Source organism: Panicum virgatum, chromosome 6K (genome assembly GCF_016808335.1).
Source record: "Panicum virgatum strain AP13 chromosome 6K, P.virgatum_v5, whole genome shotgun sequence".
Classification (NCBI taxonomy): domain Eukaryota; kingdom Viridiplantae; phylum Streptophyta; class Magnoliopsida; order Poales; family Poaceae; genus Panicum; species Panicum virgatum.
This window is the reverse complement of record NC_053141.1, coordinates 48018359-48087001: the sequence shown is the minus strand read 5'-3', so window position 1 is coordinate 48087001 and position 68643 is coordinate 48018359. Positions and strand designations below refer to the sequence as shown.

Below are 68643 nucleotides of genomic sequence, written 5' to 3'. Positions count from 1 at the left end.
CAAAGCCATTGCCGTGTGTTTTATCGGGCCCACGGCAAAATAAAGTTACCACGTCGACCCAGCATGCCACGTGGGCTGTTTGCCGTGTGCCACATGGTCAGGCACACGGCAAACAATGCCACCTTTTCCGTGTGCCACGTGGACAGGCACACGGCAAAGAATGGCAGCTTTGCCGTGTGCCTTGCCATGGCACACGGCAAAAAATGGTGGCACACGGCAAAATTAATTTTCAGATTCCTTTTTTTTGTTTAATCACAAATATTTTAGATTCCAATCAAATTAACATCACAGTCAATTCATATATATTGCATCAAATGTCACGATCATTTCATATATCACAATTTGCATCACATTCAATCCATAGAAGTCCAAATGCAAATATAGCAAATATCACAATGCATACAAGCCCAAATGTAGTCGATACAAGTCCATACAAGCACCGGTAGTTCATACATGTCCATACAAGCACAAGTTCAAACGATAGTCTATACAAAGAGTGCATGTCCATACAAGCACAACTCACGACTACGGCGGCGGCGGCGGTGGCGGGTGCTGCGACCACGAAGGGTTCTGCTGGAACTGCTGCAGGTAAGTCACCCATTGAGGAGGCGGCCACACATTCTGAGGCATCGGCGAAGGGGACATTTCTGTTGGCCCATCATTTGATGCCGCCGATTGAGGCTGCAAATTCAAAGTCATTAATTTGAAGTCTTTGTTTCTAAGACATTGTTTCTAAGTCTTTGTTTCTAAGGCATTGTTTCTAAGTCATGATAGAGTTGTCTATTAGTCAAATAACGATAAATGAAATTAGAAGGTTGTGAAATCGCTCACAGGAGTAGGGGGTAGCTGCACGCGCAGGGATATTAGTCTGAGCGAATTGCGGTGGCGAAAGACCCATTTGCGAGCCCAGAGTCTGCATGAACTGAAAAGCCAGGGCTAGCTGCATCTGATTCTGCTGGGAGGCTTCATGTGTCTGCCGAAGGTCTTGCTGCATCCTCTCCCGCTCGGCCGCCCACGCCTGCTGCTGTGCCTGTTGCTGTGCTGCCCACGCCTGCTGCTGTGCTAGGAGCTGTGCTTCAAAGTCCCGTTGCATCTGGGCCTACAAAATTAGATTGCATGGTTAGAGTACCAAGAAACATATGTCAAAATTAATAAACCTTTGTTGTAACAGAAATAACCTTCAGTGCCTCCAACTGGATCTCCGTAGTGCTTTGACGTGGGCGTATGGCCGGGCTAGAGCTGGTGCTCCTGGCTCGAATCTGCGCGAGAGTAGGTGTACTGGCGGTGTCAATCAAGCTGTCTCCAATCCAGTACCGGCCATGCTTCTTCCCTCCTCCCACCCTCATCACGACTTCTGCATCAATGGGCTCCGTGCTCAGATCTAAGTCTGGCCCATTCACCTCCGTTGCCATCGAGTTGTACTCACTGAGGCGACTGTGGACAGTCGTATTGCTATACGCTTCTGGGGGGTCCGCCGGGTTGTAGTTGACATCCGATGTCGCCTTTCCTTTGTGGGCCAAAGCCCACGCCTTGATGGGGGGGGGGGCAAGGCTCGCCTCCATTTGAGGCCGACTGTGAAAAAAAAAGATGATTACAAATTGTGTATGGTTGAGCGTTAAAATGAAGAAATGAATTCACTTACCCATCTGGCCGCGTACTGTCGTAGGTGACTGTTGCCCTGATGGTGCGGTGCACCTAGCATCATCAAACACCGCTGCTGGCAAGACTCGTGCATCTCCACCCAACCTTCCGCATACCACCTGTCGATTATCATGTCCCAGCACTGTTCATTCCCGGCTAACCACCAAGGAATCACCTGCAGGTCATACATGACATATAAGAAGATCAATTGTAGCATACTTCATTTTAGTAAAAGTTAATATTAATAATATTGTTATTTACCCTCATATATTGTTCCCGAGTTAGCCTGAGGTTTCGTACAGCCCCTTTGTTGGTCTTCACTTTTTCGATGTGACGTTTGTAATCACAGTTGGCCTGGATGCGCGCCTCGTAGAGCATATCCGCCACCAGCTTGTGACAGGCCGTATTTGCCACCTCGCACGCCACGGTCACCATTCCCTCCTTGCACCTGTAGAAATACTGCACGTGATGATGAACGAAGCCATTATATCAAGAATGTCCAATTAATGAGATGTATTGACAATTATAGCGCATACAAGACTTACCCACAGTTACTGCAACACCCGCTCTGCCTTGCTCGCAAAGCACCTGCCTTCCCGGTCCGGTCTATCGATGACTTGGATGCAGTGCTCCCAAGCCGACGCCGGCTGAAGATGGCCGTCAATCTCGATGCATCCAGTGTAGTGGTCCTTGCAAAGCAGGCCCAGAATGCCATTGGGGATGCGTTTGTGAACACCTGGAACGACGATTACAAAATTCCTGCCAAAAATATTTGTGTAAAATTGGAATTGAAATATATAAGTACGAAACATAATGAAATAGGCTAAAGTTACTTACCTTTTACCGTCTGGCCGAATAATCGGCCGTTGCTCGAGCGGTATAGGTCGGTTCGGGAGACGAGCGGGGTCTCGCATCCAAACGGCAGGTATGTCTCCTGCCACCCCTCCCTGGTCGTCGTCCTCCTCACTAGAGGCCTCCTCCTCCTGGTCCTGCTCCTACTGTTGCTGGTCTTGCTCCTAGTCCTGCTGCTCCTGGCCCTCCTCCTCCTGCTGCTGCGGCGGCTCCTCCTCGTCCTCAGGGGAGGGTGACCTCGCGCGAGGCCCCCTCGTCCTCCTGCTACTCCTGCCGCTCCTCGTCGTCTGTGACGTGCCGGCGTCCTCATCTAGTGGAGGCACCGACGAACTTGCCTCACCCCTCCTCCTCCTCGTCCTCCCTCCAGCCATCTGGGAGGACTCACCTCTCCCAGCAACTCTGCGCAGCACGGCCTCCAACGATTGCATCATACCTCCGCCGCGCCCCACCATCTTTGATCTATCACCTGAAATTAAAAGGGGCAAACCAATCAGAACAATATTTAGAAATTAATTAATGCAAGTAGTAAAAAAATAAACATAATCCGAACATGTATTACAAATTAATTGTTGCAAGTAGTAAAAAACAAACATAATTATAACAAGTGAAAAACTGATATAATTGTTGCAAATACGGATCTTACATGTATTAGAAATACTCTTCAAGATCGGGATTAGCTGGATCATAAGTCTCATCATCGCTATCACGTTCGTCGATATCATCAACGGCGTGCTCCAAAGGAGGAACGCTTTCATCATCACTGTCATTGCCTAAACGTAATCGCTCAAGTAATTCCAAGTCCTTCGCATTATGAACCTCATCCCCGGCATCCTCGTGAACAAAACTTTCATTGTCTACTTCCATTCTGATTGCTTCGGTTAAATCTATTTGGAAACTCCCTTGTAGCCCATCTTCTTGAAAGAACTCTCCTGTATATGTGTTTGGGTCTATGTTGTAATCTTCATTGTTCGGGACATGTAGTTTACCGTGAGGGGACACCTTATACACAACATCCTAACCGTTGAGATGATTGTCGGTTTGGCACGGGTATGACAGATAATAAACTTGTGTCGCCTGTTGAGCTACAACATACACATCGTCTCCTGGGTACACGGATGACCGCTGAATTTCGACTAGCCCAATATTCGGGGTATGTCTCACAGCTTGAGGATCAAACCAATGATATTTGAATATGACAGGTTTCAGAGGTACGGACCCATGAAACGACAGTTCGTATATTTCTTCAAGTGTTCCGTAGTACTCGAGCCCATCATCTTCTGGCGTGAAAACTCCGGTATTTGTTGTTCTTTGATTGGGCCGAATCTGCTCGTGCTTTGTTGTATGAAAGCGATATCCATTCATGTCATAAGCTCCAAACGACTTGACCCTATAGGCACAGCCATTGGCAACCTGCCGCAACTCAGCACTCATCGACGCATCATTTTGTGCCTGCAAGTTCGTCATATTATTCGCACGTACGAGCAACTTGTAATGTCATATACTACAAACGAGCAGAATTGGACATTACCTTCTGTTTGAACCAAGAAATGAAATCAGGACTTCCATTTCCCGCGCCCTGTCTAAGTAGGGTCTCAGTTTCATGGAGGCTAGGTGTAAGCATCTAGGCCCTCAAGGTATGTTTCGGTGATTAATGACAACCATTATTGTGACTAATGAGTTTGTGCAGCTTAATAGATCGTTATCGCTCATTTGGTCATATGTCAAAAGAGACCCCTCAATTTCATTATTCAAAAAGGCGATCTCGGTATTCAACTCAATTTTATGTCAAGGCTAAGGATCTTTCTAGTCCTAAGTGTCACAAGGTTGAGAAGGACACTTAGGTTAGTATAGGTTTTATAGTTTTGTAGTGATCGCACTATTAAGAGGGGTTAAAGCTTAGTAACTTGAGCATGGACATGGTCATTTGAAAATGGATGCACACTATGGTCACTCAGGTTTCTAGAAGTTCAAATAAGTGGTTCTCAAACTATATCTCAAGAATATTTGGATTTCATTCAAGACTCAAATCAGAAAAGACAAAATCAGAAAAAGTCTATACACCGGTTTAACCGATGCTCTCAATTTTCCATACGTCGGTTAAACGAAGTCAGCAGAGTCTGGACAAATTCAATACACCGGTTAAACCGACGTGTTTGAATTTAACGTCGGTGCATTAGTCCAGAGTTGGTTTTTCTAGGGAAATTCAAGTTCTATTCACCGGATTAACCGACGCTGTTTGAATCAAGACGTCGGTGCAATTGACCAGTGAGATGGTTTTTCAGGGGAATTTAAAAGTTGTCCTCACCGGTTAAACCGACGATAGGTTTGAGTTAACGTCGGTGCAGTTGTCCAGAGACTTGGTTTTTCAGTTGATCAGTGGACAACTACACTCACCGGTTAAACCGATGATACGTCGGTTAATCTGCCCCAGTTGTAACGGCTAGTTTTCAGAAGAGGCAGTTTACATTCACCGGTTAAACCGACGATGACTATTGGAGGGACGTCGGATTAACCGGCGCTACGCAGTTTTCTGGCAGCTTTTCTCCAACGGCTCTATTTGTGTGAGCTGCATATATATACCCCTCCAATGGGTCATTTCGCCCACTCTTGACACCAGGCAACATCCATACACTCATACTATAGTCAAGAGCCACATTGAGCTTCATCATTCACATACTTGTGCATTCAATCAATCAAGAAGCAAGATTAAGGACTTGAGTAGAGAAAAGCTAGTGTGCATCCGTTCTTGGTGATCGGTTCTTGCTCAAGTGAAGGCCTTAGCTTGTTACTCTTGGTGATTGGCATCACCTAGGCGATCTTGGTGATCGGGGTGTTTCTCGCGGAGCTTGCCAAGGATTGTGGGAGCCCGGAGAAGAAGATTGTACGTGGCTTAATCTCCACCACGCCGGGATGGTGAACGGAGACTCTTAGTGAGCGCCCTCGTCTCGGTGACTTGGGAGGTGACAAGACTCTTTGAGAGTGTCACAACGTGGATTAGGGGTGTGTGCCAACACATCGATACCACGGGAAAAAATCCGGTCGTCTCTTGTCCACTCTCTTTATTCAAGCATTTTCTTTCTTGCAATTTACTCATGTGCTTGACTTAGAGATCATAACTTAGCTCTACCTTGCTAGGCTTTACTTTGTTTTTATCTCTCTTAGCTTGTGTAGGTAGCTTAGTTATCCGGTTGGTGAATTGGTGCCCTACTAGCTTTGCATAAGTTAAGGTTGCTTTACTTTGTTTTAGAAATTGAAAAAGGCCCAATTCACCCCCCCCTCTTGGTCTATCGATCCTTACAATTGGTATCAGAGCCTCGTTGCTTATTTGGATCATTAGGCTTCACCGCCTAGAGCTATGGCCAAGATGGGTGGTTCGCCGCCTCACTTCGAGGGCAAGAACTTTGCTTATTGGAAAGTTCGCATGGCCGCATACCTTGATGCGATTGCCCCCGAAGTGTGGTTGGCCACTAAGACCGGATTCACTGGAACTCCCACCGCCGAACAATTAAAATGGAATGCCAAGGCTAGAAATGCAATTTTCGAAGCCATTAGTGAGGAAGTCTTTGCTAGAGTTAATGGCATGGACTTAGCAAGTGATATTTGGAAGGAGCTCATTGAAATTCATGAAGGCTCCACTAAAGTTCGTGAGCAAAAATATCACTTGTTTAGAGCTAAGTATGATTCTTTTAAAATGCTAGCTCATGAAAATTGCAATGATATGTACTCTCGCTTGAATGTCATTGTCAAGGACATTAATGCACTTGAAATATCCAAAATTGACAGTGCCTCCATCAATCGCAAGATTCTCATGCTCCTCCCGAAGCCCAAGTATAACATCATCAATGCTATGCTTCAAAAGGAGAATCTTGACACAATGGAAGTAGGAGAACTTGTGGGCGAAATTCGCGCTCATGAGATGAGTATCCTTGGTATGTCCGAAGAGCCAACTTCAAGCAAATCAATTGCTCTAAAGACCAAGGCAAACAAAGCCCGCAAGTTCAAGATGATCAAGCAAGATTCAAGCTCAAGCAATGAAGAAGATGATCATCATGAAAGCTCATCCGATGTTAAAGATGATGGAGAGCTTGCTCTCATGATGAGGAAGTTCACCCGCTTGAATGACAAGATCAACAAGAAGGGTTTCAACTCTGACTCAAAAAAGGGAATGTTCCGGCTAATGGATGTCAAGAACAAAATTTGCTACAATTGTGGAGAAAAAGGTCACATCCGTCCAAATTGCCCCAAGCCGGACAAAAGAAACAAGGACAACAAGAGCAAGCATCGCCATGATTCAAGCGATGATGAAGAAGAAGAAAGGAAAAACAAGAACAAGAGACTTGGGAAGAAAAAGAGCCATGACAAGAAGACCAAGCTATTCCCAAAGAAGAAAGGGCACACCAAGAGAAGCTTCTTGGTGGAAAAACAAGAGTGGGTGACCGATGTCTCGTCAAGCGAAGAGTCAAGCGATGAAGAAGACATAGTCACCATCGCCCTCACAAATGAAGAACCATCACTACCTCCACCTCCAATGTGCCTCATGGCCAAAGGTAACTCTAAGGTATGTGAGAGTGAAGATGATAGTGATGATGAGCTTGACCCTAATGAGTTTGCTAACCTCATTAATGAGTATACATCCGTTATCAAGAGGGAAAAGGGCAAAGTCAAGGTTCTTGAGAGCACTCGTGCCAAGTTAGAGCTTGCCCACTCCGATTTGCTTGGCAAGTACAATGACTTGCTTAAAAAGCACAATGAGTCACTTGTACTTGCTAAGCAAGTTGAAGAGAGCCACAAAAAGCTTAAACAAGAGCATAGGGAGTTGGCTCACAAGTATCAAGAAATTGAATTTGCCTATGAAGCAATTGACCCAAGTCTTGAGAACTTTGCTCATGAAACTATTGAGAAGGTCAATGCTTCTACTTCATGTGATGACCTACTCATTAATGCAAATACTACTAATGCTTTGCCCGAGCTTGCACCTTCTAGGGAAAAGGAATTGATGGATCAAGTTGCAAGCCTCAAGAGTAGTGTGGAGAAGCTCTCAAGAGGAGAATACATCCACAAGGAAATTCTCTTCAACAATGCACGTGACTATGGCAAGAGAGGTCTTGGTTCATTTCCGGAGCCAAATCAAGGCACTACTCCTTCTCCGGAGATCAAGATAAGCTTCATCAAGGAAGTTGGTTCATATTGCCAACATTGCCAAGTCACCGGGCACCACACTAGGGAGTGCACTTTACCATCACGTCCTCTTCCTAAATTACCCAAGAATTATTCTTCAATGTTTCAAAATAACCATTTTCTCTTGAGTAAAGTGAAGGGCAAGGTGAAGGCCAAATTCATTGGCAAACTCACTAAGGAGTCAAAGAAAAAGCTCCCCAAGCAACTTTGGGTCCCAAAAGCTCTTGTCACACATGTGCAAGGCCCAAAGCTTGTTTGGGTTCCTAAAACTCAAAAGTGAATTCTCATGTGTGTAGGTGAACTACAAAGCCGGTGGAAAACATTGGGTACTAGATAGCGGTTGCTCTCAACATATGACCGGCAATGATAGCATGTTCACCTCCCTTGAAGACCCCGGCGATCATGAACATGTCACCTATGGTGATAACTCAAGGGGAAAAGTTTTAGGTTTGGGTAGAATAGCTATCTCTAAAGATTTATCTATTTCTAATGTTTTGTTTGTAGAAGCACTTAGTTTTAATCTTATTTCTATTGCTCAATTGTGTGATCTTGGACTAACGTGTACCTTTGACAAGAATGGTGTTGTAGTAACTCTTGAAGAAGACAAGTCAATGGTATTCACGGGGTTTAGGCATGGCAACATCTATTTAGTGGACTTCTCTTCAAAGCAAACAAGCACCATGACATGCCTCTTCACCAAGTCTTCTCTTGGGTGGCTTTGGCATAGAAGAATTGCTCATATTGGCATGAGCAACCTCAAGAAAGCCCACAAGAGAGGGATGATCACCGGCTTGAAGGATGTCACATTTGACAAGAACAAGCTATGTAAAGCATGTCAAGCCGGGAAGCAAGTTGCAACACATCATCCCATCAAGACGATGTTGTCTACCTCCAAGCCGCTCGAGCTACTTCACATGGATCTCTTTGGTCCAACTACATACAAGAGCATTGGTGGTAACCTCTATTGCCTAGTAATTGTTGATGATTTTTCACGTTACACTTGGGTTATGTTTCTAGGCGATAAGGGTGAAACTCCGGAAATCTTCAAGACCTTTGCAAGAAGAGCTCAAAGGGAGTACAACTCCCCAATTGTGAAGATCCGGAGTGACAACGGCACCGAGTTCAAGAACATGAAGATTGAAGAATGGTGCGATGAAGAGGGCATCAAGCATGAGTTTTCCGCCACCTACACGCCTCAACAAAATGGAGTGGTGGAAAGAAAGAACAAGACTCTCATCACCCTAGCTAGAGCAATGTTGGATGATTATGGCACGTCCGAGAAGTTTTGGGCGGAAGCAATCAACACGGCGTGTCATGCATCCAACCGAGTATATCCTCACCGACTCCTCAAGAAAACTCCATATGAGCTCATCACCGGGAAGAAACCAAATATATCATACTTTCGAGTCTTTGGTTGCAAATGCTTCATCTACAAGAAGAAAAGGCTCGGTAAGTTTGAAAGTAGATGTGATGAAGGTTTCTTTCTTGGTTATGCATCAAACTCCAAAGCATATAGAGTATTCAATCAAACCTCCGGGTTAGTTGAAGAAACATGTGATGTGGAGTTTGATGAATCTAATGGCTCCCAAGAGGAGGTTGTTGGCTATGAAAATGTAGGTGATGAGGAGATTGATGAAGCTTTGAAAAATATGTCCATTGGGGATATCAAGCCGGAAGAAGTGCATGAAGGCAATGATCAAGGGGGAGGATCTTCCTCAACTACACCAAGCACCTCCACGGCACCCCAAGCGGATGAAAATCAAGAAAAAGATGATACACAACCTCAAGAAGGTGTGCCAACGCCAACACCCCAAGTTCAAGAACAAGAAGAGCAAAGTGTTCCACCACAAGCACAAGTCACCCATGATCCACCCCAACAAGCATCAACGCAAGTACCGCTAGTGAAGCATGGTCGCATCTCCAAGGATCATCCAATTGGTCAAATCATTGGTAGTCCTTCCAAGGGAGTAAGAACTCGCTCTAAACATGCTTCATTTTGCGAACATCACTCGTTTGTTTCTTGTATTGAACCCACTAGCATAGAGGAAGCACTTGAGGACTCGGATTGGGTGATGGCCATGCAAGAAGAGTTGAACAACTTCACCCGCAATGAAGTTTGGGTCCTCGAAGCTCCTCCGAAAGACAAGAACATCATCGGCACCAAGTGGGTCTTTCAAAACAAGCAAGATGAACATGGGGTGGTGATACGCAACAAAGCAAGACTTGTGGCAAAAGGGTTTTCTCAAGTCGAAGGTTTGGATTTTGGTGAAACTTTTGCTCCGGTCGCAAGACTTGAAGCTATCCGTATCCTTCTTGCTTACTCTTCACATCATAACATTAAGTTGTATCAAATGGATGTGAAAAGTGCTTTCTTAAATGGCGTTATTAACGAACTTGTTTATGTTGAGCAACCTCCCGGGTTTGAAGATCCGAGGAATCCTAACCATGTTTATAGGTTGCACAAGGCACTCTATGGGCTCAAACAAGCTCCAAGGGCTTGGTATGAGAGGCTTCGTGACTTCCTAATCATGCAAGGCTTCAAGATCGGGAGGGTGGACACCACGTTGTTCACAAAAGACGTCAACGGGGATCTTTTCATTTGTCAAATTTATGTTGACGATATTATCTTTGGCTCAACTAATGATTTACTAAGCCATGAGTTTGCTACCATGATGTCTAGGGAATTCGAGATGTCCATGATTGGCGAATTGACCTTCTTCCTTGGTTTTCAAGTCAAACAAATGAAGGAAGGGACATTCATCCATCAAGAAAAATATACTAAAGATATCTTGAAGAAGTTCAAGATGGATGAGTGCAAGCCAATCAAGACACCCATGGCAACCAATGGGCATCTCGACTTGGATGTGGACGGTAAACCGGTTGATCAATCCCTCTATCGTTCTATGATAGGGTCTTTGCTTTACCTTACCGCATCTAGGCCCGATATAATGTTTAGTGTGTGTTTGTGTGCCCGCTTTCAAGCAAACCCAAAGGAATCACACCTCTCGGCTGTGAATAGGATCCTTCGGTATCTCAAGCACACCCCAAGCATAGGCTTGTGGTACCCCAAAGGCGCTAGCTTAGATCTCTTGGGATACTCGGATTCGGATTTTGCCGGAAGCCGTGTGGATCGCAAGAGTACCTCCGGGGGTTGCCACTTGCTTGGGCGTTCTCTAGTTTCTTGGTCGAGTAAGAAGCAAAATTCCGAGGCTTTGTCCACTGCGGAAGCGGAATATATAGCGGCCGGTGCATGTTGTGCCCAAATCCTATATATGAAGCAAACCCTTTTGGACTTTGGTGTGAAACTAGATAGGATCCCACTCATTTGTGACAATGAAAGTGCCGTAAAAATTGCCAAGAATCCGGTTCAACACTCTCGCACAAAGCACATTGATATTCGCCATCACTTCTTGCGTGATCACGAAGCCAAGGGGGACATTTCCCTTCAAGGTGTGAGATCCGAGGAGCAATTGGCGGATATATTCACAAAACCTTTAGACGAGAGTACCTTTGTTAGGCTAAGGAATGAGCTTAATGTGTTAGATGCGGCAAACGTCATGTAAGTTGCCATGTCATATAGAAAAATGCATACATATAGGACACTTGTCTAACCATGGTAAGATAGTGATGAGCAAGGGTTTAGCTAGAGGTGGTGGTCCACTTGTTTTCCTCTAGGCTTGTAGAAAGGCTCATCATGAAGAAGCTTCCCGTGGGTTCAAACTTGACAAGTAGATCTTAATTTCTTGTTATGCATTTCTTGTCATATAGATGTGCACTTCATGTTTACTTTACTTTCGCATGTGGTTGTAGCTTGCATTATCATTGCATGCGTAAGGGTCACAAAGGAGATCACTTGATGAAAATGAGACTTGTTTTCATATACAAGATCTTAATTCATGAAAAGTGAAAAGAGCAAAGTGTTAGGTGCGTTATTGCCTAGTGAGCAATGTCATGATGAGTTTGAAGCTTTCTATCTTCAATATTCCTATGACATGGCTCATACATTTTATTTGGCGCTTTGTCTCTCTTGCGGCTTTTCCTTGTGTTTGAAAAGAAATTTATTTAAGCAAGTGTGCTATCCTATTTATTTTGAGGGGTAAAGTCGCCTATGCAAGTCCATTAACTTGAGTTTATTTGAATCAAATAAGTTTATTGGACTCAGCATAGAAGAGTGAGCTGAGCGTGGGGTTTTTGGCTTCACCGGTTAAACCGACGTTCAAAGGATCTATACCCATCGGATTAACCGGCGTTACTAAAGTTTGTCTCAGCTCAGTCAAGTTTCAGGCGTTCAACCGGCGTATACAAAAGTCAGAGCATCGGATCAACCGGTGATAGTAAATGCAAATCAGACCTAGCAATCAACCGGTGTTCTGATCAATCCACCGACGAGTACACTTTTGGCATCATCGGTTCAACCGGCGTTCAAAAACAGATCTGCAGAAGTCTCGGGTGAACTACACCGACGCAATCAACCGGCGTTCAAACCCTACGCGTCGGATCAACCGGTGTTAAAGAAAATCGCGGGCCCACCTGTCATATATGTGTCTTGCCCGCGGACATCTTCCTCTCTGTTTTGCCCGACTCCAGCCGCCGCCGACCTCGTTCTCGCGCCGCCTCTCGCCTCCGCGCCGCCACCACTCGCCGCCGCTCGCCTGCACGTCGAGCCGCCGCCGCCGCGCCCTCGCGCTCGCCCAGCGCCGCCCGTGCGCGCCTGCGCCGCCCGCGCAAACGCTCTGCGCCGCCGCCTGCGCGCGTAGCCGCCGCCGCCGCCGCACCACGCCCTCACCGCCGCACGTGCCTCCATCGCCAAGCGCCACTGTACTCCACGCCTTCACGCCATCCACGCCGCAGCCGCAGCCTCCACGTCTCCAAGCATCCACGCCGTTCACGCCGCAGCCGCAGCCCATCAGTGCTCGCCAAGTGCTCGTGATATTGCCTGTTCGAGATGGGTCGCGAGAAGAGGAAGGGTAAGGAAGTTGTGGTCGAGAAGCCCGCTCGCAAGCGGACTCGTGCAGAGAAGGAGGCCGAGAGGGCCGAGATGGTGGCCAAGGCCGCCGAGGAGCAGGCATCAGGCCGCGCTCGTCCGTTCCAGATCAGGGAGGACCCCAGAGGCAGAGGCAGAGGCAGAGGCAGGGGCATGGGTAGAGTCAGAGGTGCCAGGGCCACCAGAGCCGCGACGGCAGCAGCAGCAGAGTCAGATCAGTCAGATACAGCTGCAGATTCAGATTCAGAGGCAGAGCAGTCCGAGCAGTCTCAGGGGCAGAGCACACAGGAGTCACCGACTCTACGACGGTCTGGCCGCACTCGGCAGACATCCCCAGCAGCAGAGACTTCACCAGCGACCGAGCGTCGCACTGGACCGAGGACGCGAGGAGGTCACCAGCCACAGGAGCCTCGCAGGTCCACAGCTGCAGCAGCAGCAGCTCGTAGAGCCGAGGCCCTAGAGGCCGAGCACGCAGTGTTCCGTATGGACACTGTTGTGCGTCTGGAGCCAGGTGTGCTGCTCCAGAACTTGACCAAGGCCAATGCGGCGAAGGTCAAGAGGCTCAGGTGGAGTGTTCAGGAGGAGGACTGGTTCCCCGTGACCCGTGACAGCCGAGTCGACCGTAGGTTCTGGACGCTTCTTCAGGCCAGTTTCTACGAGACCTACCAGAGGCGGGGTCACAGGATCTTCCCGCACAGAGTGCTTGACTGGGTGTCTCTTAGGACAGCCGCAGGGGGAGCAGATGTCAGAGAGCACTTCGCTCACTTCAGGGGCCTGCCCAGGTTACTCCAGATTGAGCAGAACAGATATATTGAGGACTGGGTCAGAGTCTTCTATGCCACGGCCTGGATTGCTCCCGAGCGTCGAGCAGTACACTTTGTTTATGGAGGCCAGGTCTTTGGTTTGTCGAGAGCAACGATAGCAGGGATTCTCGGAGTTGACTTAGTTGACGTCTCCCTGCACGAGATGGTTTACGGAGATGCAGATCCACCGCGCAGAGCGATGATTGGCGGGATTGCACCTTCTCATGAGGCGATCTCTCAGTGTTTCCGCCAGCCGTTCCCTGCCTCCTACGCCAGAGTTCCCAGCCTGCTGACCCCAGAGGCATACGCAGTACACATGGCACTCCGGAGGACTTTGCTACCGAGGAGTGGCTACCCAGAGGGGTTTACAGGACTGCAGCAGCTCCTGCTTCTACACATCCTCACTCACGAGCAGTTTGACATAGTTGACTTTATTCTGGCTGAGATAGAGGATGTGATCACAAACGGGATGGGTGTGGTGCGACAGTTTCCCTTTGCACACTGGATCAGCTATATATGTTCTATGATTGTGCCAGCAGAGTCACCCATCAGCGCTCCCTACCGTCACGACGAGGCTCCCCGGTTCCCAGTTTACCGACCGACAGCTCCACAGGACCGGAGGAGGGGCAGACAGGCAGAGAGAGCTGCCATGGCACAGTTGTCACCAGAGGCACAGGCCCGTGTGGCACAGGAGGACGAGGCACTGCTTGCCGCCGAGGCACAGCTTCCCGGAGGAGAGGATGAGATACACTGGTCTGAGCTTGAGTCAGACTCCTCCGAGGACGTAGAGTACTTCCCTGCAGCAGCCCCAGCTAGTCACGACCACGAGGCAGGGGGGTCTAGAGAGCCAGCTCCAGAGTCACCAGCACCTGCTACAGTCTCTGAGTCCCAGGTGTCTCAGCCGTCCGAGCTCACCGCACTTCTACAGCAGCTCGTGACTCAGCAGAGAGAGGACAGGCTTGCACAGGAGGAGGCCAGGAGAGCTCATGAGGCTCAGCTTGCTGCTATACAGAGAGAGGCCGCCCGAGAGCGGGCTGCGACCGAGGAGCGTTTTGTCGGGCTTATCGATAGAGTTTCACAGAGGACAGACGCTCAGTTTCAGCAGATGCAGCAGGGGATGATGGCGATGTTCGGGATGATCTCACAGCTTTACTCTCACACCGGACTCGCCCCGCAGCAGCCAGGACAGTCAGGCCTTCAGGGTGTTGGAGCACCTCAGCTTGCCGTCACACCAGCTCCTCCTCCTCTAGCTCCTACTGCAGCCTCAGCTACTACAGCGACACCGGAGACCACATTCTCGATGTCAGCACTCTTTGGGTCTGCCGGTCGTCCGCTCTTTTCACCACTGCCGGCGACCACACTCTTTCAGACTCACCGTCAGCGGTTCAGTCGGTCGCCCTCCCTTCCTCACTTCAGGCAGCACCTTCAGGGGGAGGAGCAGTAGAGGAGTCCCTGCTTCCACAGTCGACGCAGCCGGCAGCCTCAGCAGTCACCTCTTCAGATATTGATACTTCTTCTGCTGACCCGGTTACGACTTCTACGGATCCTCTACCAGGCAGTGCCAGCACGAGAGCCTCCACGACAGTTACTCCCCCAGTGAGCTCAGACCCAGACCAGCAGCTTCCGTCTGTCACCGAGGGTGAGAGTTCTCCGTCCGACGACGACGACCCGGACCGCTTCGTCGCCGTACCACGACAGCACGACCCGTAGCTCGCCTTTTGGTGCTTTGATGCCAAAGGGGGAGAGGTGTTAGGGGGAGCACCAGAGTTAGGGGGAGGGTAGAGCTAGAGAGAGCTCGTAGTTATCAGGACTTTGATTCTTTGTATCACATTTGGTGTTAGTTCATGGATATGTACATTTGTCGCTTGAGTATGCCGTGCTTTGAGACATATCTATGAATTTCGTTTGAGCCGTTGAGCTCTTTGGTCCTTCTTTTCGAGTTCGCTTGTGTTTATCTTGCTTTATCTTTCTCGCTCTCTCGTTATTTATGGTTATGTTGTCATCAATCACCAAAAAGGGGGAGATTGTAAGCATCTAGGCCCTCAAGGTATGTTTCGGTGATTAATGACAACCATTATTGTGACTAATGAGTTTGTGCAGCTTAATAGATCGTTATCGCTCATTTGGTCATATGTCAAAAGAGACCCCTCAATTTCATTATTCAAAAAGGCGATCTCGGTATTCAACTCAATTTTATGTCAAGGCTAAGGATCTTTCTAGTCCTAAGTGTCACAAGGTTGAGAAGGACACTTAGGTTAGTATAGGTTTTATAGTTTTGTAGTGATCGCACTATTAAGAGGGGTTAAAGCTTAGTAACTTGAGCATGGACATGGTCATTTGAAAATGGATGCACACTATGGTCACTCAGGTTTCTAGAAGTTCAAATAAGTGGTTCTCAAACTATATCTCAAGAATATTTGGATTTCATTCAAGACTCAAATCAGAAAAGACAAAATCAGAAAAAGTCTATACACCGGTTTAACCGACGCTCTCAATTTTCCATACGTCGGTTAAACGAAGTCAGCAGAGTCTGGACAAATTCAATACACCGGTTAAACCGACGTGTTTGAATTTAACGTCGGTGCATTAGTCCAGAGTTGGTTTTTCCAGGGAAATTCAAGTTCTATTCACCGGATTAACCGACGCTGTTTGAATCAAGACGTCGGTGCAATTGACCAGTGAGATGGTTTTTCAGGGGAATTTAAAAGTTGTCCTCACCGGTTAAACCGACGATAGGTTTGAGTTAACGTCGGTGCAGTTGTCCAGAGACTTGGTTTTTCAGTTGATCAGTGGACAACTACACTCACCGGTTAAACCGATGATACGTCGGTTAATCTGCCCCAGTTGTAACGGCTAGTTTTCAGAAGAGGCAGTTTACATTCACCGGTTAAACCGACGATGACTATTGGAGGGACGTCGGATTAACCGGCGCTACGCAGTTTTCTGGCAGCTTTTCTCCAACGGCTCTATTTGTGTGAGCTGCATATATATACCCCTCCAATGGGTCATTTCGCCCACTCTTGACACCAGGCAACATCCATACACTCATACTATAGTCAAGAGCCACATTGAGCTTCATCATTCACATACTTGTGCATTCAATCAATCAAGAAGCAAGATTAAGGACTTGAGTAGAGAAAAGCTAGTGTGCATCCGTTCTTGGTGATCGGTTCTTGCTCAAGTGAAGGCCTTAGCTTGTTACTCTTGGTGATTGGCATCACCTAGGCGATCTTGGTGATCGGGGTGTTTCTCGCGGAGCTTGCCAAGGATTGTGGGAGCCCGGAGAAGAAGATTGTACGTGGCTTGATCTCCACCACGCCGGGATGGTGAACGGAGACTCTTAGTGAGCGCCCTCGTCTCGGTGACTTGGGAGGTGACAAGACTCTTTGAGAGTGTCACAACGTGGATTAGGGGTGTGTGCCAACACATCGATACCACGGGAAAAAATCCGGTCGTCTCTTGTCCACTCTCTTTATTCAAGCATTTTCTTTCTTGCAATTTACTCATGTGCTTGACTTAGAGATCATAACTTAGCTCTACCTTGCTAGGCTTTACTTTGTTTTTATCTCTCTTAGCTTGTGTAGGTAGCTTAGTTATCCGGTTGGTGAATTGGTGCCCTACTAGCTTTGCATAAGTTAAGGTTGCTTTACTTTGTTTTAGAAATTGAAAAAGGCCCAATTCACCCCCCCTCTTGGTCCATCGATCCTTACACTAGGCGCCCTTGATCGACGCCAGAATTGCATATGAAATTCTCTATACAAAAGACGAATGATAGGGTTGGATGCAGAAAAGTGAAATGACTTGAGAACTAAATGAATGCTGAGAACTTACTCTATGTAGGGCAAAACTTCGGAAAGATTGGTCAATACATATAGCATGATAGCACGCCACTCTTGAATATCCAAGGTCTTGATGGTTGCAGCACTTGCACTTCCGAGTTGGCCTCGGAAAAGACTCAGGGTGGAGTTAGATTCCGCAGTATTGTAACGAGGGAGTGGATTGTGGACGCTAGAAAGGTTGTCAGCATAGTATTTTGATGTGAAGTTTGATACCTCCTCCAGAATATATGCCTCTGCGATGGAAGCTTCAATTTTGCATTTATTTTTACATTTAGTTCTAAGTATCTTTTGACATCTCTCAATTGAATAGTACCAACGGTGCTGCACGGGCCCACCCATTCGTGCCTCGTACGGGGAGGGTGTGTATCCCGGCAGCATCTCCCCGCTGTTCTCCAAATACATGTCCCGACAGGGAGGTTGTGTATCCGGAGAACAACAGGGAGATGATGCCGAGACTCTATCTCGGATCGGCGTATACCATGGAAACTAACCCCATCTACGCATCCTCGGGCTGTCCAAAAAACATGGACAATTCGAAACAGATACGGTCATAAATATGCAAAGATCTGCATATTTCCAACCGTATCTCCTTCGAACGGGAGACGCCTAACTTGGTTGCAGGTCCTAGAACAAGAGAGGGGCCTTTCGCATGTGCTCACCTAGGGCTCGATGGCGGGCGAGGCGATGACACGTGTGTTGGTGCAGACGAATTGCGTCACGGTTCGACGACGGAGTGCTCGCCTGCAAAAATAATGACTAAAATTATGTCACTTCAAAATATCCCAGCAACTTCGCTCTGCACCACTACAAGCAATTCGGCAACCAAATGACAATTTCTGTAATTCTACGCAGTAGAAACGAAGACCATGAAGTTAACCTGCTCGGGCGACTAGGCTAACCCCTTCTCCCGTTGGGAGGAGCACGACGGCGGCGGCCGGGGCGACCGGAGGCCAGCCGAGACCCTCCTCAGGTCGGGGACGCTCCAGTGGCGGGCCACGCAGCGCAGCCGGGGCGGCCAGGCGACGGGACGGTGGACGGGCATCGAGGCCGCGATGCAGCTGCGGGGCCGCGGTGGGGTGGCGAGCACCGGAGCGGCCGGGCGTAGAGGCGGGCGACGGGGCGGGGCCTGGGCACCACGGCCGGGTGACGGGGCAGGGGCGGGGCGCCGCGGCACGGCCCAGCGTTGCGAGCGTGGGAGCGTCGGGGTGGACGCCGGGACTGGGGCACCAAGGGGGGCGCCGGGCGGTCGCGCGACGGGGCGGGGCCGGGGCGCCGCGGCACGGCGCGACGGGGCGGGGGCGCCGGGCCTGGGGCGTCGAGGCGGGCGCCGGGCGGTCCTGCGGCGGGGCGGGGCCGGGGCTGGGGCGCCGTGGCACGGCACGACGGGGCGGGAGCGCGCGGGCCACCGCGGCACAGCCCGGCATCGCGCGCGGCGGCGCGGCGAGACGGGCGCCGGGGCCGGAGCGGCAAGGCAGGCGACGGGGCGGCCATGCGACGAGACGGTGGCCGGGCGGTGCGGGGGGCTCCGGGGCGGGGCAGGGGCAGGGGCGAGCTCCGGGCCCGGCGGCGTGCAGGCAGTGCGGCGGCGCGGGCGTGCGTGGAAGCGGGGCGGCGGCGCGGGTGAGCGTGGAGGCGGAGCGGCGGCGCGGGGGTGATTTGGTGTGCAGGCAGTGGCGTGGAGGCAGTGGATGTCGGAAGAAAACGTCTAAGTGTACATAACCGTTGGCCGACCCGTTTGCCGTGTGCCTAGATTCAAAACACATGGCAAAACTCACATTTGCCGTGTGCCAGGATCCACGGCACACGGCAAAGCGCACCTTTGCCGTGTGCTCTGCTCACTGGCACACGGCAAACACAGTTCAAATACCTTTGCATTTTTTACATATGCTTTTATTTCATGATTCCATTACCTAAATTTGGTTGAATAAATACTTTAAATACCTTGCAAAATCACTCAACAATTCATGATTCAAGATTTTATCTAAAAAAAACTTTATTTCATGTAGTTACACCTAAATTTCAATGTATATATCACATGCTATTGTTTACTTGAAAAAAATAAGAATTATCAAACCGATCCGAAAATTAACTAAAATTGGGCATGGCATAAACTAAGTTGTCCATTGCATACAAAAAAGAATTTGAAGTCAAACACCACTTTGCCTGCAACTTTGAATTGAAATCTTAATCGCTACTTCTAAACTCTTTGGATCTTCTAAACAAATGGTTCAAGTTGTAAGCAGCGTACGTGACAACTTGTGCGAATCTTTCCCAATTTTTTATCTAAGCATACACGTATGAAATCATGGTATCCTAATAAATCTTGTGATTTTTAGACTTCAGATGTTTTTTTTACAATTTTAAAACAATAGGACCATACGTTCATGCTCATGGTTCGTCACCAAGATCTTCAAAAAAAATCCCATTTCTGGCATATGGCCTCACATTGAACTCCATAACGTGAATATCATTTTTTCATTAATTACGTTACATTACTAATAATACTTGCAGTTAAAATTTGATTTATTCCCAACAAATCTTTTATATGAAATAAAGTAGTTAAATATACTAAATTAGCAGAGAAAAATACAAAAACTTAATTTAGAGTCCCACATAAAATGTATAGACACCACAAAAAATATGGAGTGGAGAATCAAAAAATTTCTAAATGATTTGCCGTGTGCAGCAATCAAGGCACACGGCAAATATTTGGGTTTACCGTGTGTATTTAGTTTGCCGTGTGTTTTGCTAGCCAGCACACGGCAAACAAACATTTTGTCATATGCCTTTGTTTTGCCATGCCGGCCTCCTCGACAAACAGGTTACAAATCTGTTTGCCGTGTGCCCGTGTTTTGGCTCACGGCAAAATAGGGGCACACGGCAACTGAGCCCCGTAGTGCACACTCCAATTCGATCAGTACATAATTCGTGGGTTGCATTGGTACGGTACGTGCATGTCTGTTCACCCGATTGTATACATTGTAATAAGCAGCAAGTACACATCATCAAAGTCGATAAACACCCCGTTCGGCAGGCTGGAGCTGGAGGCTGGAGCTGGAGTTGTGTGAGAGAAAAACACTGTTGCCTGGCTGGTGGCTGGAGGCTGGAGCTTGAGTTGTGTGAGAGGGAAATACTGTAGAGGCTGGAGGCTGTCCACCAGCCGAACGGGGTGAAAGAGGCTGGCCGGCCGGTTGTTTGGAAACAAGCAGGTTGTTATCTGCTGCTTGCTTTTGACTGTTTGCCGTTTGACCCGCTAAAACTAAAACAAGACGCATTGCTAATTGTCCACTGCTACTTCTTCTCTACCTACTTACCATATATTTAGCTTATTAGCTAGCGTGATTGAATTGGTAAGCTGCTGCTAAATAAGTGACTAGTATCATTCATCAATTCAGGTATATATACGCATGATGCTTAACTCCGAATCCTGCGTTGGATGCAAGGTCAAAAATATATACTTATATGCGCTACTGAATTGTCAGACCGGCTGGCCGAGCTTTTATTTGCATTGCATCTATATCTATCATTGGTAGTTTAATTTCCTGACACTTGCTTGGGTAGGCTGATGAGGACGAACTACACTGGCCAGTAATTAATAATGCTCAGCCATGATCGATCAAGCAAGATACTACATACATCATCAAGGATAGATCTAGGACTGAAGAAGTCATCAGTATATATGCACGCCAAAATGAACTCTATATATATATATATATATATATATATGGAAATGCAAATACTGACGCTACGTATATATGGAAATCACTTTTAAGTTTTAACCATAATGTAACTTTTGTTTATTTGAGAAAAAAATACATCGTAGGACGGACATTTAAAAGTGATGGTTTTCGGCATATATATATATATATATTGTTATGGGTTGTGTTACTATATACTATAAGCATTGTAGTACATGAGAAATTAAGAGTCAACTATTAATTTTGGAGACCGTGACATATCGGAGCGTGTCTTGTATAATTTTTGTTAGTACAGAGTAATAGCAGCACGCGCAGAATGTCTCAACACACACACTGCCTACAGAGTCTCTTTTTATATATTATTTTTAGTGGAGGAATGCTTTGACTCGCAAGCCGATTATATTGGGGCCACTGCCCGGTAGGCCCGCCACGTCAGCAGGCATCAGCACGTGGCTTCCAATCGTGGCCGTTGGCGGTGAAAAGTCCACGGTCAACGCAAGCCATGCCGCTGGGCATCTTCCTTTGTCCAAGCTGCTCCCTCACTAGTGCCCCATTTGCAAATATATATTTTGCCATGGCTGGCTCTTGTTATTGACTCCCATGGGGTCATGATCAGAAAACACCCATCCCACGGGGTGAATTCCGCAAAAGGGCTCCCAGAGCAATTAGTATTATATTATGATGATGAAATCCTTGGATTTTGGCAATGTTGGCGTGGTGTTCCGAAAAGGCCCCTGGGCTTTCTTATAGCCCAAGCCACTCCCCTTCTTCCCGGAAGAACTTTCCCCAATCCCCTCGCCTGCCCTCCAATCCAATCTCAACCCTAGCAGCAGCAGGCCGGCGGGCTATCTAGCATAGCAGCACGCGCATGACCCGCCCATCCTCTTCCTCCTCCTCCGCCCCGCCACCGCCGGCGGCCGCGGAGGCGGAGGCCACCTCCCTCGCGCCGGGCTTCCGCTTCCACCCCACGGACGAGGAGCTCGTCTCCTACTACCTCAAGCGCAAGGTCCTCGGCCGCCCGCTCAAGGTCGACGCCATCGCCGAGGTCGACCTCTACAAGCTCGAGCCCTGGGACCTCCCCGCCCGCTCCCGCCTCCGCTCCCGCGACTCCCAGTGGTACTTCTTCAGCCGCCTCGACCGGAAGCACGCCAACCGCGCCCGCACCAACCGCGCCACATCGGGGGGATACTGGAAGACCACCGGCAAGGACAGGGAGGTGCGCCATGGGCCCAGGATCGTCGGGATGAAGAAGACGCTCGTCTTCCACGCCGGACGCGCGCCCAAGGGCGAGCGCACCAACTGGGTAATGCACGAGTACCGCCTCGAGGGCGAAGAGGCCGCGGGGATCCCGCAGGTACCCACCCCTTTTTCCCTTATTCATTGAATTCTGTCTATTTGTTAATTGCTTCGGATTCATGCCTCCCGTGCACATTGTTTTCTATGTCCGGTGCGAAAAATCAAAAAATGGGCATCTGCATACTCTGATGTAAGTCTCCTAACTATATATGACTGTTCTTCCAGGACTCCTTTGTGGTGTGCCGGATCTTCCAGAAAGCTGGCCCAGGTCCCCAGAACGGGGCACAGTATGGAGCACCCTTCGTCGAGGAGGAATGGGAGGAGGATGACGAAGATGTCGGTTTGCTTCCGGTCGAGGGTGATGCTGTTGTTGACCATGAGATCCCCCCCGGTCCTAAGGAGATCCCTGGTGCTCTGGAGAAAGGCTATCTTCAAATGAGCGATCTCATTCAGGTATAGCCGCCCTTGCATCTTTCTTATTTGTCAGCGTGGTTTTTGTACATATAGAATTCATTTTGAGGTACACATTTAGGTCTTGTACTTGTTAGCCTCCGAAACCTGAGGATAACATAAAAAAGAGGATCTGTACTTGCTATCCCTCTAAAACCATTATATTGTTCCAGTTAAATTGAATGGCACCTGAAGAAGCGCTTGATACTTACATCTCATTTTTCGTCGATTAGACAGTGCACTCCTATTTATATGAATTATTCTGATAAATCTTCTATATGAGCCATTAATATTGTTTGCTTATGTGCAACTGTGTAGGATTTTTGTTCCTTTTTTTAAAGCCTTTGGTCATACACTGAATACTTCCTGCTTCCCTCTTTAAACATGCCACTTTAATGTTTGAAGTATGCATCAGAACCTTCAAATGGAGGCATCACGTTGATCATTTGAATGACCAACCTATGCTCTGTAGTTCACTACTTCTGCCATCTGTAGTAGTTCACTGATTATCTCGAGTGGTCTTGGTACCTTGTTTGATAATAATACATTGCTTTATAGGCAAAGGACACTTCTTCTAAATATTGTAGAATTCACTTGTTGAATTTTCTTTAATCTAAAAAAGAAACTTGTTGAACGTTCTGTTTTTTGGTGGTTCTATAGGTGGGTTTTAATAATTGTAGAGCTGTTATCATGTTTTCAAGGCAGATTTTGGTTTGCCTAGTATTGGAATTTTCATTGGTTGCTTCTAGTATCTGATTGAAGGAAAAAGGTTGTGAATTATGCTAGTGCAAGTGCAATTTGTATAACTGTCACACCAAAGACAATACTAAACAAGTGGTTGACTAGTCAAGTCATGGATTTGTATGTTCCTCTTGGGCCTTAGTACGCTTCTTCTAGGATGCCAGTTGAAGGCACGTAATCTATTAGGGGACCCAGGTTATGCTCATCATCGAAATGGGCCATGTGCACCTTGACGACAGAACATGATTTGTCAAGCCTTACATTTCTAAATACATATCGATTAATCATCCACCTTGCTCTTAACAGGGTTGCTGGATTTCCTCCAGCATTGGTCTTTAGCTTGTTGTATGTAACTTGTAACTTGTATTTTTGGAATTCTATTCCATGCCGTCTAGCAAGGACACTGACTTGTTTGTCTTTTTGGCATAAATCTTGCTACTTTTTTCTCAGGTAGCAAAGTTATATGAGATCACGACTGCAACAGTCATGATGTCATAGTATTCATTTCTGAGCATTAAAAGGTTGGGATTCTGTGTTGCCATCCATCTTTGACTTTATGGTGTGAACTCCACATCATGCTACAGTGTACAGATTATCGAACAACACCAACAAAACAAACAGCAACATAGCCTTTTTTCCCAAGCAAGTTGGAAATAAGTTTTTTTTATTGTTATAAAAAGCATTTCGTCAATCTAAATGAGCTTACTGTACATCCATGCAGGGGTTCTTTTTTTTATGTAAGTTATGATGTATAGGTGATCCATTTTTTCATACTCGGTTCATTTTGATTTTGGTATCAAATTTACACATTGGTATATTCGTTCTGATAACCGCTGTTTTCTTTTTCAGGGTTTGGGTGATCAAAATGGGAATGGTACAATTGGTTTGCCAGTTTCTGATACCTCAAATAATAGCAACCATTCTGAAGATATAGATGGAAACTCTGGGGACATTTTAAGTGATCCGAACCTTGGCTCTAATTTTCTTCAGTATGTTGAGCCTGGGGAGCAGAATAGCTTAATGCTTAATGAAAATATGATATCAAATGCCAATGATGGAGATTTTCTTAATAATTTCAGCCCCAGTGATGGGTTCTTAGAGCTGAAGGATTTTGCAGATGCTGCAAATCTAGATTACCATGTACGCAATGAATCCACCGTCTGGCCTTCGGATGGTTGGGCATGGAAAACACCCGATTCGTTGGAAACTGTAAATGGAGCTAACAATGATATTCCTCCACTCCCTGATGACCAGATCTTCCAGCCTGATGAGCTGGAACAGTTGTTGCAGTCAATACAAGAAGATTCCCATTTTGGCTCAAGTGTCATTGATCCCCCACATTCTTCTATAACAAATTCAGTTATGCCAGAGGATGATTCTTTGATGTTCTATGATGCACCCTTTGATTCCACCATGTGTGATGATGGGTTTAGACAGGTGAATGGAATTCTTAATTCCCCTGCAACCAATCTATCTGGTATTGGCATGGTGGATGATGGTATGCCATATTATGATGCAATGGATGACAATTTATTCAATGATATTCTGGGCAACATACAGGAGTCAGCTGGTAGTTCCCATGCTTTTAATAGTCCAGTGCTCACCCAAGAGGTATGCTTTTGTTTGAATCAAGAGACAAAGTTGCTGTGTTTTGTGCAGAGCATAGATATGTTTACTGGTGATCACCCACATTTTTCTACTTTTACAGGTCAACAATACCATGTATACATATAGTCCAACTCAAAAGGTTTTAGAACCTAATTTTGTAGTTGGTGCTCCATCATCTGCTAGGTTACCTGAGGCTGGTAGTCAGTTAAATTGTGTTGTTTTACCAGGTAATCTACTATGGAAAATTACAATAGGTCAGCTATATGATCCATGATGGAAAAGGCACATTTTTCATACCTTTTGCTCCAGATTCTGTTATGTTAGTTGTATACTTACCCTTATTAAGCAGGATTGAAGTATTAGACTGTTTTGTGTTGTTGAGAAAATCTAGCTCAATCTTGCTTAATGGGGGCAGTATTATATACAGCTGGCATGCAATTTCCTGGTCATTAGCTCGTGCCTGTAATACCTGTAAAAGGAACATTGTTGACAAGTTTTTTGTGTTGTGTTCCACAGATGGGCAGGCTAAGAGTAGTTCCATCGGAAAGCGGATATTAGATTCCATCTCTGCTCCACCAGCTTTTGCATCGGAGTTCCCGGCACACCTCCGCAAATCCTTAGCTCCTATTTCTGGATCACGCTCCAACACCTTCCATGTCTCTGCTGAAGTGATCAGTATAGGTAGTTTAGCTGTAGCTTCTGGGCCTGATAAGTGGTCCCTGCAAAAGAATCAAGGCATGGAGCTGCTCATCACAGATTTTGAGCCTGGTACCCGTATACACTGTGGCTGCAGTGCGATTACCACGGTGCTGCGTGGTGGCTTCTGCCTTGTCTTCTTTTCGGCAATAATGCTCTTAGTGAGCTACGAGGTGGGCATGTGCATCTATGGTAAATAGCAGCCTGGTATTGGAGTAAGATAATCTCATGATGTTTAGGTTAATCCGCTATGTTTTGAGGCAGACGCAACTTTGGCCTCCGTTCAAGTGTATTGCATTGCATGACATGGACCTGTGGAGTTTAGCAATAGCAGTAGCGTTTTGCAGCCTGAGAGCCAAATGGTGTATGTATGAGTATGAATTCCTCCAGTGCTGTTATCATTGTGTGCGGGTTGCTTACCATTGCATCGGCATGTGATGATGCTATTTGTCATGCTTCTGGCTGCAACGGACAGTGTTAGTGCAGAATCCTGTATATATATTTCAGATTCACCATGGCTGAATCATGATGCTTTTGCAGTACAGTTGTGCTGGTGTTTTTGAGTTTCTTTTTCATGTTTCAATTTCAAAATGGATGGTCGATCTAGTGATGAATGCAAATTTGCGGCTATGTCTACGGGTGGCTCTGTTTCTTTTGGTTTTGTTTTGCCATGAATGAATATCGATTGTTGCAATCTGAAAGCAACTTGATGATTCTAGCTATGCTTGATGCACGTTTAGTAGCTCCGCATCATGTTTGTTACTTTATTAGTGTACAAACTTCGCATCATAGGCAAATTCCTATGGCACACTTACTGAATATACATATAGATAGCTGCTGCATCTGTAAGCAGCTGCATCTCTCAACTATCGTCTTTGTTTCCGCCGGAAACTGTATTAACATTAGTGCGCATTCGCCCGGTCGTGCTGCTGTTACTAACTTACATCTCTCCTGGTAGCATGGTATCTTCTGGAAGATCACAAAATGCAATCCCCTGCATTCCACGAGGAAAAACGAAGTTGATCATTTCCAGCACAATCTCTCTTTTACATGCATACATCATTAAAAAAGGATTTCGGTAATCATGGTAATTTACCTCTCCTGTAAGATGGGCAACACATTTCTTCTCAGCAATCAACTCAGCTTCAGTCTGAAAGAATTAGAATTACAGGGTCAATGGTTACAGTAAAATCTTTTTTGTCGCATGTAGTCTACAGGTAATTGTTGAACGCAGTTCCTACTACCCTCACCTTTTTAATACGTTCCCAGAGAAAATCGTCCATTAACACATCAGTAGCTAGTTCATAGTCACCATCACCCTGTTGGAAGAATTTCATGATCATTAGAGTTGAGTCTGATCCTAGGAACCAAAATTATGCAGGCAACTTGGATCCTGAATTGTACCTTTGATCTGCATGGCATACTGAACACGGTGTCCTCTGCTATGCCATAGGGATTTCCAGTAGTATAAACCTGTGTTTTATTTTCTATCTTCCCTTCAGAGAAACACCAAAACAAAACAACGAACAATTTAAAGGGATCAAAACTAACCCCTGAAGAGAACCAATCGCCTTCTGGGGTGGGAGTTACAAGGGATCTAATAGCATCCACTATTGAAACAGCGGTTGATGCAGCTGAAGATCTGCCCCATTTTTGGATGAGTACACCTCCGCGCTGTTTAAATATGTAGGGATGAAACAAATTATGATACAGCATTGTCAAAGTTCTTGAGTGACAGATTGTTATGAACGCTGATGGGATCGAGAGGAGAGAGTGCTAAGGGAAGCGGCGGCGGTGCTACAGCACCCGCGGTGGTACTGTTCACGAGATGGCGGCTGCGAGGGCAAGAGAGCGGCGGCTAGGGTTGGGGGGCGCTGGGAACGCCGGCCGCGGGGCTTCGCCCACGGCCGGCAAGAGAGAAGGGATTTCCTTCTAATCTCTTGCTTGATTAGATTGATACATATACTCTCCTTATATAGAGAGGTTTACTTAACCCCTAAGCAAGCGACTAATTAACCCTAATGGGCTAAGGCCCAATAGGCCCTTGACTCCTCTAACACTACACCTCACCTGGACATGCAGCTTGTCCTCGAGCTGCAACCTAATAATGACGCTGATGATTCGACTCGATATAAACCTAACACCTAAAAACAAACCTTTTACATCTCGACTTATTTTATTATTCTCAACCTGAAATAGACTGGGACTCTTTATTTTTGTGGCCTCCTGAACAGAAGGTGAACACCATCTACGAACCGGACCTGTACGTCTACAGCCACCCGGATCCCAGGGAGACCATCGGAATGAGAGGGGAGGATAGGTATGGCCACCGGAAACTAGTCGCAACAGCGACCAGCGGAGACGTCCTCGCGGCGGCCGGTGACGGAACGTGATGGCGCTAGGCAATGTGCCTCCGCCGATGACAAGGAGGAAAGCGCCTCCCTTATCGCTGCTGTAGAATTGGAGTTCGCTACCTTGCGCGTGCTTGAAGACAGCGGCGAGTTGGCGCGAGCGCTGGTGGCCGTCCGACGGGGCGAGGTCGCGCTCCCCTTTGCCAAGGTCGACCGCCATCAAGGCTGCCTCGTGCATCTTCCGGCGCATCTCCTGTAGCCGTCTCTGCGCCAGGAGACGGCGTGCTGCAGCCGCACTGCCGCCTGGATGAATGAAGCTGCTTGGTCCTGTTGCTCCTTGCGCATCACGCGGACGAGCCGTCGCGCCAAGAACTTGCGCGTTGCCGCTTGTAGGTGCACGACCGCCTCTCTCTTTCGCTCAAGTTGTATAATCTCCTGGAGAGCGGCTTGTATCTAGACTATTGTAACCCTTATGTCGGCGCACAGATCCTTGGTGAATGATGGAACAATCGCTGCAGGAGACGCTCTTGCCTTTGGGAGTCGCACATTTGCAGCGGAACTTGGCACGGGGCTGGGGGCGGTGAACGACGGGAAGGCGGCCGTGGCCATGGTGGTGGCGGCCGTGAAGGAAGGGCTCCCCAGCGAAGTAGATCCATACCCCGGCATCCCGTAGGAGAAGGGCGCGCTGGATGTCAGCGAAGACGTTGGGGGTGCCGTGGACAGCGTGGCGGCGGCCGTCGATGAAGAACTCGCCAGGGTTGTAGATCCGTACCCTGGCATCCCATAGGGCATGGACGCCGCAGGGGTCGACGTCGGTGGCGGTTGAAGGCGCGACTCCATAGAAGTGATGCGCGCCTCCATGCGCGTCTCCATGTCACCCATGCTGCTCAACAGCTTGGTCATCAGGGCGGCCAGACCCTCCATGGTTGGCGGCGGCGGTGGTGGCTCAGACTTGTCGTTGCCTGGCATAGCTGATACCAGATTGTTACGGCTGTTGTTGGGATTGGAATTGAGATCGTGAGGGAGCGGCGGTGGCATAGCTGATACCCTCTCGCTCCCTCACGATCTTAATCCCAACAACAGCCATAACAATCTGGTATCAGAGAGAAGGGATTTCCTTCTAATCTCTTGCTTGATTAGATTGATACATCTCCTCTCCTTATATAGAGAGGTTTACTTAACCCCTAAGCAAACGATTAATTAACCCTAATGAGCTAAGGCCCAATAGGCCCTTAACTCCTCTAACACAGATAACTGCAAATATGTAGCAAACAGGGAGACGTACATTTTGAACTGTCAAGGTGAATTCTTCTTCTAACCACTTTGTATCCTTAATGACTTCTTTCGCTGGTCTCCCATCAATTTTGGCATTCAAGAAATCAGGAACCTATGCATGGTGATCAGTACCAAGTTACCAACAATCAGCGAAAAAAATGTATCTGCAAAAGCCTGGTCATTCATAATCATATCTTCACCTGAGTTGTTGAGTGGTTCCCCCAAATAGTCATGTTTGATACTTTGTCATAAAACACGCCTGCTTTTAGTGCTAACTACAAAAGGAGATTGCGTGTGATTGCTTAATCTGTTTTTCTGCTGGGAAAAAAAAGGACAAGAAACAATAAAAAGTCAACATCAGGCACCTGGCACTTTGCTCTATTTTCATCCAACCTCGTGAGCGCATGAAAATTTTTTGCAGGTATGTTTGGAGCATTTTTCATGCAAATCAACGCACTGCATCAAGGGCATGCCACAACTCAGACATGGCGATAGCAGAAAACATTAATACTTGGTAAAACATATAAGCATCCATACTTAGTGTTACAGGGATTTCCAACAACTATGACTTTCACATTCCGCGATGCCACGGCGTTAAGTGCTTTCCCCTGGCACAGTTAAAAAACTTTAGAGCACAACAAGAATAAGTTATTTCATCACCATTTGTTCTCATTGCACTCAAATATATGCTTGGTTGCTGGTTGTGGGTGTTAGCAGTTCTATGCTAAGGAATCCTTGTTAATTTGAGGGTGAAGTTTCATAAATGCTCCCTGGCACTCTTCCTGAGAGGGTTTCTTACAATGTCATGACATAGTACTTGAGAAGAAACGAGGAACAGAAAGAAACCTGGTCAGCATAGATTTGGCCGTTGATGTCTAGTAATGCAGCTCGCTCCATTCCAGGGCCTCGGGGCTTAGCACCAATAAGAAGCGCCCAATCTATATCTTCGAAGACCTCGTAAGGATCCATACCAATGCTGACTTCCCTCAGCAATGGATATAGTGAGTCCTCCAGTTCCATAGCTACGCCTACAGTTGCAATTTCAAGAGCACATTAGGAATGAAGGGCACATATATGTTCACTGTCACATTGATGGACTGATATCTGAGAATAAGGTTAGCTTGGAAGTTAAACAATGTAGCAAATACGATTTTTTTTTCTCTTTCTTAATATAAATAAATGGAGTTGGTGTGCGCGTTCAAGAAAAAAAATGAATTCCGCTTCACAAAAACTGAGGCAGAGAAAAAAGTCAGTTACCTTCTAGTGCTTGGAATGATCTTTCTGAGCCAAGTAACTTAAGTGCTATTGGTTGGTCTTGTCCAAAAACCTCACCAGAGGCAAGCTGAAATTTTTGTAGGCAAAGGTGTACGTGGTCAACAACACTGCATCCCCAGTTAGAAAACATGGGAACTTAGTAGGGGTGTAAAAAAGTGACCCTTAGATGCACCTCCAATCCTCTTTAGTTCGAATATTTGTACTATTTCTCCAAAATGAGGTTCTGTTTTAGAAAATTAGTACAACTATTTGAACTAAAGAGGGTTGGAGGCGCACCTAAGGGTCGCAATTTGCACCCATATAAACCTAGTAAAATACTTTATATGGAAGTAACAGATTACTTACTTTGAAAAGCAGATGATTTGATATCATCCCAGCCGCACCTGACACAGCAATGCTCACTAACTTCTTCCATGACTTGGACTTGCAATGTTCACTGTCCTGTGTTCCATTCGATGGGAGGGATGATAGATTGGTCGATAATACAAGTATGTAGTATAATGAAAAAAAAATCAACCAATGCCATGCCGATTCAAAGAGCCATTACATGTCAACACCATTTTTCTATATTGCTATCTGCTAAGAAACCACTACTCGATCGCATCGCACAGTTACAGGTCAATATTTGGTGGCCTGGACCGTACAGTGCTCTCCTTGAAGCTGGCACTCCACCCTACTACCTTCGCTGTGGTATGTAGGAAATTTATAGAGGCCCAACGGTTTTTTTGGTGTGCGCGATATCCAGTACCGTAGCAACAAGCTAGCGTATTGCAATATATATGTAAAATAAAATAATCCTATTCTAGTAAGTACTAATAAAGATTGTGCAATAGAAATACAGTAGAGTCTGATGTTTTTAATACAGTTGCTTTACAAAACCCTGAGAAGACGACGTACGGATTATGTATATATTCGGGCGCGGCATCGCAGTCTCCACACCAGCAACGCTAGCTTAGGTCGGAAAGGAATTCTACTTCGAAGCAATAGCAGCACGGGTCCAACTCCAAGGACGGTACAGCATGCAGCAGAAAGGAAAGGAACTAGTAGCCAGGCGATGGAACATTTCAACAAACACATGGCGTGACTGAGGGGGTGGATCGCGTGTGAGGCCGGTGACTCACCGCCTTGAGGTCGTAGATGGTGCTGAAGACCCCGAAGCCCTTGCGCGACGCCGGCTTCTCCGCCGCGACCGTCGCCGCGCCTTCCTGCACCTGCCTGGGGCGCACACATACACACATGTTAATCGCCCGCCGACAAACATGCATGCTGATATATATGTATTACTCCTACTAGCAGGTAAGCTGCTCGTCGATCGGATGGGTACTGACTTGGCGGCGTCGACGGAGCACCGGACGGTGGCGAGCGGTGCCCGGCGCGGGAGGAGGAGCTGCACGGAGCGGCGGAGCGCGGCGCCGGCGGCGAGAGGGGTCGTCACGAGGCGCGATCCGGGCGGGGAGTAAGCTGTGGAGAGGCCCATGATGAGGAGGAGCAGAGGAGCGAGTGGATGCTGGGTGGATGGATGGGAGAGGCTCTGGCTGGGTGTGTTTGGATTGCCCAGCCTATTTATACCAGTATAGTATAGCCCTCCAAATAATTGAAAAAATACATATAATCTGTGTATACGACGGAGGGCTGCCACGTCGTCTAGCTCTCTCTCTCGTCTCCATTGCCCACGTCACTGTCCATGTCATGCAGTCACTGTTCCTGCTCCATCTCCGCAAATTAGCTCCTCATGGTACAGCAGGAAAGTCATTTTCCTTGGAAGCAAACAAATAAACCCGAGACTAGGAAATCTCAAGCGGTCAAGCCAATTTCACAGGAGCATCGATTCGTAGCATATGCAAGTGCGAGACTTGAGCTCCTAGAAAGCTTCCCTGACTGCTCGGGCTTCCACACCGCCTCCGGTACCTCCGCCGCCAGCATCGCTAATTATCGCACTTCCACCGCTCCGCCATCATCTTCGCCCGATCAGCGGCGGATGCAGAATTGAGCTCGGGGGAGGGGAAAGGGGGAGGAGGGCTTTCTTGTTCTTCTTTCTTCTCCCGCCTCTCTTTCTTCCTCCTCAATTTTGTAGGGAGACTTGTGGGCCCTCCAATAGAGTTCTTGGGGTAGGAGGCTGGAATCACTTCTGCCCCCCACGCTGACTCCGCCCCTGCATGCATAAGTGAACCTCGACTGGCCTCGCATTCGGGCCCTCATTTTCCACGGGCGACTAGCCCGGCTGGTGAAAGCCCGTAGTTGGGAACCAGCAGCTTGGGAGTTTGACTCCCAGCTTGCTTCAGCTTTTTTCACGGGCGACGGGGCACTATATACGAGTGGGGCAGAGGTTCGTGGGTTTTCTCTACCTGTGTGAGAAGATTTTTTTTCTTAATACAATGCTGTAGGGGCGGTCTTCCCCCGCAGGCCGAGTTTTTTTTTTTTTACTCTCGAGTCCTCACCTCCACTGCTACTTTTTCTCTGTCCTCAAACATAATGTACCTCAGCATTGAAAAATTGCCCTCCAATACTATAAGGAATTAAGGGTAAATTAAGAGTTATTTCACAATTAACCTCTCTTCTTGTCGTCTCTCACGCTAGCTAGCTTTATCTTGGGATTATTGGAGCGAGGAATTCATTTTGCTTATCAGATGATCAGTTCATATATATATATATATATATATATATATATATATATATATATATATATAATATGTGAGTGAGATATGCATATGCATGTCAGTACACAGCAGGCGGAGAGCGAGGAACCAATGCAAGGCTAGAAGTTCTTGTCGGCCTGGTAGGTGACGCCGAATCGCCAGTCCGTGGGGAGGACGTGCCAGGAGGTGGCCTTGCGGTGGTCGCTGGTCATCACCCGGAACGTCAGCGACTCGCCGGTGAGGTCCTCCCCGGTCTGCCACACCTGCCCCCAGTTGCGCTTCAGCTCCGTCCACTTGACGCGCTTGCTCCCCTTCACCGACACCGCCGCCAGGTCGCCGGCGCCGCCCACGTTGGTCACCGTCACCATGTTGAAGTACCTGTTGCCGGTGATGGTGTACCGGATGCCGCCCTGCTTCACGCACGCCACCCGCCGGTACGACACCGGCACGATGCCGGCCTTCTCCTGCGCGATCTGCAGGAACGCCGGCATGCTCAGGTCGAAATGCTCCCGCGGCGGGTTGCACCACCCGCCGTTGTCGCTCGACTGCTGGTAGTTGGGCGGGCACAGGTTCGTCGCCGTCACCACCACCGTCGCCGGCGCCGCGCCGCCGGCCTGCTTGCAGCCGTCGGGGCTGTCCACGCACCGCACCTCGTAGCAGCCGCCGCACGCCGCGCCGTCGCCGAACAGCACCGGGCTCACGGCCACCGTCTGCACGCCGTACCCCTCCGCGCGGGTGTCCTTGTACCCGCACGCGCCCGCCGTCGTGCCGGACCCGTCGCGCCCGCCGTAGAAGGTCGCGTGCGCCGGCTTCCACGGCCCGGCGGTGAACTTGCCGTGGTTGTGGTGCACCACGCGCCCGCCGGGCGTCAGGGCCTTGACGCCGCCCGCGTTCGCGACGCCGGCCGACGCGACGGCGGCCCGCAGCAGCGACACGACCAGTCCCGCCGGCGGTGGCGCCATTCACGAACGTATTAGTATTACCGGGCGAGTAATTTGGTCGATTATTATTACCTATAATATACAATCTCTTCTTCGATGCGACGAGGTTTCTTATAAAAACTATAGCACGCACGTATGGCAGCTGCAGCACTGATAGATCTGCTCGCCATTTTTAGGTTCCTGCTGTCTTCTGGCTGTTAAGCCGGCTCTAATTCTGTGCGATGCAATTAGAGGCCTGGAGGAGCAATCGGAGGATGCAATGCAAATAGGAGTAAACAACAACACAGGATAGCTAGCTTCTTGCAGGTAATCGTCATCTTATTTATGCATGCTAAACATGCATGGATGCCAGTAACAATGCACATAACAAACACATGCTGAAACGTTTTACAGGCTGGTACAACAACAAAACATCTCGATAAGAGTTGATTGATGTTCATAGTGCTTAATTCATAGATGATACTCCATGTGACAACACTTATTTCCTCAACTAAATAAATATTACTTTTTTATATATATGATCGACCGACCGACCTGCAAAGGCTATATATTAACCACCACACCATGCATGGTGCAAATTCATGTAATACAAAAAAGGCACTGCCCCCAATAACACGATTGAAGCCTTTAGAAGGCCACCATGGATGTGACACTGAAGTCTCAACTGCAATCCGCCGAGCGAGCAACCTACAATGGAGTCAGGCCAACAACACCTGCGCAAAACAAAAGGTATGGAACACATGTACACTAAGGAGTTTCTCAACACCTTGAAGTTCCCTGGTATGCCAAACCATGAACTAAAGCTTAAAGTCGGTCTTCCAGTGATGCTACTCAGAAACATCAACCAATCTGCAGGTTTATGCAATGGCACAAGCACTTGAAACAATGCGCTAGGTGGCTCAACAACAGAAATTTGAATGTTTGATGTAAAATCATCGCAGTGCCTTATCTTTACCATCATATATATGTAAGAATCAACTGAAAAGGTAGTGATCTTTCTCATGCATGCATGCCCAAGTAACATTGCCATAACCTATGTATCTCCATTCATGGATTCATAAATATGGCAGAGAGAACTTACCACATGCCAGTCTTCCACCAGCATTTCCAGTACTGAGGCTAAGCTCATGGCCGCCTAAACACATTGGACAGATAAATAAGTATCATTCATGTATTAACTAAGACAGGAAAATGTGGAATGCAAGTAGAACTAGACACACCTTTCCCCAAATCATCTTCGAGCTCATGAACCACAAATGCTCTCCCAACAACTGAATTTGTGCCGCTCAAAGGAATCTGTGTAAAAGGAATCGCAAAAGATTACCAAACTGAATGAAATGTAGAACCAATATGAGTATAGTTTGTATAGTGTAAAAGTGTGATCTTTTTTTTAAATTTACCTGATTATCAACAATGGTTGCCTCAGCAACTCCTATATGATCACCATTATAACAAACATGCCACAAAACAAGTCATTATCCAGAAGAAGATATCTGCAAATGAATATCACAAGTGTACTAATGATTTTTACAGGCCTTACCCTCAGCATTGGCAACAATGTTTCCCAGGTCACCCGCATGGCGGACTTCATCTTCCGGCGCACCGTGTGTCAGATTGTTTGGGTTGAAATGTGGTCCTGAAATATAAAATTTTAATCTGTAAGTAAACAAAAAAGCATTTCGTAGCTTGACCAACTAGATGATTTAATTTGTTTTGTTTTCAGGGCACAAGCGTCAACAAGGAAGCCTGAATAGCATTGGATGATAAAAATAGCTGGATGGAAATTTAACAGTGATTTACAGAAGGCAGGCAGAATTTGGTATGAACAAAAAACAAACGTTGGCATAATTAAGATCAGTGGACAATTATGACCTGTCGATATGCATCCATTGGTGGTATCGCCAAACTCGTGCTGCAAAACGAACAATTGTATCATTATCCTGACATAACAAGGAGTTGAGATTAAAAGCTACACAATAGAAGAACACTCACAAGGTGGAAGCCATGAAGTCCAGGAGTAAGTCCAGTGACACGGACGTTGACAATGGTTGGTCCTGTTATGCAGGAGAAAGATTCATAGGGGCAATAGTAGGCAGAGGCAGTTATGTTTCAGGAGCAAAATACATGTGCACTGGTGAAGTGTTTGATAAGATGCCAGTGAGGAATTTGCACAAGTAATGGTATCAGCAATGAATGACTTAACTAAGCCCATTAGCCCAACAGTTAAGGTTGTTTAGTTGAGCTAGTGAACAGTTGAGACTCGTGCATATGGATCTTAGTCATACATTTGCCCCAAAACAGTGAAACTGTCCTCGAATTGAGTTTACAGAGTCTGCGTGAAGTATGAAGGTAGAATGTGCGCGCAAACATGAAGCTGTTTTCTTTTTTCTTGGCTGATGCCTGCTGCAGAGCAAATTGGTGCAGCCGTTGTATGCAATTAGAAGAAAACTTGAAATTTTCAGATAAGCGCGACACAAACTGGAGCAGATTGCTACAGCCCAGAGAGAGAGAAAAATGTGCTGCTGCCAATTAAGTTAAGAAAAGGGGGAAACAAGTAGTAGGGTGCCTGTTTCGGCTGCCCAGCGATCCAACTACCAAAGCTAAGCCTCCTGTACAAGATGAAAGGAGAAAAGGTGGATGGGAGGAGAAGGTGGCAAGGGGATTGGGACCGCACCGTCGTCCTCCTGCGTGAGCGTGACGACGCCCTCGACCTCGGATGTGCCCTTGAGGACGGCGACGGCCTTCTTGGTGGCATCGGCGAGGACGAGCGCCCTGGCGGCGGCGGCGGGACCCCCGGGCCCGGCGACGAGGCGTAGCGAGTGGAAAGGGCGTGCGGAGGAAGAGGGGGCGGCGAAGAGGGCGGCGGGCGGCGCGAGGAGGAAGGTCTGAGCGGCCATGGCGGCGGCGGCGGCGGCGGCGGCCTTCGGGACTTTGGGAGGGTCTTGGGTGCTGGGGGTTGGGTGGGTGACTGGCGGCGATAAGGTGGGCTCTACTACTATTATACTAGGCAAGCTCTGCTCTTGTGATGTGCCCGCCCCGGCGCCACGGCACACGGACACGGGGCGATCCCTTGTGATGTGCCGCGTGTGGTGTGGCTCAGCTCGCATCACCCGCGCCCGGGTTTGTCCGGATCCTGCTGCTCCAGAGCATTCTCCTCTTGGAGCTGAAACCAAATTTGCAAAGCCTTTTGTGATCCTTTAACTCTCTCCTTTTTTTTCTCCCTTGGATGATGCTTGCAAGGATTTATTGATTTTTGTTGGCAAAAGGTATGAGAGAAAACTTCACTCTGTTTTTTTTTGTGCCGTGACGCCTCGCTAGTGTCACGTTCGTGTCTTGCCAGAAAGCACAACCCGAGAGCGAGAGAGACTTGTTCTTCGACTTCGAGAGGTTATATTACTTGTGTCTTGGGACAGGATGGGATGCGTACATGATGCACTTCATTGCGCCCACACACACCTCCCTTGGCTTTTTCTTCCATAGTTACTTTGTTTTATTAAAAAAGAAAAGAAATACGTACTAGCACTTTGGGCTCATTTTGGTCTTTCCGCTTGCTTACTTTGTGACATGCTCGGCCCACTGAAACCCCCCGGACAACAAAAGGCTCGGCCCATGGCTTGTTGAAGCGAGATGGCAAGGCAATTAAAATTTGTTTTCCCAGCTTCTTTTTTTTTCCTCCCCTGTACGGGATGTACTACATGTTAGCCATTGCACCAAACACATCGATTAGATTGTGAGGGAAATGTGTTTCCATAGATAAACGATGCATCCATGCGCACCGCAAAAAAGCAGATGATGAATCAAAACTCCTCACGGAAAAGGAAAGGAAAAAAGAACATAGGAGTACCACTCTCCTCCGCGCAACAGACAGATACTGGATGGACAAGTACGGATACTACTAGTACTTGCAGATGTTCTCATGGATGGACAGATACAGATACAGATACTGGCTGGTCCCTTCTGGCCGGAAGAACATAGTACCAAGCAGTAAATTAAAATAAATTGCCAGTTAATCTTGGGCACTGGTGATCATCATATTCTAATTAATTAAAGATTTTCTGCATGCATGTATACTTCTGGTTCGGTTCCGAATCAGGATTCAGGACAGTCATCCCTCTGTATTATCATGCAGTTTGCTTTTTTTTTCAGAGAAAGTACAGTGCAGCCTGAAGGCGTGCTCCATCAACGCAACTAATGCGTGTGATTGGTGTTGTTTCAGACAGATTAAAGCAAGTTAATTAGTGGCAATGATATGTAACCGGTCGGTCTCAATTCAGGATCGGACATACGTGCTGGTACTGTGGCTGGTGCTGGAGTGGTGTGAGAGAAAAATACTGTTGGCTGGCTGGTGGCTGGAGCCTGGTGCTGGAGCTGTGTGTGAGAGGAAAATACTGTTGGCTGGCTGGAGGAACCAAACAACCAATAGAGTGGTGGTGTGCAAGCACCATGTGGGCATGTGATGACTTATGATTGGTATATATTCGGTGGTTAGGTTCCATCTATCAACTGAGCTGACGACTCCATCAGCCTAGCTTCGAACGAATAATATGAACAAATTATTATTCCTAGCTACAGGATATAAAGATTCTTCAAACAAATTAAGAGACCAATGCAAATGTTGATCAATCTATCTCTCGTCAACAGGAGTAAATAATGTAAAATCGACTAGGGATCGATCGACAGACAACAAATTAAAGAATAGTGGTGATCTGCCTGTTTGGCAAAATCATATCTGATGGTTCTTGCAGAGCACAGCACGCACAAGGGGGACGCAGATAGAGTCTGCGACATGTGCGTTCCCGCAGGACATTAGGTGCAAGAGAGCTTTCGTGCATAATAATGGCCTTTAATTAGATCTAACTAGTACGTATATGTCTATCGATCTGCTGCTTCTTATTCGGGGTTGTTTGACTTGTTCCTGCTGAGTTGATTGAGTTCCTCACATGCATGGACAAGTGCTCTTTAACTTGCTTCCAAGCTTGAGGAATAACTAGAACATTGCGCGGCGTTGCCGCGCAGAAATATGCCCTCAAGTTCAGGTTAATTTTAAAAAATTGAATTGCAAAAAGTCCGGGGGGATTTTCGTAAAATTGGTCAAATGCGGGGATTATTTGGTAAATTTGGCGTCGACGGAGTACCGGTCGTTTACTGAAAAGTTCAAGGGCTTTTTCATAAAATTGATGGACTTCAGAATCAATTTTTACAAAGTCTAGGGTTTTTCTTACAAAATTCACGGAGTACGGCACGATTACTAAAAGTTCAGGGGTTTTTTTGGTAAAGTAAGACTCCACAAAGTCCGAGGGGTTTTCCATTAAATTGATGGACTCCGTATTCATTTTAACAAAGCACGGGGTTTTTTTTTGGAAAATTTATGTCCCTATATATTCCTGACCGTCGGATCGCTGCGCAGAAATATGCCCTCAAATTCAGGTTTATTTTAAAAAATTGTACTGCAAAAAGTCCGGGGGATTTTCGTAAAATTGGTAGACTGCGGGGGTTATTTGGTAAATTGCCGCGCAGAAATATGCCCTCAAGTTCAGGTTTATTTTAAAAAAATTGAACTGCAAAAAGTCTGGTGGGATTTTCGTAAAATTGGTAGATTGCGGGGATTATTTGGTAAATTTGGCATCGACGGAGTACCGATCCATTACTGAAAAGATCAAATGGTTTCTCATAAAATTGATGGACTTCAGAATCATTTTAACAAAGTCCAGGGTTTTTTTACAAAATTCACGGAGTACGGCACGATTACTAAAAGTTCAGGGTTTTTTGTAAAGTAAGGCTCCACAAAGTCCGAGGGGTTTTTAAAAAAATTGAACTGCAAAAAGTACGGGGGGATTTTCGTAAAATTGGTAGACTGCGGGGGTTATTTGGTAAATTTGGCGTCGCCGGAGTACTGGTCGATTACTGAAAAGTTTAAGGGGTTTCTCATAAAATTGATGGACTTCAGAATCAATTTTTACAAAGTCCAGGGTTTTTTTTACAAAATCCACGGAGTACGACACGATTACTAAAAGTTCAGGGTTTTTTTTGGTAAAGTAAGGCTCCACAAAGTCCGAGGGGTTTTCTATTAAATTGATGGACTCCGTATTCATTTTAACAAATTATGGATTTTTTTTTGCAAAATTTACGTCCCTATCTATTCCTGACCGTTGGATCGCGATCCGACGCCAATATTTTGGGAGCTGACGTGGACGCGCTCCCTGGCCGCGAGCGCGAGCTCGCGACCAGCTTTCAGTTATTAAAAGATACTCGCGCGTAGGAGGTCCCACTTGATTTTTCAAACTTCCAATGAGCTTCCTTGGTTCCTTCCATTAGAGTTTTAAATTAAAGGTGGTTGCTTGCTGATCACATGCCAAAAGGCATGATTTGGAATGCGAAAGCGCAAAGCGGCTGCTGATCGATGTCGTCAGGCACAAATAAAAGCATGGCAGGTGTATGCATGAGAGATGGTGAAAATGCATTGTAGTACTTGTACCCCCCACCTTTATTTCGCTTTGCTCACTCAAGGAGAGCGATGAGATGCTGAAGAAATTAAAGAACTAACCGTGCCATATGTCCATACGACTACTAAGAAATAGACGACTAGTCTACTACTACCACCACCATGCATATATAGAGAGAGGGTCCTGTTGAATAATTAGGCAACTGCATGATTAAATTTCTCGAAATAAATAAATCATAACCATGACTAGATCTAGCATGAACAACTCTATCATACTAGTAGCAAGACACAACCAGATCATGATCATCTCAGCAAACATAATAAAGAACTGGATTAAACAGCAGTATACGTACTGAGTTTTAGCTTTCAGGAAGACGAACGGCGCTGGCGGGACGAAGACGGTCCTGCGAACGGAGTGCAGCAGACGACGATACGCCGCAGCACCAGACTTAGACGGAGGGCGAGCCGTGGCGAAGATCGTTGAGCAGTCGCGCCGGGCGCTTCCCAAAAATCTTATTTGCCCTCTCCCGGTGCAAGATCCCAAAGGCGAAAGGTTCCGGAGACCTGCTCTCCCGTTCGCCGGTGCATGCCGACGCTCGGGATGGAGAAGACTACGGTGGCGGCGCAGCAGCGAGAGGAGGCAAAACCCTAACTCAGATTAGATCTTCTTATGAATTCCCAAACCTTAGGGGACTCCACGTATAACGATTTATGGTGCACTTTTTTCATGAGTGAGGTGGTCCGTATTTATTGGGAGACAAACCCCCTACACCATCGTCCATTAGCAATACGGGACTAATAGATGGTGTACCTCTTCTTAGCGCTAATGGGCCTTTGAGATTTACAGCCCATAAATCTAACAGGTCTTTGCATTATTCTTGTGCTGGCCAGAGGCACATTTTATTTTTACGGCTATATATGTATGTATACTGATGGATTATATTTGTGGTGCACATGGGCAACAACACACACTAGTCTGATCTGACGATGAATTGGACAGGAGGACCTACTACGGTGCCCACGGCTACGGTACGAGGGAGGGACCACATTTTACTATTGCACTAACCTAGCCCCACACCAAAAGCAAAGCTTACTACTACTGTGCGTGGTAGCAGTACTGTACCACTACCCCCAGGCTGGTAGGAGATAGATCGTTCCTGAGTGCTTGGCTTTGGCTGGCTGTGAGAGGCTGCTTGGTCGTGATGGTCGGGATTGTGGAAGGAAATGCGAACGAGCACACAGGCTCAGCAAGCAAAAGGGAGATAGATTGATATGGTTTCCTTTGCTCCAGCCTCCGGTCTGCAGCCTACAGGGGGGAGCTGATCAAGGCAAGGCCAGGCAGACAGCAAATAAAAAGCAGAGAAATGACCCAAGCCAAGCAAGCATTAGCAGCCAAAAAGCCATGCCATTCCATTGATCCATCGAAAAGCAAGCAAACCCCCAGCAGCCCAACACCACCGACTTGAGATCTCCGATGGTATCTCTCTTTCTCACCCCACCGCCAAGCATGTCTCGTTTGGGTTTCTAAGTTTAAGTCATAAGTCCCGTCACATCAATTAAGAGCACTAAACATAAATTATTACAAATTTGATTTTATAAGTCGTGACTAATCACGAGATGAATTTATTAAATCTAATTAGTCTATAATTAGACTAAATTTAGTCATTGATTGCATTGCATCATCGTCATCCTACTCACTCTCACGCCATTTGTTGGGGGTACACGAGTCCATCACCAACTTTGCATCTTTTGTTTGGAGGAGGACACGACAGGACACGAGGAAGGGGGAGCCCCAGCCCGTCCCCCCTCCATACTGCAACAGTCGCCCCCGTCGTGCTCGCGTACCTACACACTACACTACATGCTGCTCCTGCTCCATTATTGCCAACGTTTGCCCCGCAGCTCTGCTCTGTGCTCTCTCCTCCGCCATCGCCAGCCTAATCACCACCCGGAACATCATCATCTCGCCGCCTCTGCTCCGCCTCGCCCCCCCTGCCTGGTACCTAGTACCAATCACACAGGCAAGGCAAGGCAAGGCAAGCTAGGCAAAGGCAAACCCCCCCGCCTGCTCGATTTGATTGATCCATCCTTCCCCCATTTCCCTTCCATCGGGATGGTTCCCGCTGCTACCAGTCGCCGCTCCTCCTCCTCCTCTTCTTCTTCTTCTTTCGTGCCCATGCCCAGCAGCCAGTACCCTGTGATCTGATCCGGGGGGGCATTGCTCCGCGGCTGGCTGGCTCCTCCAGTCGGGGCAAGGGGCGGCGGAGGGATGGAGGGGAGGCCGACGCGCCGCTGCGCCGCCGGCACCGCCTCCAGCCCCAGCCCCGGCCGCAACAAGGTCTGGGTCGAGCCGCCGGGCAAGACCCACCACCACCAGACCCCGGCGCGGTCACCGCCCCCGCCCCCGCCGCCGCCCAAGAGGGTGGCCGTGGTGTACTACCTCTGCCGCAACCGCCATCTGGAGCACCCACACTTCATCGAGGTGCCGCTCGCCTCCCCGGAGCAAGGCCTCTACCTGCGAGGTCAGTGTCAGTCCTCCGACCTCCATCACATATTCACATCAATAAAGTCGTCAGTGTTTCAAGTACCTGACCTGATGCGATTCGCGTTAATGGCGTTGCTGCTGCAGATGTGATTAACCGCCTCAACGTGCTGCGTGGGAAGGGCATGGCCTCCATGCACTCCTGGTCCTGCAAGAGGTACTACCGCACACTTCTCACTCCTCCAATAGGGCCGCGGGGCTAAAAATCCTACCTTTTGCTGCTTGGTTTCATTTCATCCCTTCTGTGTCGCTCGCTCGCCAGGAGCTACAAGAACGGCTTCGTGTGGCACGACCTCTCCGACGACGATCTGGTGTTCCCATCGCAGGGCAACGAGTACATCCTCAAGGGCTCCGAGCTCCTGGACCGCTCGCCGCCGCCAGGTAAAAATTGCTTGCCCATCATATATAGCAATAGCGGTTTCACACGCCGGAAGAATTGATTTGATGCCCTTCAATGTGTTTGTTCATCAGATCAGATCTTGGTTCAATTTGTCCTTCCTTGTCTTGTTTTAGATCGGCAGCAGAACGGTGTCAGCAACCCAAAGGTCGAGGGCCTCAAGCACCCCAAGGAGGAGTCCCCCCAGTCACGTGGTTCGCGAGAAGGATGTTCCTCCTCATCATCCCCGTCTGCCGCTGTCAAGGAGATCTCACCTCCGCCTGCTACTCCACAACGGCTACAGCAACAGGCGCAATCAGCATTGCTGCCGTCCTCGTCCACTTCCACCAACCATGAGGATGAGCAATGCCAGACAGGCTCATCTGGCAACCAGTCCCCTGAACCTGCAGGGAGAAATGCTCCACTATCAGAGGCAAGCTCCCCAGGACCTTCCGAGTACAGAGTCTGCAAACCCAACGGAGCTCAGGATGCCGCCACACAAACAGATGATTGTGAGAGAGATGTTCCTGACAAGGATACTCGCCTGGCAGGACTGTCCATGGAGGCTGCCACATCAGATGCTGAGATTCAAGAATGCCACGAAAGGACCTCGCTGGTGTCTCCAAAGGGACCTGAAATCGTTCGAGAATCACCAGCAGTGTGTTCGTCTGATGCTTCGCCTGGTGGCAGAGTTGAGACCTTGGAGTCCCTGATAAGAGCAGAAGCCAGTAGGAGAAGTAGCTTTAGAACACTAGAGGAGGAGCATATGTTTGGTCCAATGGGTGTGAAACTCAAGCCGGCCAATTTGCTAATGCAGCTTATCACTTGTGGGTCTATATCTGTGAAAGAACACCGAGGCTTTGGGATCATCCCAACATACAGGCCTAGGTTTACACAAGTTGAGTTCCCTTCTCCAGTGTTCTCCACTCCTGTGGCATTGCGACACCTTGACAAGATCCCATGTAATTCAGGAACAATTGGAATGAGAGCTCCAGAGTCTGAATGTTTCAGCGGGACCTTGGTTGAGACCAAGAAGCAGGATGAGTCTGGGAGAGGAATTGACACACTCAAACGCTCATCATCTTATGATGAGGATAGGTAAAGTATATAATACTACAGCAGATTGTTCTGAACTTCTGATCTTGGGCTATGGTGCTCTTTCTTCAATAACCATGCCTCATTATCTTCTTATCAGTGGCTACTGTACCTTCTTTTAGAACTTTATTTATACTGGTTAGTTGCACTGAATGTTGGGTTCTAACTAGTCGCATTAATGTTGGGTGCTAAAGGCTCAAGTTAATTCTTATGTCTTTCTTTGTTCTATGTTATGATAGTTCCTAGACCAGAGGTATAGCAGAAGAAAAGTGACTCCAAAAGTAGGACACTCGAAAACAAATCATGTAATTTCCTTAGGCGGTTACCATAGTTCGGCTAGGCGCTCGCCTAGGCACGCCTAGGCGCGATTACTAGGTAGTCGGAGGGTGTCCGCCTCGCCTATGGGGGTAGGCGGACCCCTAGGCGGCGGCAGCTCGTCGGCAGCGCCGGTGGGGGTGGAGGAGCGCCTGGCAGAGGTCGCCGGTGGGGGAGGAGCTGCCGGCAGCGGCGGGCGCTCGCGCAGGCTTGTGCGGGCGGCTGTTGGCGCGGGCGCGGGCAGTGGAGGGTGCGGGCGGCGGAGGGCGCGGGCGGCGGCGGGCGCAGGGGCGGGCGCTGGTGCGTGCGCGAGCAAGGGGTGGGAGGAGGAAGGGATAAGGTGGATAAGATGGGCTGGGCCATTGTTATGGTGGATAAAGTGGGCTGTGCCGTTTTTATGGGCCTTTCTTCTCTTTTCTCCCTATTCCATGACCATTGATCTTCTATTTTTTTTTCCTTTCAAGTACTTAAGTATGTATTAATAAATTAAAGCATGTATTGATCATCGCCTAGAAAACCGCCTAGGAACGCCTAGGCGCGATTAATCCCGACTAGGCGCTAGGCTAAGGGTCACCGCCTAGAATCCGCCTAGCGCCTAGCTGAACTATAGCGGTTACTTTTAAGTGTCAAACTGAACATGTTATATGCAGTGTGTCACTAAACTGTACCCAAGCTAGAAATTTGCAGATTCTCACTTTATAGTTAACATGTTTTGTTACATCGCTCAAGCAATTCAATTGTTTAAATATGGTCAGGTCTTTGTTGTACCCCCAGGCATACTGATATTTGACATGGTACCTCCTTTGAACATTTTCCAGGGTTTATAGAGGAGCACATTCCAAAAGTGACACAGAAAGCTCTGTGGAGTCAGGTAGTTTCAGGTGTCTCCCACAAACTATCAGGATTATATCTTGTAAGCAATCGAGAAATGGAACAATACTCTCCCCAGCCTCTGACGTGAGGTACAGCTCTAGTCGACAAGAGTATAGTGCCAGATCCTCGCCACTGGATTCATCAAAGAGTGCAAGCAATAGGATGACTGATCCATCACTGGGTAAACTATCTTCTGCGAGAACAGAGTCATTCCATGAGCAAAAGGATGTGATCAAGATTGAAGAAAGTTGAGTTGCCTCTCACTGTTCTCGTTTGTTCATCTACTGGTTCCGTTTCTAAAAACTGACAAGATAGACTGTCTAAAACTGCAGGCTTCCTTCTGGAGCTCGGGTTATAATCCAGTCCGCACCTTTGTGTGAAGAAAGTGACGACAGCAATGAATCACTGTAAGGGGACGTGTTACATATATGTTTTTCTTCTTTTTGATTCATTTTGCTGAGTACGGCGTTTGTTGGAAGTTGGTGTGCGTGTCATAGCTTTTGGAGCAGGTTCAAAGGTATTCATTTTGTGACGTGTGAATGTGATAATAGATAGTCAACATTTTCTCACACCTTGAAGAAGAGAAGAGTTTGATTTTCCCACTTCGGTATCTCAGTGCAGTCAGTTTTACTGGCTTTATTTCTTCAAGTAAATATGCATGCACTGTATGTCCACCCGACTATCAGTGTGTTGTTTTACAAATATCAAGCAAACAAAAACAAGATATCCCTTTTGGAATGCAATACAACCATAAAGCAAACTTTGCTTTTAGTAGTATCCTAAGTAGGGTGGCACCAGAGCACAACAAATACATCACTGAAAATCTGGATGACTATGGATTCTTGTTCTAGGCTGTAACATGGCCAAGTATATATCTATCCTTTCACGAAATCATGATAGGACTACATACAACATTACATCATCACTGGACCACTCGAAAGAGTGAGAAGTGGGAATGCATTTGCTTTTGTTATGTGGAACACTTGGCCCGCTGTCATGTTGACCTTGCTGCATTGAGTTGAATTGGAGTGAACCCCTGACTGCAAAGAATGCTGTTGTTTACTGCTCATTTACTTGTCTACATGATGGATGGTGGGCGCCTGAGCTTTTCAGTCAGGGATGGGATCAGTCTGTTGGATGGTAGTTTGGTACCACCCCTTTCAATTGACTTGGGCGCTCGTCTAAGTGGTTTTTTCCTTGTTTAGTGATGAATTATATAAAATGGTGAAGCAGGTACGTGAGGCGTGTCTAGCTCTGCATTATCTGATCCTCAGTACCATGTTTCTGAAGTCTGAACGTGAAATGACAGTATCTAGAGCATCAGGCAAGGCTGTGCTTGTTTCCTTGTATATGTTTGACTGTTGATTGCCTTTTGTACAACCAAGTGAGTGAAGGAACAGGGTGGTTAGTATTCTGTTGCATATGTTGGTCTGCTTCTGCTAGAGAGAGGCAAGGCATGTCATCCTTGTGTTGTTCAATTGTATCGCTTGTTCCCAGTTGTTCTAGATGAGAGTTGCAACTGAGAGTGAGGCCTTGAGTCAAAACTGATAACTGAACTGAAGCAGAGGATGACTGCCGCCAAGCATGCTCAATGCAGCATCTGTTTTCTGTCGATTCAGATGAGATGTGAGTCGCTTGTTTGCCATCCATGTCGCCGGCTGAGAGGTTCATAGCTATGTTATACTTGCTGGTGTCACTACTCACCACATACAATTTCAAAACAGGCGGCATGGGTTATAGGGCCCATGGATGAGGAGGATGGTGGCTGAACGGCACAAGTTCTGATTCAGAGTGAAAGAGCCAACCTCCATCAAGGAGTTTTGAACGGCTGCTACTGCCTCAGGACAGTCTGCCAAACTTAGACCTGTTATAGAGCTTATATAAAATGGATATACAAGATTTCAAATTAGAAGAAAAATATTAAAGATATGCACATTATCCTACCTATATAGCTCCACGACTAGCACAGAATGCTTCTTGCAACAATATATGACGTAAACGACACAAAACTTCAATGTTGGGAAATGTTTTTGACTTAGGCAGCATTTAGTGTAACACCTCATGTGTTAATTCCTAGTAATTAGGAGTAATCATGTGTTTAACACCGTCATTAACACTAACCGTGCTTGCATAAAATATTTTTAATTACATTTTGCTAGCTTGTTAACACATGAAATGATGACTATTTTTCAAATCCAATGAAACATGTTTTAAAAAAAAATAACTTTTAAATTTTTGCTCAAATAAACCTTTGCCTAAAAACAAAGGTTTAGAGTTTTATACTGTGAACAACTTTCCTATTGGTGGATTTTGATGTTGCTATGCAAAAAGTGAAGAAAACTTTTAATTTTGCTTTGAATAGGACATTAATGTTTTGGTTTTAACATTTCAACCCCAAATGTAAAAACATGCTTAACATTTAAATAACATCATCATAAGCATCATCAATGCATAATGGAGAATCATATGCATGTGAGTATTTGTTTGAAATTTAAATTGATGCTTGTTTGAATGAATGCTTGTGAAGAAAGTTTAAATTTTTCTACACAACTTGGCCCCAAAAATTTTATTCAAATACTAGATTTCAAATGTGGATTTAAAAATATTTTTGCAGAATTTTGTGACCTTTCAACAGAGACACAAAATTCTAGGAAAGTTCAAAAGTAGTCTCTTTGTTCTTTTTTTGCGACCAAATTACAAAAGCTTTTTGAGTGACTCTTGATGCATTGTGTTCTTGGTGATTTTATCTATCTCTGGTAAAAATTTGGTGAATTTTTGAGCCTAGGAACATCTCCGTTTTGAATTTCAAACATGTTTTCTTTATTTTTTTCTCGCCCGGGCCCACCCGTCAGCCTCCTCCTCTCCTCTTCCCTGCTCTGCTTCGGCGCGCCGCACGCGTCGCCACGCCGCCGGCCAACCTCGCGCCACGCGCCGGCCATCCTCGCGAGCCATGCCGCCCTCTCGCTCTCTCCTCGCCTTAAAGCCCAGCCCGGCCTTATCCTCCGCAACCCCCTCAAACCCTAGCCCCCAAACCGCCATTGCCGCGCCACCCCCGAGCTCCGTCGCCGCCGCGGTTCGCCGTCTCCGGTGAGCTCCGCCTCGATTCCTCGCATAGGAAGCTTCCACTCGTCGTCCTCCTTCGATTCCCCTCCTCACTCGGCCCCTTCCCTCACCGCGCAGGGCCGCCGCCACTCGCCTCGGTCCGCCGCCACCCAACGCTGTCGCGCCGCCCGTCCGTCGCCGCTTCCCGTCCGCGCCACCGCCGGTGAGGTTTACTGCCTCCTCCTCTTCGCCGTGCACGCCTTCCCCGGCCTGCTCCGGCCTCGCCGCGCCGCCGCCGCCGTCGCCGCCTCGCGTCGCCGCCGCCGTCGCCGCGTGTGCGCACGCGCCTCGCGCTGCGCGCACGCCGTGGCCGCGCCCACGCGCGGGTCAAGGTGCGTGCCTTGCCTTGACCCCGGCTGGGTGGGCCGCTGGCCCGTGGGCCCCGCCCGTCAGCCTCAGGGCTGGCTGGCTGTGGGTGCTTCTAGCAATTTTGCTAGGATTTGTGATATTTATTTTGTCTGCAAACTTGAAAAATGCGTAGAAAATCATACCGATCTCGGAAAATGCGAAACTTGTTTTGTTGGATTTGTATCGCTGAGGTCTACTTAGGAAAAATGTTGTTTTGTATGTTTCACTGCTGTTTGTTAGGGTTTTAGTGTGTTTCCGTTTAATCTATTTGAAAACGGTTTAGGGTAGAACTTATTGCTGGAAAGTGATAAAATGGCAAAATCAGTTTTGTTAGCCCTGAGTTCATGCCTAGTTTCTATGATAATTTTCTTAGTTTTGTTTAGATAAGTTTGCATGTCTTTTCCGATTTATCTTGTTTTGAATTGTTGAAAACTAATATATTTATGATTAATTATAGGAAAAATATTTAACCTACTAGCTGTTCAATGTTTTTATGATGTATTGATTTAATCATGGATAATGACTGTTTAAGCTTGTTTATTTAATATCTGCAGTTCTGAATGTTCAAAAATTATGAAATTTATGCAGTAGTGTACTCTTCGCATGCTTAGTTCACCGTAAAAATTTGGTGCCCAGAAGTTATGTGCATGTTTGTAAATATATTTTTGTTCTGTTTGTCTTGCTTTGGTTAAATTAAATATTTTCTGTTGTTAATAAATGTTGGCAAAATATTGTTGCATGCCTTGTCAATAACTCATCATGCTGGTAAATTTTGGTTACCAGTTTTAGGCGGTAAGTCATGTATCTTGTTAGTTAAATAAATTATCCTAATTATTCTTTCTTGCTTTATATCCTTGCATAGCCTTTTCTAAGCAAGCTAGTAATGCTTTTTAGTAGGAAACACTTCAGGCTAAAATACTTGAATGAACTCTCGTGTTGCAGCACCAACTCTTTTGCCTTTTGAGTTTGTTTGTTGTGTTTACTCGATAAATGATTGCCCAGTCATGTCTTTCCTTTAATTGCATTGCATTTGCATTGTTGCATCTCATTTAGGTACGCTAGATGCGCGACACATGGAACTAAAGGACAAAGTTGAAGCCGAGCTAGAAGATGGTGTACTGGTGGGCCGATCCAGAAGATGGAAGTACCGACTTGAGTCATGCTTGGGCCAGAGATGCTATCAAGCGGGAGCAACTGAAGGCCCGGCCCAAGGTCGGAAGGGCCCAAGGCCTTGTTTCTACTAACACTGACTTAGTGTTAATCCCAGGTAAGCCCCGGAGCATAACCCTAATTTTAAGTATTCGATGTTTATTTAAGTATTTCGTGCATTTACGTTCTAGGAGTTGTATGGAACTCTAGTATGCATGTTCTCCCTAGGTACCTGAGGGTCAATACTAGTATGCAGATGTCGTTAGAAATGCTCTGCTAAGTAGGATCTCGGTAGAAGTCGAGTGATTCCTGTCACTCGCGAGATTTAAGATCTTGTTACTTGTGGCAATGTGGTTTGAGAATGAATCAATGAGGAAAGAGAAATGAAGACCGAGCGGAGATGAATTGGTTCTGGATATGAAATGGATGGAAAGTAAGCCTCCGTCTGTGTCGATTGAGGACCGTACCGTTGTTGGCATTGCTGACCGAGTTTGAACAGTACTAACCACATGCCGGAAGTAGGAGGCAGTCGAAACCGGTAAGCTAAATACCTGATTTGCAACGATACTTTGAATCGTGACCTGCTACTCTGGGAGTGGAATGATGGCGGGTGTTGGAGTATATGTCGCCTCCTAGTTCTCTGGGAGTTCGCTGTGAGGGACCCTTCACCCGGGTTTTGGCAGGCGTGATTCAGACGTCGGGGTAATGATGGGAACGGTTGACATATGTGGTCCGGCGTGGCTGCACGTGTCGTGTGAGTTAGGTCCACCTTGCAAGGTTAAATCGGATCGATTCGCCGTCTCTCTCGGTTAAGAGAACCTTGGTCACTGTGTCACATCGTAGTAAAGAAGTGAAAATGAGAAGAGAAGTATGATGAGATATGTTTGTGGTACTCTATAAAGATTAATGTGATCAACCATGCTTGCTTTAGATGTCAGGCAAATCTAGTTGGTACTTGATAAACTAAAATTGATCTAAAATATTGAAAGTAAGGATCCAGTATTAGTAGCTTTTCAGCAAAACAAACTCCAGAGCCAAAAAACCTTGCATGTCTAGATAATGGGCTAAGTATACCCTTAGTCGGGTAACCCTTACTAAGTATTAGTATACTCAGGGTTTGTTGTTACCCTGTTTTCAGGTATTTACTGTTGGTGGAAGCTGACCAGGATTCACGTCGGTGGGCTCGATGTGACATCCTCCCGATTTCGTAGGTCTCGTGGTTTTCCAACTGAACTTCCTTTCTAAATTTCTGCTGCACTTTTAACTCTGATAACTTTTATTTAAACTGTCGTGGTGCTACAAACCACAGCCGGGTGGCGGAAGGCACCCGCCCTAGCCCAGAGGGTGTGTACTCGGGGGTTAGCTAGTCCTAGTTAGATCTCACTCCAGAACACGATGAACACAGCAAGATTTAGAGTGGTTCGGGCCGCCGGAGCGTAATACCCTACGTCCACTATGAGTTGTATTGCCTTGCCTCGAGAGAGTTCGAGAGGGCTTGTGTTTGTTCGAGCCTATAGTGCACAGCGAGCGCCTCCCTTTTATATCTCAAGGGAGGCGCGTACATGGCTGTTGGGTCCCCGACAGGTGGGCCCAACGATGTAGTATAAAATAACGTATTGTTCATACATTATGGCGTCACAGGCAAAGGAGATCTCTCTCCTGGATTCCCTTGCCTGCTCCTGGAGTCCCTCGTTCATCATGTCCAGGCGCTGTCTTGTCGGGACGGTGCCAGACGTAGCTAGTGGCGTCGCCTGCCACGTAGCTGAACGGCTGTGTAGCTTGCGGCGTAGGCGGCATGATGGAAAAGTGCCGTGCCGTCGTATCCATTTAATGCTGCAGACGGGCTTTGCGCGGGTGCGGAACAGGCGGCTACACTGTGTACCTTGGTAATACGCGGTGCATAGTGAGGCCTGACAAAGGCTGTCCTGCGTGCCGCGGCGGCAGAGCATGCCTCAACCATCTGCATTAAATGCGGTGGGTGGGCGAGTCTTCTAGCGGAAGGCTCGCGCACGAGCCCACGCCCGTGCCTCCGGGACACGTGGCGGCTCCGGACCCCCGCACGGTAAGGGAGGTCCGGATGGACGCGGGAGGTCCTGGACCCCTATGGGGGGTCCGAGGCCTCGGCTGTCGACACGGAGCTTCCCTTCCTTAGGGGCACGTGGCGTCTCCGGACCCATCCCCAGGCGGGGAAAAGGTCCAGGGCCATTGGCCTGGTGAGGAAGGAGCCTGGCCCGTGGGCCTGGCTACTCCGTCCTTTGCGCACAGTTACGGATAACTACGCGGGTCCTGCCCTGCCGCAGTAAGAGTGGGTACCCCTGCTACAGGGTACCGACAGTGGCCCCCGGGCCCACCTCGGGGGAGGTTCGAACCCGCAGGTGGGGCCACTACTGCGATTTGGCTCTGTATAGCTTGAAGCTTCTCACTGCAGGGGTCTTTGACTGGCCTTGACCATCTATCGAGTTGTTTGCTGCCTCATCGCATCGCAACAGCTTACTGACTCATGGTCCCCACATACAGTGGTTCACCTCATCACGCGCGCGACGCTCGGCACTGTTGCGGCCGGAATAAATGGAATATTTACTATCGGCGCAGTTCCCGAAAAACTTGGCCACGCCAGCGCTTAATACGCGCACGTCAGCTCAGCTTCCGCCTCGCTTCGCGTGCGGGCGACGGTTCAGATCCCGTCTTTTCACACCTTTGTTGGTTACCCACTCACCCCGACAGGTGGGCCTGGGCCCCCATGTCATGGACTGGGCGGTTAACACCAGGTGCGGGCGTCGCTTGGGTTCCGGCGACGGTTCCGGGGCGCGCCGGTTGAGTCAGGCTTTATAATGGGGCGAACCGCATACCGCGGTTACTTTCCCGCATTCGCCTTCTTCCTTCCAACCTTTGCACCCTTTGCCTTCGAGATTTTCTTGCCCCTTGTTCCCCCACGCAGATTGCTCCTCACTTCCACAGAGAGATGGCATCCCTTGTTCATCCTCGCCGCTTCCAGACCGAGGAAGAGTTGAACACGGTGCGCCGCCTGCTTGGGTGGAGCGCACAGGAGACCGGCTGGGGGGTCCGAGCAGGCTCGGTTCCCCTTGGCAACCCCCGCGCCGGGGAATTTGTGCTATTCACCTCACACATTTCCACCGGCGTGGGGCTGCCGATTTCTTCGTTCCTGCTGTTGCTGCTGGAAGACTTCGGCCTCCAACTTCAACACCTGACGCCCCACTCCCTCCTCCTGACGTCCATCTTCGTGCATTTGTGCGAGATGTTCGTGGGAGTGCGGCCCTGCGTCATCCTCTTCCGCTACTTCTTCATTCTGGTGAGGTCCGGAAGGAGCAAGGACGAAGTGGGGGGGGGGGGTACTACTTCTAGATAAGAAGTGACCTGCCGACTCCTTACATTCCCGGCCTTACTGGCGGGAAGTGGGAGGAGTGGCGCAGGGATTGGGTGATCGCCACCACCGAAGCCAACGAGCGCCTCGCGCCTGCCGACCGAGGGGCCCGCCACCGACCGCGCATCCTGGAGGGCCAAGCCGTCCCTGCAGTCGGAATTCGACTCTGTGCTGGGCAAGATCAGGTCGCTGGCGGAGAGCGGCCTCACCTCGTGGCACGTGCTTGGAGATTTCCTGAAGCGTCGGATCGCCCCCCCTGAAGCAGCGGCAGCACCCTGCTTGGAGCTTCACCGGCCTCAACGACTGCAGCAGGACCCACCGCGGAGAGGGGAGCGACTTGACCCAGGAAGCCTTGGAGGTCCTGGTGCGGAACGTGACGGGAGACGCCTTCATCCCGGAGAACCTGATCCTTCCTCAGGGTATTGTTCCCCTCTGCGAGAACTCCGCGAGGGTGGCGGTGCTGGCTACCCTGCCAACTCTTGATGACGGGGGGCTGGCCCCACGCCAGACCGGAGCCGATCCGAACCGTGGGCTCCGGATCCCTGGCGCATCCGGGGATCAAGCTACACTGAGCACCGCGGGGTCCGGCGCCACCACGAAGGGGAAGCAGGCCGTGGCTAGTAGCGCCGCCACAGCCGGTTCCAGCCAGGTACAGAGCAGCTCCGGTGCATCGTCGGGGGATGCAGGCCGGCGCAGGCTACTCAGGGGTGACGGGACCCCAGTCACGGAGCCCACCATGAAGCGTCAGAGGACCGCTGCGGGCGCGGGCCAGGGCAGCTCCCGGGCCACCGGCCCTCGCGGGTCACCCGGGGCGTCTGCGTCGCCACCATCGCCGCCAAGAGATTCCTGCCGCCGGTAGCAACAGCAGCAGCAGCCGCGGGAGCAGCTGCAGCGGGCGCGAGAGCGGCAACAGCAGCAACAGGTTCAGCCCCGAGTTGCGCCCGCGCCGCAGCCAAGGGAACAGCAGCAGCAGCAGGAGCAGGCCCGGGTTGCGCCTTCATCGCAGCTGCAGGAACAGCAGCAACAGCAGGAGCGGATGTCGGGCCTCCGAGGACGCTGGGTACCCAGCACTTCTGGGTTAGTGTTATTCTGCTCTCTTCCCTTATGCCAGGTGCTCTGCTTTTTGCTGAAGGCTTCTCCGCTTTGTTGCCAGGGCTCCTCGCCCCAGCAGTTCTTCTACCATCGCCGGCTCGTCGGCTGGTGCCCAGGCGACCGCGGCCTCGGCGGCGGCAGCAGCGGCGACGGCGGGCGCGGGATCCTCAGGTACAGTGACCTCTGCCAGCCCAGTGGTGCCCGATGCGGTGCTGACAGGCGCGTCATTACTAGACTCAGCATCACCTAACGCTGCAGCGGTGGGGGCGCCTGCGACTGGCGCGGCAGACGCAGCGGTTGCGGAGGCGCCGGCGCTGGGCGCAGCCGTACCCGACGCAACGACGGTGGAGGCGCCGGTGCTGGGCGCAGCCGCATCCGACACGGCGGCGGCGGAGGCGCCGGTGCTGGTCGCAGCCGCACCCGATGCAGCGACGGCGGCGGAGGCGCCGGTGCTTGGCGCAGCCGCATCCGACACGGCGGCGGCGGAGGCGCCAGCGCTGGGCGCAGTCGCACCTGACGCGGCGGCGGCTGAAGCACCGGTGCTGGGCGCCGCCGCAGCGGCGGCGGAGACGCCGATGCCGGGCGCAGCCGCACTCGACGCAGCGGCGACGGAGGCGCCGGAGACGAGTGCTGCAGCGGAAGCTCCCACCTCCAGCTCCGATCCTGTTGCAGAGGAGGAGTTGGAGGTGGTCTTTGGCAGGCAGCTCCTGCAGCTCCAACTCCCGGAGGAGGAAGCGACTCCCCTTCCCCAGCTGCTGACCCAGGTCTGGCGGTCGATAGTGGAGGCAACCTCCTCCGCCGAGGTGGCCTTCCGGCAGGAGTGGTCTGCCCTGGAGGGCGAACGCCAGCGCCTCTTCGACTGGCACACCCGCCTGGAGGCGCACACGAAGGCTGAAGCCTCCCGTGCTGCGGAAACCCAGTCAAAGCTCAAAGCCGACCAAGAGGCCTATCGAGCCAACCTTCTGTAGGTATTCAACCGGGAGCTTGTAGTATCGAGCCGGGAGAAGACCCTGGCCCAGCGGGAGGAGACTTTTGCCTTGGAGGTTGTTGGCTTCGCGGCTTAGCGGTCCGACCTCGAGACTCGCCTCGCGGCTCAGCAGTCCGAGCTGGAGACCCGCAGCCAGGGTCTCGAGGTCCGGAGGCAGGAGCTTGACGTCTTCTCTGCGACTCTGCAGGGATGGCGCGAGCAACTGCAGGAGAGAGCAGGCAAGCTGACTGTTGCCGAGGCAGAGCTGGAAGAGGACCGGAAGTCCCTCTACAAGCGGGAGGCCCACGCCACCGGCATAGAGAAGGAACTTGGGCGTCAGCGGTACTCCCTCAAGAAGCTGAAAGAGTGGTCGGAGAAGAGGAAGGCCGAGCTCGAGGAGGGGTCCCGCGAGCTCGAGGAGAGGTCCCACGAGGTGGAGGTGGCCAAGGCGGCTCTGGACACCCGGGTGCAAGAGGCGGTCCAGGAGGCGGTCCGGAAGCACCAAGAGGACCAGCGCGTGGAGGCCCAGCGGATCGCTGACTGGGCGACCGAAGCGAGCCTGGCACTGGTGCCACTTGGACTGAGCCCAATCCAGGTAGTGGAGCCGCCAGCTTCGATAGCTGACGCCCTCCCAGTGCTGAATTCGGCTTCGGATAGGCTCCAGCGTCTGGGGCCGGTCCTTGCTGGCCAGCTCGAAGCCGAGGGTCGCGAGCTGATCCGGATGGTGGCGGAGCACATCCTGACCTGCCTCCGGAGCCACGACTCGGCCATCTCGCTGGCGCCCGTGGTCGGTGGCCCTGTAGCGGAGACGGAGGCCGCCGCTCGGGATAGTGTGCGGGAGGTCGTCGACTTCGTTGCCGCCTACTTCAAGCGGGAGCCTGCAGACCCTTGAGCTGGGCATTGTATCTTTGTATCTTTTGCATTATGTAACAACATTGTACTAGTTGAAATTTTGGAATAGAAGAAACTTCAACTTAGCTTTTTGTTAGTTGTTGGTTTGCGGTATACAACACCCCGGCGCCCTGGCCCCCTGGCGGATAGGTTCAGTTGATTGGACCTGTCTGCCACCTGAGCTGTAGAAGATGCTCCGGACCTCCTTGGGCATAGGTGCCGCATAGTTGCAGACTGAGCGAGTGTCTTATGCCTTTCCCTGCGTAGCAGAAAATTCTACAGAGAGAAGAATCAACTTGCTCGCATGCTAGAAATGATACTGTGACTTAGCTGTTTGACGTATGCAGATGTCATGGCATAAAGCGAATGCCCCGGCCCCATGGGAGATAGTCTCAGTTATTTTTGAGCCTGTCTACCACCGAGACTGGACTTTGACCTGCATGAAACTTTAAAGCGGATGCCGGGACCCCCTGGTAGGTAGGCTCAATGGTTGAGGCTGGCTACCGCCATTTAAGGTTTGGCCTGTGTATCACTTCAAAGTTACAGCTTAGTAGCAGGCCCGCACGAGCTATTCTGGACCGGCCCCCAGCCTAGTACAAGGTCCGGAGCTCTAGATATACAGGTCCGGGCATTTCAGTGTTTGTTACAGAGTGGTGGAGTGTGTAGGCTTAGGGTGCGAGACCAGGCTAAGGCGCTGCACAGGGCTCCGGACCACTCCAGGAAACAACACGACTTCTTCGGACCTGGATCTGATGCTCTAGACCCTTCCTAGGAGTGGGTGAGGTCAGTCTGTCGTATTCGATCCTTTGAGATATGGAGCTGGACATGCCGTGTAGGACTGAGGAATCCAATTCTTGAGCTAGAAGGAGGTCCGAGCCCCTAATTACCCGGCTCCAAGTACTAGAGCACTCGTTACAGGGCAGTGGAGTGTGTAGGCTTTTGGGTACGGAACCATCTAAGCGGCTACACAGGACTCCGGACCACCCCAGGAAACAAGCACCCCCTCTCCAGAGCAGGTCCCTAGGGGTTCGGACCCCTCCCCAGCAGCAAGATGGTCCGGTATCTGTACGGCAGTCCAGCAACTCAATATAGATCTTAGTTGTAGCGACAAGAGTGGAAGTCCGCACGGGGGTTAGAAAGGAAAAAAACTCGAGAATTAGAAAGCGAATTTAAATTTTGACACAAAGACAGAACTGGGAGAAAGTCTTTCCTTTGCAATCTTGATGTACATGGCTTGCGCGTTGGATGCCAGAGGCCGGGTTTACGAGGTCGGACCTCTACCGCTCTGAGCCGCGCGTTAGCCGACGGTGCGATGGATGCCAGAGGTCGGGTTTACGAGGGTGGCCCCCAACCGCTCTGGGCCGCACGCTAACTCTATCTAATTACAAAGGAAAAGTTTATTTCCCTGCTCTGCCTAGGTGTAAAACTTACGCAGATGCTCTATGTTCCATGGGTTGGGCAGCGGCACTCCATCTTCTGTGGCGAGGCGAACGCACCCGGGCCGGCATACCTCTGTAACCTTGAAGGGCCCTTCCCAGCTGGGGGAAAGTTTGTGGAGCCCTGCCCGGCTCAGGATCCATCTGAGGACGAGGTCGCCAGCCCGGAGCTCCCTACTATGCACGAACCGTTGATGATAGCGCCGGAGCGCCTGGATGTAGCGTGCATTTCGGATTGCTGCTCGCCATCTTCGTTCGTCAACAAAGTCCACGTCGTCACGCCGCAGCTGCTCCTGCATGGATTCGTCAAAAGCCTGGACCCTTGGTGAGCCCAGGTGAATTTCTGGGGGAAGGCATGCTTCAGCCCCATAGACCAGGAAGAATGGAGTCTCCCCGGTGGCTCGGTTGGGTGTCGTCCGGTTGCCCCATAGTACACACGGAAGCTCGTCAACCCATTTGGCACCATGCTTCTTCAAGTAGTTGTAGGTGCGGGTCTTGAGTCCCCTAAGGATATCTGCATTCGCTCTCTCAACCTGTCCATTGCTACGGGGATGTGCCACGGACGCAAAGCATAGCTGGATGCCGATGTCCTCACAGTACTCTTGGAAGAGTCTGCTTTTGAATTGGGTCTCGTTGTCCGCGATGATGCGGTTTGGGATGCCAAATCTGCACACAATGGATCTGAGGAATGCGACTGCTGATTTCTTAGTGATATTCACCACAGGGGTAACCTCCGGCCACTTTGTGAATTTGTCGATGGCGACATAGAGGAACCGGTACCCGCCGACAGCCCGGGGGAATCGCCCCAGGATATGTACACCCCACACAACGAATGGCCATGAGGGCGAAATCATCTGCAGAGCTTGAGCCGGTGTGTGTATTTGCTTTGCATGGAATTGACATGCTTTGCAGGACCTTACCAGCTCAGCCGCATCCTGGAGTGCTGTTGGCCAGTAGAAGCCATGCCGAAAGGCCTTGCCAACAAGCGTGCGAGATGAGGAATGACTTCCACACTCGCCTCCATGGATCTCCGCGAGCAACTCGCGGCCCTCTCCCTGGGAAATGCACCGCATGAGGACACCATTGGCGCCACGGTGGTAGAGATCCCCTTCTACCACCGCGTAGCGTTTAGCCAATCGGACTATGCGCTCAGCGGACACATCGTCATCAGGGAGGATGTTATCTTTCAGGTAGCCCCGGATCTCGGAGATCCATGCATCGGGAGCTTCCTGAGCAGGTGGGAGTGGCTCTACGAGGTCACCAGGATCCTCAACAGAGCACACAGCCCAGGTTGGGCACCATAGGTGGGATGCCGCCGGGATTGCTAACTTCGAGGTGCTAGCTTGATCCCCTTCACCCAGTTCGGCAGGCTGGGCGGTAGGTCTCAGCAGCCGTCTTTCGAAGACGCCCTCGGGCACGGATGCCCAGGTAGATGCTCTTGCGGAGAGATCATCTGCTGCTGAGTTGAGTTTGCGGGGAACATGTTGCAGTTCCAGGGCACCGAAGTCCTTCTCAAGCTTCCTCACGTGCATGAGGTATGCCGCGAGCTGGGGATTGTTGCAGCTGCAATCCCCTCGGACCTGCTTGATGATTAGCTGGGAGTCCCCCTTCACCAGAAGCTGCCGGACCCCCAATGAGAGGGCTTGCGTCAGGCCAAAAATCAGAGCTTCGTACTCCGCCATGTTGTTGGTGGCCTTGAACTCAAGGTAGCTGATCTCCGTTTGGGTCGATGAGGACCACACTAGCTCCGGCCCACTTCTCGCGGGCGGACCCGTCGAAGAAGAGTGTCCAGTGGGGCTCGGTGAAGACTGGTGTCCTGATTTCCGGCTCCGGGGGTCCGGCGTTGACGTCCGGACCCCTAGAATTGCTTGGGAAAGGAGTCCACTCCGCTATGAAATCAGCCAGGATCTAGCTCTTGACTGCATGGCGAGGCTGGAAGTCCAGTTGGAACTCAGCCAGCTCTGCCGTCCACTTGGCGATATTGCCTGTGGCGTTGGAGTTGTGCAGGATTGCTCTTAGCGGGTAAGAGGTCACTATGACAACTCGGTGTGCCTGAAAGTAGTGGCGCAGTTTCCTGGACGCAATAAGTTTCCTGAAAGTTGTGCACGGACGCAGTTTCCGAGCGGGGGACTGGTACCCCAGCTCCTTCTCCCCAACAGTGGCTCCGCTGTCGGAGGCTTTCTCCTTGCCAGGCCGCTGGCGAGGAGGGGGTGAACCGTCCTTGGAGGACTGCTCACGCCGCCCACTGACCCGCTTCGCGAGCTTCTGGATCTCATGGCAGTCAGCGACGCTGTGGCGAGCGGTGGGATGCACTGGGCATGAACCTTCGCTTCCACCTTGCGGGCGAGGGCGTTTGCCATGTGCATTCTGGCCCCCAGCCGCCGCTGCTGGCGCTGCTGCTGCAACGACTGGTCTGCCAGAATGCGGTTCCCCCGGCTCCGGTTCTTGTTCTTCTTCTTCTTGCCACCGCTCTGAGCGGTAGCACCGGAGCCGCCAGCCTTGGCGTCTCCGTCTTGGGGGGCTGAGTGCCATGCACGGCCCTCAGCGGCCCTGGCACACTTGTCTGCTAGGGAGAAAAGCGTAGTGACGCTTTCCACCTCGTGCGTCGCCAGCTTCTCGAGCATCTTCTCATCACGTACCCCCTGGCGGAAGGTAGTGATAATAGATGCATCTGAGATACGAGGAATGGTACCCCGTACCTTGGTGAAGCGCGAGATGAAGGCCCGGAGCGTTTCTCCGGGTTTTTGCCTCACGGCGTGAAGGTGTGCCTCCACACCATGCACGGCGTGAAGTTCGCTGTGAACCTCGCACAGAGCTCTTCCCAGGATTGGATCGTCCCAGGTGTGAGGTTCATGAGCCAGGTCCGGGCTGGCCCAGACAAGGCTACATGAAAGTAGCTCGCCATGACGGCGCCGTTACCACCAGCTGCTGTGATGGCGGTAACGTACACCTGCAGGAATTCCGACGGGTTAGTGGTACCGTCGTACTTCTCCGGCAGGTGCGGGCGGAACTTGGACGGCCATGCCACGGCGCGGAGGTGCTTCGCCAGTGCAGCACAGCCCACCCCAGCCACTGGTGCGCCTGACTGTATCCGGGCGTTCACCGGGGGCTTGGGCGCCACCACGTCCAAGTCGGCGTTGAGGTTGCGGCCCTCAATGTTAAGACGGCGCTCTCGCGCCCTCTCGACGGAGATGCGGGCATCCTCTCCCGCGCGCCAGCGGTTGAGCTCCGCCCGCAGGTCTTCTGTTCGTGCACCCCTCACAGTGGGGGGGCGCACGGACGCCGACGCACCGCCCTGACGCTGGCGGTAAGGTACTGCCGCGTTTTGGGCGGAGGTCGTTGCCCAGTCCTTGCAGAACTGGGGGAGGCCTGAGCCAGGTGGAGGAGACGGTCAACGTCGTCCCGCCACTGCCTTAGGGTGTCTGGCGAGGCTGCCTCAGCCGGGGGGTTGCGAAGCAACTCCCTAGCCGCTGCCAGCGCTCCGCCGCTCGCAGCTTGTGAGGGGGCCCTTGATGGGTGCCCTGACTCTTGCCGGCGAGCAGCGCGCGCCGCCGCCGACGGTGGCTGCTCCACAGGCACAATTGCCCCTGGAGCAGGAACGCGAGAGGCGTGTGGCGTGGAGGACGCCACACCCTCTGTCATCTCCACGTCGTCCACACGAACCATCGAGACGAGGAAGAGATGAACTGCGACCAGCTAAAGGCCCCTACCTGGCGCGCCAAATGTCGTGGTGCTGCAAACCACAGCCGGGTGGCGGAAGACACCCGCCCTAGCCCAGAGGGTGTGTACTCGGGGGTTAGCTAGTCCTAGTTAGATCTCACTCCAGAACACGATGAACACAGCAAGATTTAGAGTGGTTCGGGCCGCCGGAGCATAATACCCTACGTCCACTGTGAGTTGTATTGCCTTGCCTCGAGAGAGTTCGAGAGGGCTTGTGTCTGTTCGAGCCTATAGTGCACAGCGAGCGCCTCCCTTTTATATCTCAAGGGAGGCGCGTACATGGCTGTTGGGTCCCCGACAGGTGGGCCCAACGATGTAGTATAAAATAACGTACTGTTCATATATTATGGCGTCACAGGCAAAGGAGATCTCTCTCCTGGATTCCCTTGCCTGCTCCTGGAGTCCCTCGTTCATCATGTCCAGGCGTTGTCTTGTCGGGACGGTGCCAGACGTAGCTAGTGGCGTCGCCTGCCACGTAGCTGAACGGCTGTGTAGCTTGCGGCGTAGGCGGCATGATGGAAAAGTGCCGTGCCGTCGTATCCATTTAATGCTGCAGACGGGCTCTGTGCGGGTGCGGCACAGGCGGCTACACTGTGTACCTTGGTAATACGCGGTGCACAGTGAGGCCTGACAAAGGCTGTCCTGCGTGCCGCGGCGGCAGAGCATGCCTCAACCATCTGCATTAAATGCGGTGGGCGGACGAGTCTTCCAGCGGAAGGCTCGCGCACGAGCCCACGCCCGTGCCTCCGGGACACATTGCGGCTCCGGACCCCCGCACGGTAAGGGAGGTCCGGATGGACGCGGGAGGTCTTGGACCCCTATGGGGGGTCCGAGGCCTCGGCTGTCGACACGGAGCTTCCCTTCCTTAGGGGCACGTGGAGTCTCCGGACCCATCCCCAGGCGGGGAACAGGTCCGGGGCCATTGGCCTGGTGAGGAAGGAACCTGGCCCATGGTCCAGGCTACTCCGTCCTTTGCGCACAGTTACGGATAACTACGCGGGTCCTGCCCTGCCGCAGTAAGAGTGGGTACCCCTGCTACAGGGTACCGACATAAACTTAATTGTAATACTTTGCTTTGTAAACTTAATTTTGAGAACTTTAGTCTGCTTGAAATCATCTGTGCTCGTCTTCGGGTGAGACTTCCGGTATTTTCGATCCTTAACCCAACAGGCTGCCGGATTACACCGTTTTAAGTGCATGTTTACTTGATTAACACTTAAGATGATTGTTAGCGCACTTAAGCCGGTTTAATTTGGGCGGTTCTGTCACATTTAGCAACCTGGCCAGCATGCTCATCCATATCTGAGTGGTATAAACAGTTAAAACCTCCAAGGCAGGGGCATTTTCCACGACATGAAGAATAAATTCAAGTTGGCATCTTGCTCCTTTATATCATGTAATATTCATACTCTTCAAATGAGTGTATTCATAACGTTGAAGGTTCTGCCTTATAGGACCCACATCGGCAAACCATAAATCAGCACATCCAAACTGTAAGGTTAACATAAATGGGAAAGTTGTATGGATTATTAGTGGCTAACATAAATTGGAAACCAAACACCTTAGTGACTGATAAGAACCCAGAGCAAAATTTTCATGAACCTCCAGTACTTAAACAGATGAGTGGCTCTTAAAAAAGAGGCCAAACAAAGAATCTTGTCGGCATCTTCACGGTCTATGTTCACGAACAACAGTAAATTTGTACGTCCTAAGACGAGAAAACTTTTATGGATTATTATTGCTCAACCCTTGCGTCTGAAAGGCAAACAATCGAAAACTACTGACTAGATTTTGTCAGGTGAGATGAAATTGAACATCAAGACTATTTACAGCTAGCAAACCTCTATCCGTAGAAAAATAATATAAAAAGGCAGATGCTTCACGCTCGGAAGACCATCGAGAAGTAATGCAAAAGCATGCTGAAACGTTGTTTAGCATCTCCAAGAGTGTCTAAAAATTAGTCTAAAAAACTAGTTTTAGTATCTTGAAAAAAATTAGGACCAAAAACCCACCCAACAGCCCCCCCCCCCCCCCCCCCCCCCCCCCCCCCCAAATCCAAAAATAATTGACTAGTGCCACATTATGGATCAAGATGTGAGCCCCATATGCTGTTTTTTTTTCCCACGGGAAGAATCACAACGGCCGTTTAATCTCTATCCGTTTTTTCCTCTCACATATTTTGCTCCATCGCCGCCTTCAAGCCTTGACAAAGGCACGCACCTGCACTCCAGGCCTTGTGCCGGCAGATCTGGATCTCGAGATGTTGTGGGCTCCGCTTGAATAATCGGCGCGGACAGAAGCAACTTGGATTCAAGGGAGAGTATGCACTGGGTGGAGGGGACGCAGGGGAGCTGCCGAGGGGATCCGGCGCCGGTGGACGGACGGAACCAGCGTGGTCGACGCCGCCGCTGGAGGGAAGAACGAGGAGGCGCGGGAAGCGAAGAATTGGTGGGCATCGGTGACGATTTTCAGGTTTGGGAGCGATGAGCGCCGGCGGAAATCAATTATTAGGAGTATTTTTGGGGGACTCTTCTCGAATAGTTCAGGACAATAGGCCGTATAGGCAGAGTGTCATTTTAGACAGTTGCTGCAGTCAATGAAATTCGGTCCCATTAATTTGTCTTGAGATCGCGCGCGGCACACGATACAAAATCCCTCCTCCATCAGGTCCAGACGAGAATAATTAGAGAGTGTTTGTATCCAAATGCTAAATATCTCAAAGTGCTAAACTTTAGTGTCATCTGAACAGGAGTGCTAATAGGGTAGACTAAACCAGTGGCGAACCGGTGAAAACTTAATAGCAAAGATTTGAATTCTAATACTGTAAGTGCTAAAGTTTAGCATTCAACTACCTGCTGAGACCATCCGAATAAAATCGTAATGTGCAAATTAATGCGGCCGGGGGGGGGGGGGGGGGGGGGTTCAAGAACACACCAATCAATATATATATTATATTGACTTACACACCGACGACCATGCATATATATATATATATATATATATATATATATATATATATATATATATATATATATATATATATATATATATATATATATATATATATGTTCTCCACCAATGCAAACAATTAGTAATAATCCTAGCTAGCTACTAGTGCGCTGCATACATACATGCGTGCAAATATATGGTCTGCATGCTCAGCTCACTCGCCACACCAAATCTCTTAATAATATAATATGCGTGCGTGAAATCGAACATCAGGATAAGAAAGAAAACAATTAATTAATTAAAGGGGAAAGTAAGTAATATAAATACTGGTAGCTGGTGCGCGCTCTCCGATGGATGCATGGATCGATATATAGATAGATAGATAGATAGATATGATGATGATATCCTCAGACGTTTTCAGACGGCAGCAGGAGCGGCTGCGTGGTGCTGGACAGCGGCGGCGGCGCCTGCAGCTTGGCGCTCCGGATGATGGGCGCCGCCGCAGTGCCGGCGGCGGCGTCGGGCGGTATGACGACGGCGTCCCTGCTGCTCTCCCGGGCGAGGCGCGCCCTCTCCTGGCTCTTTCCCCAGAGCACGAGGTAGAGGCCGGCGATGATGAGCACGGCGCCGATGATGCCTCCGAGGTAGAACTTCTCGCCGAGGGTGAGGGAGGCCATGATGGCCACCACCAGCGTCTGCACGGGCTGGTACACGGCCACGAACACCGGGCCCCCGCGGTCGATGCACCAGATCTGCACGGCGAATGCCACGCCAGAAGCGATGAACCCCTGCACGCAGGTACGTACACACCAAATTAATTAATTAAGCTGATAATTAAGTGTATATATATATCTATATAAATTAAGTTTACAAGCAAGCTAAGTACTGACTGCGTATAGGATGGTGAAGAGCTCGGATCCTGAGTGGAACTTCCATGCGTCGGCGTCCCTCTCCATGAAGGCGGCGATGATGAGGAACTGGATGACGCCGAAGAAGCAGGTGTAGGAGGTGACCGACAGCCTCGCCGGGTACTTCTTCAGCACGGGGGCCTGCAGCACCAGCCAGCCCGACCACGACAGGCAGTGCCCGATCAGGTACACGCACCCCAGCGTCCAGTTCTTCAGATCATTGGGCGCCGCCGCCTTATCATCCAGCAGCCCCAAGGCGGCCTCGGGCCCCCCGAAGATGGTGGGGCCCTTGTACAGCGTGATGACGGAGGCCCCCGCCACGCACGCCAGCGTGCCCGCCACCTTGGCCACGCCGTCGCGGCGGTCCAGCCGGACCTTCTCGATGCGCAGCGCGGCGGCCATGGCGAAGGTGATGGCCGGCACCGAGTTCTGGATGGCGGAGGCGAAGGTGGGGGACGTGTTGTCGAGGCCCAGGAGGTAGAACCCTTGGTTCGCGGTGATGCCGCACAGCGCGAGCAGGAAGAACTGGACCGCGAAGCTGAGCGTCAGCCGCGGCCTGTCCTTCTTCTCGAGGAAGTAGGCGAAGGGCACGAGGAGGCAGAGCGCGATGATGTTGCGGTACACGGGGAAGACGAGCTTGCTGATGCCCATGTTGAGCGCCAGCCGCGACACCACATGGAACCCCGCGTACCCGAACTGCAGCGCCAGCATCGCCACATGGAGCTGCGCCTTCTCCGGCATGCCGCACACCCGCCGACCCTCCGCATCCGCCATTATTCTTGCTGCTGCCGGTGGCCGGATCGCCGGATCTATCGGAGCTACCTGCAGACACCAGCAGCTAGCTGCTACCTGGAACTGGAAGCTAGCTAATTAAGAGCGAGATGATGAGAAGAAGAATATAATCTAGCTATATACCATGCATGCAACCAGCAGCTAGCAATAGAGCTTGGAACCAAGGGGTCGCTAGTTAGCTATATAACAAGAAGGGCCGCAGAGCGGGAGAGGGCAGGGCAGCACCTGAGATCGAGCGGAATGGGAATGTCCGAGCAGAGCGGGCGGCGACTGATGCATAGTACTAGCCACTGCATGTGGGCCCCAGCAACAACTACTGTCGTCACTGTTTTTCTGCTTGTCGTACGTCCATGCCCCGTTTGGTTCCCAACTTGCGCTACTAAACAAAGTTTATTTGTCAAAAGTTTTCACAGATGAGTGAAACTTTGCGCGACAAATCTAACGAGTCTAATTAATGGGTGCAACTTTGTGCGACGAAGTTTATAGTAATGCTACAGTAATCATCATCTAATCGTGCGGTCAAAGGTCTCGTTAGATTCGTCTCATGAAGTATCGCAGAGGTTGTAGAACTAGTTTTGTAAGTTTTTTCTAAGTAATAGAGAAGAGGACTGCTGCTTTTATTTAATACCCATAATTAATGAACAAAGTTAGCTATAATGCCCTTTTTTTAATTTATTTATAATTTTTTTTCAACTTAAAATTTTATTTATATATTACAGCTAGCTAGCCTACGACGACCTAGCTAGGAGCATGTGTGCTAGCAAAGTTAAGTTACGGCATGGACAGGCACTATACAACTTTTATATAAATCTTTTATTTTTTGATAAAGTGATAGTAAATTTGTTCACAAAATCAATACCTCTCTGATATAGTTTCAAAAACTATATATGAGACCTATAATATTTTTGAACAGTATTACTACCACTATGTCTAATGAGAAAAAAATCAAAATAAAAGTTGTTGATCTTCAGAGGTTGAATAACATTGTAGTTGAATTTTTTTTAAATTTGAAATCATCTTTTCAACGGAAAGTGTGTTTGAACTTCTCAAATTTGAAATTCAAATTTCGTAAAATACATCGGATGGAGAAAGTACCAAAATGAAAGTTGTAAATCTCAAAAAGTTATGAAACTTTGTATTTGATAACTTTTTAATTTGAATTTATTTAGGACCTGAAACAAACCATTTACAGTTTTACACAAAAAAATGAAAAAACATTTGCCGAGTGTTTTTATTGGGCACTTGGCAAAGATGCCATGTCATCAATCCACACCCATAGGATGGAGCTCTCCTATTGGTCTCCTCCTCCCCCACCGGATCAGGCCCCTCTCATTTCTCTCCCTCCCCTCACTCTCTCTCCCTGCCTCCCTCCATCTCTGCCGACAGCAGGGGCTGCCAGCACCGGCTGGCCTCGGCGGCGGCGCAGCCTCGAGTGCTAGCCAGCGGGAGCACCCAATAGCGGCGGCAGCGGCGCTGCCCCGAGTGGCGGCCGGCGCGATGAGGGCCCCGAACGGCGGCGCGGCCCCGGACGGCGGTGCGGCCCCTAACGGCAGCCGGCGGGGGCGCCCGCGGGAGGCAGCGGCGCGGGCGCGGCCACGAGCGGCGGTGCCTCCTCTCCTGGCTGGCCGGCGTGGTGGCGGTGACGGCGACGTGGTTGTGGTGGCCGGCACTGCCGCTGCAGCGGCTGCCGATGTTTTTTTTTGGAAAATTGTTTGCCGAGTGTTGCTCTGACACACGGCAAAATCTTTGCCGAGTGTCCGAGAAAGAGCACACGGCAAAGTGACTTTTTTACCGACGTTTAGATACCGTGTGTTACACACGGCAAAGACTTTGCCGTGTGCCTCTGGCACATGGCAAACGCCCTGGCTCCGTAGTGGACCCAGCTGCTGCATGCTGTCATGTGGTCCTAGTTACGTTTCACCCAAGCTATCATGCTATGCTTAGTTCATCCCACATTCTAAATTTATACGTGTGGATCGGAAACATATATATTACATGGA

General features: G+C 49.6%; 6 protein-coding genes and 1 long non-coding RNA gene across 9 annotated transcripts; 2 read left to right on the top strand and 5 right to left on the bottom strand.

Annotated features, from left to right (window-relative positions):
* Nucleotides 1-21702: 21702 nt before the first annotated feature.
* LOC120713116 (NAC domain-containing protein 53-like) lies at nt 21703-26353 on the top strand. The gene is made up of 5 exons (XM_039999105.1): nt 21703-22349; nt 22517-22744; nt 24332-25093; nt 25191-25317; nt 25607-26353. Exons 1-5 carry the CDS (start codon nt 21864-21866, stop codon nt 25984-25986), a joined length of 1983 nt encoding a protein of 660 aa, XP_039855039.1. The 5' UTR covers nt 21703-21863; the 3' UTR covers nt 25987-26353.
* Nucleotides 26354-26474: 121 nt separating this feature from the next.
* Nucleotides 26475-32230, bottom strand: LOC120713117 (malate dehydrogenase [NADP] 1, chloroplastic). The gene is made up of 14 exons (XM_039999107.1): nt 32016-32230; nt 31809-31902; nt 31033-31128; nt 30670-30754; nt 30259-30440; nt 29950-30020; nt 29778-29868; nt 29613-29687; nt 29423-29524; nt 27338-27460; nt 27191-27259; nt 27037-27105; nt 26883-26936; nt 26475-26780 (listed from the first exon to the last, which is right to left on the bottom strand). The coding sequence occupies exons 1-14, from the start codon at nt 32162-32164 to the stop codon at nt 26727-26729; spliced, it is 1314 nt and encodes a 437-aa protein (XP_039855041.1). The 5' UTR covers nt 32165-32230; the 3' UTR covers nt 26475-26726.
* A 1131-nt stretch (nt 32231-33361) lies between these two features.
* LOC120713115 (expansin-A32-like) lies at nt 33362-34487 on the bottom strand. Its single transcript, XM_039999104.1, has one exon. It carries the CDS (start codon nt 34283-34285, stop codon nt 33443-33445), a length of 843 nt encoding a protein of 280 aa, XP_039855038.1. The 5' UTR covers nt 34286-34487; the 3' UTR covers nt 33362-33442.
* A 135-nt stretch (nt 34488-34622) lies between these two features.
* LOC120713114 (superoxide dismutase [Cu-Zn], chloroplastic-like) lies at nt 34623-37247 on the bottom strand. 2 transcript variants are annotated; one of them, XM_039999102.1, is made up of 8 exons: nt 36939-37247; nt 36257-36318; nt 36137-36176; nt 35805-35900; nt 35665-35696; nt 35485-35560; nt 35346-35399; nt 34623-35113 (listed from the first exon to the last, which is right to left on the bottom strand). In XM_039999102.1, the coding sequence occupies exons 1-8, from the start codon at nt 37159-37161 to the stop codon at nt 34815-34817; spliced, it is 882 nt and encodes a 293-aa protein (XP_039855036.1). In that variant the 5' UTR covers nt 37162-37247; the 3' UTR covers nt 34623-34814. The 2 variants fall into 2 exon arrangements, with proteins under 2 accessions (XP_039855036.1, XP_039855037.1); XM_039999103.1 differs by having other exon boundaries at nt 34623-34977; nt 36939-37246.
* Nucleotides 37248-42575: 5328 nt separating this feature from the next.
* Nucleotides 42576-46509, top strand: LOC120713110. The gene is made up of 6 exons (XM_039999099.1): nt 42576-43228; nt 43336-43405; nt 43511-43629; nt 43762-44722; nt 45853-46155; nt 46240-46509. The coding sequence occupies exons 1-6, from the start codon at nt 42976-42978 to the stop codon at nt 46316-46318; spliced, it is 1785 nt and encodes a 594-aa protein (XP_039855033.1). The 5' UTR covers nt 42576-42975; the 3' UTR covers nt 46319-46509.
* A 104-nt stretch (nt 46510-46613) lies between these two features.
* LOC120713112 lies at nt 46614-47957 on the bottom strand. Its single transcript, XR_005691195.1, has 2 exons — nt 47852-47957; nt 46614-47771 (listed from the first exon to the last, which is right to left on the bottom strand). It is a non-coding gene; the product is annotated as an uncharacterized LOC120713112 (long non-coding RNA).
* A 17125-nt stretch (nt 47958-65082) lies between these two features.
* Nucleotides 65083-66867, bottom strand: LOC120713111 (protein WALLS ARE THIN 1-like). 2 transcript variants are annotated; one of them, XM_039999101.1, is made up of 3 exons: nt 66692-66867; nt 65834-66635; nt 65083-65731 (listed from the first exon to the last, which is right to left on the bottom strand). In XM_039999101.1, the coding sequence occupies exons 2-3, from the start codon at nt 66623-66625 to the stop codon at nt 65351-65353; spliced, it is 1173 nt and encodes a 390-aa protein (XP_039855035.1). In that variant the 5' UTR covers nt 66626-66635; nt 66692-66867; the 3' UTR covers nt 65083-65350. The 2 variants fall into 2 exon arrangements, with proteins under 2 accessions (XP_039855035.1, XP_039855034.1); XM_039999100.1 differs by having other exon boundaries at nt 65834-66867.
* Between the last annotated feature and the right edge of the window lie 1776 nt (nt 66868-68643).

Bases quoted from the DNA above. Each gene is read 5' to 3' on its own strand.
- LOC120713116 (XM_039999105.1), top strand. From the start codon at position 21,864: ATGACCCGCCCATCCTCTTCCTCCTCCTCCGCCCCGCCACCGCCGGCG. The intron at 22,745-24,331 runs GTATAGCCGCCC...TTTCTTTTTCAG, and splicing joins AAATGAGCGATCTCATTCAG to GGTTTGGGTGATCAAAATGG. The intron at 25,094-25,190 runs GTATGCTTTTGT...CTACTTTTACAG, and splicing joins GTCCAGTGCTCACCCAAGAG to GTCAACAATACCATGTATAC.
- LOC120713117 (XM_039999107.1), bottom strand. From the start codon at position 32,164: ATGGGCCTCTCCACAGCTTACTCCCCGCCCGGATCGCGCCTCGTGACG. The intron at 31,903-32,015 runs GTCAGTACCCAT...TGTGCGCCCCAG, and splicing joins TGCTCCGTCGACGCCGCCAA to GCAGGTGCAGGAAGGCGCGG. The intron at 30,021-30,258 runs GTTTCTTTCTGT...TAACTGTGCCAG, and splicing joins GCCAAATCTATGCTGACCAG to GGGAAAGCACTTAACGCCGT.
- LOC120713115 (XM_039999104.1), bottom strand. From the start codon at position 34,285: ATGGCGCCACCGCCGGCGGGACTGGTCGTGTCGCTGCTGCGGGCCGCC.
- LOC120713114 (XM_039999102.1), bottom strand. From the start codon at position 37,161: ATGGCCGCTCAGACCTTCCTCCTCGCGCCGCCCGCCGCCCTCTTCGCC. The intron at 36,319-36,938 runs GTGCGGTCCCAA...CCTGCATAACAG, and splicing joins GCTCACGCAGGAGGACGACG to GACCAACCATTGTCAACGTC. The intron at 35,114-35,345 runs GTAAGTTCTCTC...ATAAACCTGCAG, and splicing joins TGGTGGAAGACTGGCATGTG to ATTGGTTGATGTTTCTGAGT.
- LOC120713110 (XM_039999099.1), top strand. From the start codon at position 42,976: ATGGAGGGGAGGCCGACGCGCCGCTGCGCCGCCGGCACCGCCTCCAGC. The intron at 43,406-43,510 runs GTACTACCGCAC...CTCGCTCGCCAG, and splicing joins CACTCCTGGTCCTGCAAGAG to GAGCTACAAGAACGGCTTCG. The intron at 44,723-45,852 runs GTAAAGTATATA...AACATTTTCCAG, and splicing joins TCATCTTATGATGAGGATAG to GGTTTATAGAGGAGCACATT.
- LOC120713111 (XM_039999100.1), bottom strand. From the start codon at position 66,625: ATGGCGGATGCGGAGGGTCGGCGGGTGTGCGGCATGCCGGAGAAGGCG. The intron at 65,732-65,833 runs GTCAGTACTTAG...ACCTGCGTGCAG, and splicing joins TCTTCACCATCCTATACGCA to GGGTTCATCGCTTCTGGCGT.